Below are 72089 nucleotides of genomic sequence, written 5' to 3'. Positions count from 1 at the left end.
CTATTCCTTTGTTTATACATTCAAGGATTGATTTCACCCTTTTTGCCACAGTATCTCACTGGAGTGAAACTGCTCCGTGCTCTGACGACCCTGATCCTTTTCAGAGCGCTGTTTTCCAGGGTAGCGTTTCTGATTACACATCTCCTAATCTCCTATCTGGTTCCCACACGCATAACTTTGCATCTGGCTGTAGTAAAAGGCTTTTTACATGAATGTATCTGATCTGCTAGGTGATCCAGCCTGCTCCATATAAATGCTTTCCCCTCATCACTGCCATTCCACCAGGCTTCCTAATACCTGCATATTTTATCAGAAGTGAGTTTCTAGTTACTTCTAGAGCAATGATGAAAATGTTGTATAGCACTAAATTTAAAATTCATCCTAATACTCCTTCCGTGGCTTTTGCAAAGCACTGGCAACATGACTTCATTCTGTTTTGCTTTATGTCCAGCAGACAAACTTGTCTGGACTCTTTTTCCTGTGCTTCAGCCATCCTGTGTCACGCATTTCCCTCAGCAAATGGGAGTCACCCAGGTACAAAGGTCCAGCACTGCCCCTGATCTGAATGCTATACACAAAAAAACACTCAGTGAGAAAACAATTCAGAAGATAAAGTCAAGCAGAATTCACATCCCATATGCATATTCACTCCTGTCCAGTGAAGACTCTCTGTTGGTAATCATGTTATCTTTTCACGAAACTGTAGAAGATAGGGTTAGAAAGTACTTTAAGAGCATCGCTAGTCATCTTCCTGCTCAGGGCAGGAATGCTTAAGTTACTCTTTATGGGTTTTTTTCATCAAGATTATTTTGATTCTGGCAAATATGTTCCTGCCTCTTTTTTTTTTTTTTTTTTTTTTTTCCAGATGATTCTCTATCAGTTAATATTCTTTCCCTGAACTGCTGTTAGCCTTGCTGCTGCACATCTATTGGGATTATTGACTTTGCCATTTTTTAATATTGGCATAGGACAGTCCATTAGTATTCTGATATTTCCTCACTATTACAGGATTTATAAAGTATCAATGTCAGCAGGCTAAAGATCAGTTAAATAAGCTCTATTAGTATTCCCATATAAGCTATCCAGACCTGCTGATTTTAAAATATTTACCCCAGTATATACTTTACATTCCTTCTGGTCACTAATGGAGTGGAAAATTTTGCATTGGCCCATGTGATATAAGTGCATCCTCTTTTTTCTTTCCAAATGCAGAACAGAAATATTTATTGAATATTTGTCTTTTCTGAAACATTATCGTTTAGTCATCTGCATCAAGCAGCAGCATGTACTCTTGTTAAGACTTTCATTGTTCTTTATATACTTTTAAGTCATTTTATGGTCTTAAGGCCTGCCAGACAATTATTTCCCTCTGTTGTCAATTTTTTTGTCTATTTTTACATTACACAACTTCTAATTTATATTGATGGCTTTTTTTTAATCCTGTTTTATCCATTTGCTATGTAGGCTTTTTATTTTCTAACTATGCCCTCACTTCATACATTGACCCAGGATGGCATTTTAAACAACATTGTTCTCTATTACGCTTATGAAATTGAGACTTTTTTTCTTTAATCCACTAGCTCTTAAATAGCTTTCCTGTTTTCTAAACGGATTCAGTGGTTTCTGAGAGATTTTTCTTCCTCAACCATATCTTATGCTTTGTTACTGTTTAGTACATTGAGCCACTCTGCACTAAAGCACCTGTGGATCTGAGTTATTAATAATTCCAAAATACTCAGTGGTTGTCCTTAGCAGGGAACATATCTTCCTTACACTGTCTCCTCCTCATATTCCTCTTTTACTCACTCTCTCATTGGAGACAAAATAAAACAAGAGATTTTACTGTAAAAATTATTCCAGCAGGTTTCAGAATGCTAGTTAAATTAATTTTCCTCTTAACAATGAATATTTCTGATTTTGTGCTGCTACCTCCATTCTTAGCAGCTGTACATAAACAGCTGAAGAATCCCTCCTTTCTTTGATCTCTGTGAAATTGGTTCCGTTTGTCCATAAGGCTGAGCTGCATGACAGTTCCACTAGAAATGGTGTACTTTTGCATTGTTCATTTAACATCTTTGCTGATATTTCACCATTAACTTATTTTTGCTATGTGACTTTCAGAATGCATCACATATGAATGTTTCTCCCATTCAAGCAGATAGCCTCAGGCACAGAGAACTTGGTCTGAAGTTCATCATGCAGGGCTGAAGATAAAACCCAGAGGCCTGGACAAGCAACCACCTAACCTCATCTATTTCAGCTGCCACTTATGTGCATATGATGAAAAACGCATCAAAGTGATAAACAAGGAGTTTACTGCACTTTTTTTCAAAAAGTAGCTTTTTTCTTTCCTTCTTTTCCTTGCACAAAAGTGCAATTTGAAGTTAATTTGGCAAATTCTGTCAGGGATAATAAAAAGTCCTTCTTCAAATATGTTAACAACAAAAGGAGGGGCAAGGAAAATCTCCATTCTCTGTTGGACTCTGAGGGGAATATAGTTAACAAAGATGAGGAGAAAGCTGAGGTACTTAATACCTACTTTGCCTCAGTTTTTACCAGTAAGACAGGTGGCCCTCAGGACAACTCATGTCTGGAGGTGGTTGACAGAGATAGGAACCCAAATAGGCCCCTTGTATTCCAGGAGGAAATAGTTGGTGATTTACTGAGCCATCTGGATCCTCACAAGTCAATGGGACCAGATGGGATCCATCCTAGGGTGATGAGGGAGCTAGCAGAAGAACTTGCCAAGCCTCTCTCCATCATCTTCCAACAGTCCTGGCTCACTGGGGAGGTCCCATATGATTGGAAATTGGCCAATGTTACCCCAGTCCACAAAAAGGGCTGCAAAGCTGACCCTGGCAACTACAGGCCTGTCAGCCTGACCTCAGTGCCTGGCAGGGTTATGGAGCAGATCATCCTGAATGGAATCACACAGCACCTTCAGGATGGACAAGGGATCAGACCCAGCCAGCATGGGTTTAGGAGAGGCAGGTCCTGTCTGACCAACCTGATCTCCTTTTATGATCAGATAACTCACCTGGTGGATGAGGGGAAAGCTGTGGATGTGGTCTATCTGGACTTCAGCAAGGCCTTTGACACTGTCTCCCATAATATACTCCTGCAAAAGCTGGTAGCCCATGGCTTGGACAAGTGTACTCTACGCTGGGTTAAGAACTGGCTGGAGGGCTGGGCCCAGAGAGTGCTGGTGAATGGGGCTGCATCTAGCTGGCGGCCAGTCACTAGTGGTGTTCCCCAGGGGTCGGTGTTGGGTCCAGTCCTATTTAACATCTTTATTGACGATTTAGATGAAGGGATTGAGACCATCATCAGCAAATTTGCTGATGACACCAAGTTGGGAGGGAGTGTCGACCTGCTGGAAGGCAGGAGGGCTCTGCAGAGGGATCTGGACAGACTGGAAAAATGGGCTGATTCCAATGGGATGAAGTTCAATAAGGCCAAGTGCCGGGTGCTGCACTTTGGTCACGACAACCCCCTGCAGCGCTACAGGCTGGGCGCAGAGTGGCTGGAGAGCAGTCAGACAGAAAGGGACCTAGGGGTATTAATTGACAGGAAGCTCAACATGAGCCATCAGTGTGCCCAGGTGGCCAAGAAGGCCAATGGTATCCTGTCCTGTATCAAAAATAGCGTGGTCAGCAGGACAAGGGAAGTGATCCTTCCCCTGTACTCTGCATTGGTGAGGCCACACCTGGAGTATTGTGTTCAGTTCTGGGCCCCTCAGTTCAGGAAAGACATTGAAGTGCTGGAGCGAGTCCAGAGAAGAGCAACAAGACTGGTGAAGGGACTTGAGCATAAGACCTATGGGGAGAGGCTGAGGGAGCTGGGGTTGTTTAGTCTAGAGAAGAGGAGGCTTAGAGGTGACCTCATCACTCTCTATAACTACCTGAAGGGAAGTTATAGCCAGGTGGGGATTGGTCTCTTCTCCCAGGCAGTTAGCAATAGGACAAGGGGACATGGGCTTAAACTCTGCCAGGGGAAATTTAGGCTGGATATTAGAAAGAAATTCTTTACAGAGAGAGTGGTCAGGCATTGGAATGGCCTGCCCAGGGAGGTGGTGAACTCGCCGTCCCTGGAGGTTTTTAAACTGAGATTGGACATGGCACTTAGTGCCATGATCTAATAAATGGACTAGAGTTGGACCAAGGGTTGGACTCGATGATCTCTGAGGTCTTTTCCAACCCAGTCGATTCTGTGATTCTGTGATTCTGTGATTGTAGATCTTGATGCTGTCCTGGTTACAGTCCCACAATAAACATTTGATCCCAACAAATGTCAGCAGGTCAGGTGGGGTAGGAGCCAAATGTTCCCAAATCTTTTTGATGACTAAGAAGAGTCACATAAAAAAAATATTGACTGTCTGTACAGATACACTAAATAAATAACTACATCATCAAATATTCATCTGTATCTTATACAGCAAAGATGCCCATCAGTGGGCATCACCCCAGCATAGACTTCACAGGGTTGGCCATGATATTGTCTAAAGATTAGATTTTCATTTTGGAAAGTTATTAAGGAGACTTTTTGTGAAGAATTTCATGGAATTAAGTAAACACATAGCCCTGAAGAAAGTTTACGACATGTCCAAAGGAAATGAGACTTTGTGTCGTGTTGTAGTCTCTATCAGGTATTTTACATTGACTACAAATGCCATCCTAACAGTATCCAGCCCAGTGAACTTTAAAACTGTAATTTATAGGACTTTCTATTCTAGAAGATACCAACAATTATGTTCTGTATACCAAATAATCCCAGTCATCCTGCAAAATTTCCAGTTACAACTAGTATAACTGGTGCTGGTAATGCATTATCAGCCTCAGAAAGATAAGCACAAAAATAGATGAAGTGAGCTGAAACTCAAGCAAAGGTCCTGATGCACCTTTACGCTCCCCAGCAGTGAAAGCCATCTGCACAGTTAGTTGTGACTCTTCATGTATGGACGGATCCAGTTCTTAACAGTGCTGCTAACATGGACGGTTGTCCCAGTTTCTTAGTGTGATACACTTGCATCTACCTCCCAGTAACTTGACTCTGTATTAACTGTTCTCTGCCTACAAGAATATTGTGATCCTTTCTTTTCCATCTGCTGCATTTCCCTGTTTACTCAGTCATGAGAAGTGGCCACTTTTGGATGATGATATGCTTCATCTCAAGAAGATGGAACAAGTGTCCCTGTATCCACTGGTGATAGATGCACCCAGATGAGTAGTTCAGGCCCATTTCTTGTCTTCTGGGTAGCTGAAGTCAAGCAAAATCATCCCAGATTGATGATCAAACTAAGTACTTTTTGTTTCATAACACCCTGACATGAGACAGATCCTAAACTGGTCAAATGAGAGTCAGAAAGAAGCCCAAATTAGGCTCCGATGCATAAGTAAATTTCATTTATTTTATAACTTGACCTCTATCAAACCTATGACATTAAATTATTTCAGAATCTTTTTTCATAGTTGTCTTTGCAAATGGGAACTACATTCCCCCTTTTATATCCTTCCAAAGGAAAAGTACAAGTTAGTAGAAGGAGAATTTGGGAGTAAAAGTGCCAGTACTGAATTTTGCTTCTTCGGAAGAAAAAAAAATCCATAGTTGCTTTTTGATCCAAAGCCATTTTAAATTTTCTTGTAACATTGGGCATGCTATTAGGGAGAAATATTCTATCATGGTTTAACACAGCCAAAGATGATATCAGCTTATAAAATCCTTTTGGAGTCAGCTACATTTTCAGTAGGCTTTTTTCTTAAGTGATGTCTATGCTAATACAAGCAATTTAGTGTTCTTTATTACAGTCTCAGAGGTACAGACTTAACCATCAGTTGATGTTCTTCTCAACCCCTTAATAAGACTAGAGGACAAAGAAATAGCATTTCTTCCTCAAATAAGCTGTTTCTCTAGCATGATCCCAGACATGAACCACCACTACTAACTATATTGCGCTGACTATAAAACATTTATGCACTCATAATTCTGTGAACATAATTCTGTTATTTACCTGCAAACATCACTGTAGCATAAATAAAACTTGGATAAACTAGGAATTCACAAACCCTGCTTCCATCGTCAAACTATGTTGTCCCTCACTTCTCCCTTACACTGCAACAGGTCCATTACCTTTTTCTCTCTCCCAGTTTTTATGCTCCCTATACTCTTAGTGCCCTTCCCCCATGATCAGGTTAAGGAAAAATGGTGGAAGTTCGTTGCGAGGTCAGCAGCTCAGCAGCCAAGTTAACACTTTCTGGCAGAGCAACTTCACTAGACTTGTGCTAATAATCTTTTTTAGGTCATTTTTGGCATAGCGGAACAACATCGTCTGGATGTCCTGAGGCAACTTTAGAAATGTCTAAAACTAATGGGAAAATATGCAGGTAGGTGACTTGATGTCCATGCTGCCCTCACCTGCTGACCACAGTCTCATAACCCCACCACGTGATTCCTAGGTGCAGACATTGCTGGGCAGTTCTTGTGTCCCTTTGTTGAGATCTATCAATATTGACACTGTGACACCCAACTCCTTTCTTTCCAAGAGAGTAACAAATGGTGCTGTCATGTTCCCTGAGGCTGGTGGATAGTTATATGAAAATTAGGGCAACTGGATATGCCCTGAAGAGCCGTGCACAAGGAAATCAGGCTCCCTGGGGAACAATCCACCCAGTAGCCCTCTGTTTCACTGTTTGTGTTGATCTTCTCCCACCTGCTGGATAACAGAGGGAGAGAAAATAATCTGCAGAAGTTCTTCTCACAGTGTCAGAACAGCTCCTCCACGACGCTATCTGGTGTCCAAAGTTAATAACGTGAAAAAAGTACATCTTACCAGGCTGAGTTACAAATACAAACTCTGTCACTGACAGGAGCTAATACAGTTTTCCCTGTGACACTGAACAATTTCCAACAATTTTGTCTGGAAGGCACCTCCAGCAGGTAGCCCTTATTCAGACCCCAGAGCTGGCTAAGCACAGTCTTTTAGCTCTGCCTTCTGAGGCAAAACGTGATAACTCCACAGAGCTGCCTGTCATCCACGCAGAGCAGGAGGTCAAGGGGTGCACTGATAGATGCTTCATACCTGCACCCTGCATGCCATTGAGTTTGAAAGACCAAAACATGCTGGAATTATTTCAACAAATTTTAGCCCCTGCCTCCAGGGCTTTGTGGGCACTGGGATCTGAAAAATGAAGCTTTGCTGGATATTACATTTCAGGACCAAGACCCATCCAGTTTACAGTAGCTCCAATATCCACTTGAGATTGCCACCTTCGGTTTATCTCAGCAAAGCTTTTTGAGCAAAGTTGTTTTTTTTGTTTGTTGTTTGGTTGGTTTTTTTCAGGTTGCTTTATACTTACCTACAGTGGTTGGAATGTGTCTTATGACAGAGGAGTTTTTCTTTTAAAAATAGGCACCAAACCCATTTCAAGAAGGGGTTCTTTTGTTCACCTTAGAAGATATAAAGGCTGCTTTTAAATAATGTGAATATGTTGGTTTCACAATTTCATGATGTACAGAAAATGGTGAAATTCGATATAACCACAAAATATTAGAACTCAAAGTAAACAGACCTATTTTGAGTCATCATACAATCTTCATCATTATGAATATGATGTCTACAGGAGGACATTTGTGGAATTGAAATGAGGTCAAAGTTTCAGGAGTAGTAAGTGAAATAGATTGTAAAATGTTTTCTTGAAAGGCTGAAAAGAAAAACAGCTTGGCCTTGTCGCTCTGTGCATCTTCAGATGGCCTGAGATTTCCCTGTAAGGTGAAGAAAATATTTGTAGTAGTATAGAAAAAGGACCAAATGCAAAACCATACGTGTGAATGATGATCATTAGCCATTGTCATTCATGGTGGGCAGATCTGCATGTGTCATCTTGTTTATTTTTCATTTTGATATTTTCTGCAAGTGATTCTCCAGGCCTGCATTAAAAAAAAAAAAAAAAGAAAAAGCCAACCTTATATGTTCAAATGGTCACACTGTTATGGCAATGTTTTTAAGGTTTCAGTATAAGGTCTTATTACTTCCTCTTCAGTGTTTGTGTGTCTGTCCTCTGTGTTCATGAATGGTTCCTAACAATGGATGAAATAAGCAGTCCTATAACTGGTGGTGGAAGTTTTCTCATCAGAAAATACGCTCATGTTGCAGTGAAACATTAAACTGCATCTGTTTAAGATACAGGTTCATGTATGACAAGACCTTCTTTTTGAAGATTAATGTAGTCTTGAACAGAGCTACTTTTGATACTAAAAGTGTTGGAAGGTGTTGGAAGCATTGGTGCAAATGCAGAAGATGGCTTATTTGGATATGTGAGAGTTGTTCTGTTCCATACATGCTCACTGCCTCACCATTGAATAAATGATACACATTTTTCTCTCCAGCTGAGTGTCAAATTGAATTAATTATACCAGCTGACCACTTATACACAAGTTTTTGTCTAGCGTACACCATTTATGTTGGATTTATGACACTGCTGAATTTTCCAGAACTTCCCACAGAAGTTTTGTGTGCTTACACTGAGCTATGTTTGGTTAATAGGCTTTAATTTCTTGAGTGTGACTTTTACTCATACAGAGTGGCTCAAGTTTAACATACAGGACTACTTTACACATTAAAAAAAAAAAACCACATTTCACAGAAAGAGTCTTGCATTGCATGGGGCTTGGTATGAAATGTTCCCCTCCTCTGTAGCCCCAGAATAGAAGGAGCTTGGCATTCTGAGGCATTCTGAGAGTGGTACAAAGTGGTATTGTTAAACAGAAGCTAATTAGGATGGGATTTCCTGTTGCTAAGAGCTAAGTCTTTGGTATGCAACAGAGCCAAACAGCAAGGGCAAAGTGTAACTATTTAAGGCTGAAGTTTGCTATTTAAAGAAAAATGTTCACCCTGGCTCAAACATTAGCTGCAGTCAGGAAAGTGTTTCTGTACCAATGACAAGATGACGGGCTGTAATGATTCCACCCAGTTGGTCCAGATCAAATGTGCTCAGGGTATAAGCCAAGAGATTATTTTTTTTCCAACCCACCAGCATCAAAAGCACCATCTGTGATCGATTTTGTGATAGTGGAGTAAACAGCTACTGGAAATTCAGGACAGTTCCCAGAGACTTTGGTCTCTTGGAGGAATAAATATGAGCCCGCAGGAGCTCATAGCTTATAGGGCAGCTGCTGCTGTCCAAAACCTTCTGTCTCTTCTGCAGGGGCTGCAAGACATGACCCTGTCACAAAGCCATGAGAGTGTAACCCCTTGCAAGAAGGAGGATTTTGCCTTTTCTGTGCAGGAAAATGGGTGGAAGACATCCTGAATCTTCTGTCCCTTTATGCCTGCATGCCTACCCTTCACAGACTATTTTTTATGACAGTAGGCTTACCTTACATATAAATCTAATAAATCTGAGCCCAGATAATAAACTATGGGCACTTATTTCATACAAGACTACAGAAATCCAGAATCAGTATTCTGCATTTCTGTATGGCTGCAGAATGCTGTGCAGAGGGAATGTAAAGCTAGCAGTATAGGCTCAAAAGCTCTCCTAGATTTAAAAGCAAAAGCAACCCTTTCTTGTGGTAGTGGTGGCATTACTTTTGCCCATTAGAAGAATCACATAATTTTGATGAAACAGAATATTTTGTTAAAATTATTGATTTATTAAAGGTTTAATGTTAGGCTTTTGCTTTCTATTCTGTCTTCTGAGAAGCTAAATAATCTTTGGGCAAAAGAAATGGTAATGTCTCTAAAGTTAATTTGTCCTTATGAGGAAAAATCAAGGCTTAGAGAAGACAAGTATCTTGTACAGAAACAACAGGCTTGAATTTTGACCCATTATAAGGCCAGGAGCGGGTCCAGCTTTAACAAAAATCAGGAAAAAGCCTTAAGATGCTGAATGGATTTGCACCAAAGAGAAAACTGGTTCTTTGGACTGGTGCCTTAACTGAACACAGCTAATGTATGCAACTGTTGCCCTAAGAACACCGTTTCCTACTCCCCTGCACAGTCCCATATGTTTGTCTGGTAAAACTATCCAATGTTTGTTTCCTTTATAGGAGCACTTGCCTGTCAGGATGATATGCAAGCATGTACATGTCCCGTGCCGCAGAGACATGGTCTGGGGCTGAGTCTCAGCACCCCTTCAACAGAGCTCCCGTAACAAATCTATGGCCATTTATAGTCCCTTTCCCCCTGGACTCCTCAGAGCTGCTGCCACCATGACGCTCCCTAGGAAGAGAAGGGGTGTCGCTCACATTTTTCTGATCCAAGGTTTCAATTTATTTCAGCTGAAGAAAAATCTCTATTAGCTGTAATTAGCAGACGGCCTAAACCCTGCAGATGTACAATTGTGTCTGTCAGAGGGCAATGACTGACTTTCCCACCGAGATATTTGTTTCTCTGGGAAGGCAGAACTTGCTAAACTGTAAAGGGGCAAATCATAGAGTCATAGAATCATTTTGGTTGAAAAAGACCCTTAAGATCATTGAGTCCAATTGTTCAATTGAGAGTAATCGAGTGTTTGCGCCAGTGGCTGAACGCAATGCCAAGGACACCCGAGGGCTCACCTAGCATGTCCTTGCCTTTGTAAGCCAGCTCAGGCGTTGTGGCTTATGCGGACACTTGGTTGGATACAATTCAGTGCTGTGTGGTGGAACATTTCTGTTCAAAATGGGTCTCCACAAAGCACCATGCTGTGAAATCTTTCTGAAAATATTACCAGATAAATCTGTCATGGCTACAGAAATTTAAAAAGCAGTTTCAAAGCCTGTGAGTTGGTGATGTGATGTTTTAGAAGAATGACAGAGGGCTGTACTGCACACGGCTGAGCCTGGGAACCACCCCGGCAGATGATGTGTCCCACTGACTCTGAACCCCTTTATCCCTATATACAGCCCAATACACACAGAAATGTTAAACCAGACAGAGGCATCTCCCTTTCCCAGGACACCCGGTTTTGGTGGGTTTCATCGGTGCATCAAAGCCCCGAATCAAAGCACCCTGAGGAGAAACCCACCTGCCGCGCCGTCTCCAGCCACCAGGTGGCGTTAGAGCACAGCGCTGGGGGGCGCGGGGCGCCGCGCGAGGGGCCACCGGCCGTTACCAACGGCCGTTAGCAACCGCCGGGGCAGCTGCTCCGCCTCGGCCCGCCTGGTCATGAAGAATTTAAGAATGGATTTGTGCATTTTTTCATAGTATTGTGCTTTTATATAATGCATCTATTATTATAACATATCAGACATTATGCAGTTATACAGATCCTATGTATATGTATGTATGGGTAGGTACCTTATTACATATATATGCATACATAAATATATAATACTATCAGTATATTTTACAGTAATTGCAAATATAAAGACACTTCTGACCAAAAGAAAACCCCAAGGGCAAAGGTTGGGTTGAGCCCCCCAGTGTAAATATGTGGAGAAGTCCCTCGCTGGTGGGACAGCATTGCCCTGACTGTCCAGGGGGCACGACTTCACAGCCGGGGACGTGTGCCGAACCCTCGCCAGCACAGAGGGGCCCGGGGCACCGCTCACCCCCTCAGTGCCTCCCCGGCTGAGCTCCCCATACTTCTTGTCCTCCTCCTCCATCTGCTCCAGAAAAAAGTCCCTGGTGTTTCATTCACCTTCTGTCACCACCATCATAATGCCAAGTGCAAATCCCCTCCTCCTGCATGTCAACCAGGGTTTCCAGAACAGCCAGAGAATTCACGCTTTCCAGCTGACTGAGCATTTGTAGGCTGAGTTCTGACCTCCTACTGTGTGCAATTAACACTAATTAAACAAATAATTAAAAATTACCCCATGACATGCTTTGCGGAAGGTCCTAACTCAGTTTTGTGTTGGAGCTGCTCTATAGCCATTTTAATTAACTGTCCGTCTAGTGCTGTTCTGCGTCCTGGCTGGGGTTTCTGAGAGTGCAAGGAGACATAGTACCTTCTCTGCAACAGGACTGGGGTTACAGGGCTGCCCTACAGCAAGGGAGGCAATTGCTGATGGAGGGAAAGGCCAGGCAGCAACCTCAACTCCAGAAGCTCCTTTGCAGGCTCATTTCCCCAACACTGAACACTTTTAAGATTCAGCTGGACAGGGTGCTGGGCCACCTTGTCTAGATTGTCCTTTTGCTGAGAAAGGTTGGACCGGATCATCCGTGTGGTCCCTTCCAACTTGGTATTCTATGAATCTATGAATCCATTATTCTATGGCTCTGGGCAGTGGAGAACTCTGTACGGAAATGGGTGGGGGTCTCTCCTATGGCAGCAGTCAGTGTGATGAAATCCAAGCACCATTGAAATCTACAGCCAATGTAACAGATTTCTTTTACAAGAATTTAAGCCTCAGGCAGTGGCTAGAGTAAAAGACAAGTTCTAGACCAGTCCCTGAGGATCCCAGGGAGTGCTCATTGACAAGAAATTACAAAAAAAAAAAAAAAAAAAAAAGATGACATTTTCAAAATTGGCACCTTCTCTGGTCACTCTGTTGCAGGCACCCTGAAACTGGTTTTCAGAGATACCCAACCCTTGAATTTCCTGGCACCTTTGAAACTGAGCTAAAAACATTTAGCCCAGAGGTGGAGGCACACAAAATTAGGTTTCCTTTTTAAGATGCTTGTTGGCTGTGTTTGAAAGCCATCTTATCCTATATCAATTTTACCCCTCCCCTCCTCCAGAATTTTCTGGAAATCTTAAACTGCATCACCAAAATTATGCATATCGGAAAAACCACCCCTCCACCCATTCCTTCCATGTCCTTTCATCCTGGCGGTTGTGCTGTTTGGCAGTTGTTGCTGTGTGCAAGGGAGTAGGTGGGTACCAGGCAGGCACCTTCAATACACATGGGGAAGAGTGTGCTGAGTAACACTTGACACTTTTGTAATGGAGAGGAGGGCAGGGTAAGACCTTCAAGGCGGTGGACAAAGTCTTGGTGAAATGATATTGTGATGGAAAGACTGTGAATGGATAGTTTCCCTCTATGAACAAAACAAAAGGTTTGAGATTTTGTCCATATGCTTTCAGGTGTGACAGAAGAGGGCAGCGTGCATGTTTCCTGTGCATGTCATATTCCTATGTGTGCTCGCATGCAGGGCCACGTGGTGGCACACGCTGGGCTTCACATCAGCACCTTCTACTAACCCCATCCAGTCAAAGTACTATGAAACACTGCTTGCTTAGGCTGTCGGCTAAAATAATTTGCCAGTGCTGTCCATTAAAACCAACTTGCAATATCATTTGAACCTTCCTATTGCAGCCTGTAGCACCAAGAAGCAGGAGTTACTGCTTTGAGCTGCTACTAGCCTTTTGGGAACAGTACAGCAATGCTTTCCTTGCCAACTTGGGGGGGCGGGCAAGCCCCAGGACCGACCTTGGAACTCAGTTAACAGTATAAAAGTGGGGTTGTCCCCCCTTCCCCAGCCACAGGTACCATCACATCCTATTATTTGTTTTCCAAAAGAGATCTGTGCTTTTCTGCTGGTTTTGTGGATCACCATGGAAACCAGCAGGAACAGAGCCATGCCAGGGAGGCTCAGCAACTGCTGCTCTGAGAGTACTCTGGGGAGCCCTCTCCAAGTCTGCTCACCTGCAGGTGACCCCTACTGGGAGAAGCAGGCAGAGGGATCTCCGTGGGGGCTCTCAACATTTCCACCCCTCATGTGGGAAGGAAATAATTCCTCCCTTTACGCAATGCCTTGACAAGTCTGAAAGATCCCAGAGCAGACATCACAAACATCTGGGAGCTGTGTGCCTGGCTCCGGTGTGAGACCTGGAAAGGAGCCAAAAACCTCCCCAGCTAATGTAGCCTCCCTCCTGCACCCCCATAGAGGACAGCCTGCCTGCTGGTTCCAGCAATGTAGGCTCTGCAAGGAGTCCTGTGGCAGGGAACCATGTTCTTCTCCACACCCCATCCTGACATCTGGCAGCTGTAGATCTGACTTCAGTGCAAGACTGGGAAGGCAGCCAAAACCCTTCCCACTGATGAGCCCCATCTCTTACTACTGTCTTCTCTTCCCCACTCCCAGCCAGTACAGGCCACCATACTGGTTGTGGAGAGGCAGAGATCCTCCATCAGAGCATGGTGTTTTGTGCTGTCTCTCCTGGTCTGACCACAGAGCCGTCCATGCTGAAGTTCTCAGATCAGCATCCAAACAGAGAGCAAGCTGGAGTCTACTTTATTGAAAGTATTGATTTAACAAATCTGGAAAAGAAATTTCTTCCAGCTCTGTCATAGGAGTACAGCAGGGGCAAGGACAACCCTTTCTCCTGGTCTACCCAAACCTCTTCCATCTAACAACTCTTTTGACAGCTCTAGTGGGGATCGGACCTGAGTTCACTTGACATGATTCCTTGTGGTCTGAGTTTTTTTGCTGATAAACTGTTCAGAGTGATGGGTGAATACAGAACTCTAATCAGGTATGGCAGTAATAGAGCTCTATGCTATACTGTGGAGTTCCTCCAGTGACCTGCAGCACACATTATTGCCTCCTCAGTGCTCATTCCTACTTAACATGTCCCTCAGCTGATGTCTAAGAACTGGGCTGAGATGACCAGTTTGTCCAGATAGCTGTGACTGCTGCTGCTTGTCAGAGGATTGCAGGTTTTTATTTCTATTACTTGGCCTGAACTCAAACCAGTAATCTATAATCTGTTTCCTGCTCTCCAAATGGTTTGAGTCTCTTTCCCTGGTGCAGCTTTTTGCACAATACTTCCAGAACCACATATGTGAATAGGTATTTGCTTGGCATTTCACAGGAAACCTGGGGAAGCAAAAAGACTGTAAGGAATGAGTACATGAGTTAAAAGGATAAACTCCTAGGAAAATGGCTGCTCCAGTTTCCAGAAAGTGTAGGAGAGGTTCATATCCTCTTGAAGGAACCTCTAATTCATACCCATGGAATGTGCATAATACAAATCTGCCAGATATGCTGCTGCTGTTTGAGGAGGGGTTGAGGGACATGGACTCTCTCTTGCAGCAGCAGAGCTGTGGCCGCTCCTCACATGAATGGGGCTGCCAGAGGCAGCAGCTCCAGCTCTCCAGGGCTCTCCCCGATTCCCTTCAGCACCTTGTCCCAGCTCCACCACCCTTCTTTCTGCGTCTCCTTTTCCTTGGCAGAGCAGCCAGGCCTCTCATCCTTAGGGCAGCAACATGCAGTTTTGCAAATGCTGTTGAGGGATCCCTGCACAGCTGCAGCATCTGGGCTTGATATAGGTTTCTTGTGAGATATATCATGTATAGCATCACTTGCACAGCAGTTACCACTGTAGCCTGTGGACTCGGAAGAAGATTCAAAGTGTGCTGTGGTGTGTGGAAAACTTACAGGCTGTGTATCAGCCAATGTCAGACACAGAAAGACCACACAAAACAAATACACTTGCAAGGACTGTTTTTCTCCTCCACAGCCTAAAGACTCCCACATGCTGTCCTTCTTTCTTCTCCCCTCTGGAACAGGAGTTTAACAGGCATACACAAGCATGCTGATAACAACCTCAAATGTACTTTCAAAGCTCTAGCTGTCTTATCGATGATCTAGATAAATCTATGAGAATACAAACACTAGAAATCATTAATTATAGTGAGAGATGCTAAATCTGTGGATTTTATGGAACAGAAAGTTAAGGTTTTTGTCACAGACTACTTTATTGATAGTTGATGTCTTCTTAATCTAGCAGAAGTAAGATTTAACACAATCTGGTATTTGGAGGCTGGAGTTACCTCTGGGATGACTCCATAAGTGAAATGGGAATTCTCCTTTGTTTTGCTCTGTGCCAGTTACGACTGTATATACAAAACATATGCTCTCGCTCAAATTCTGGCTAGAATAGTACATATAAGTGTCTATGTCCTGTATGTGAAGTGTGATGAGATGACCATAACACAATCAAAAACAGCTGACAAAGTACTGAGGGCAATGGTTTCCTGGCCCTCCCACTGGGTCCTCCCATGAGCAACTGGTTTATTCAGTGAGTTGATCCACAGCTGCCAGTCTCTTATTTTCTGCTGCATTAACATGTCTTTGCTGACTGGAAGAGAAGCAAGGCAGGGGGTTGCAGGTCTGTGTTGTGTCTGTCAGCACACTGCAAGCCCAGGAGAAACAGAGTAAGGGAACTAGGCACAAAGGCCATTTGCAATGTCTTTAAGCCTCTGCCATAAGTGGAATTTATAGTAGAGAACTACAATATGAAGCCTAAGTTCTCTGTCAAGAGAGACAAGTACCTGAAACAGTGTGTTTCAAGGCAATGTTTTGTTTTTGTGCAAGCTTTTTCCCACATAGGATTGAGCCATCAGTGGGCTCTGACACATGGATTTGGTCTTGCTGGTGTCCTTGCCCCTTTGGTAACTTTTCAGCAGCGCTGTGTCTGGAACGTAATGCTCTCTCTCACCTGCAGAACTATGACAGCTTTGCTTACTAGAGAAAGAGTTGCTTCTGCTCTTATCTTCCGACACCTTGTTCTCATTTATCTTTTTGTCCTTCTATTTAGGTATCTTGGATATGGTGCTCTTACAAAGCAGCCTGTGCTTGTGTTGCGATAACAATAGTCTAACAGTGCCAAGCTAGTTCTCTTGGATCTGCCAGAGAGTTTGTTTTGTCAATAAGATATTTGCTGTTTATAGTAATTTTTTTTCTGAATGATTTGTCTGCAAATTGCAAAGACCTGACATAGAGTGCTTGAGCAGACATCAGAGATAACTGCTAAGGGAAATCACTGGGGAACGGTGAGATACTACTGGCTGTTCTTACAACCTTCTCCCTCTGAAGTCAAAACTATTTTTCTATTTGCATTATTTAACAGAAGCCACATTTTAAATATTTTTTTAGATAATGATTTTGTTAAATAATATAACAGAAGCAACAGAAGGCATAAGGAGGCACAGCTTTGTAGAATTATTGCATTAAAGAAATGGCCACACATAGTTGTGTGAGTGCTGATGTGGTTCTGGCCCTCCAGGGGTTAATGCAAGGTGTGTGCAGGCAATTCTTGGGGAGGTACTTTGTATAAAGTTCAGTGGCTGAGGAATGTCCTGGCAGTCAGGCTTCATTGCCTGGGAAAAACACAAGGCCAGATTGACATTTCACTTAGTGACACAATCCTTTTGGCTTTGCTGATGCAAATTAGAGAACTTTACTGGTGCCTTTAAAGGAAGAATAAAAGTACCTCATAAAATTCAGATTAAGAAATATTTTAGTTGCGTGCTGTGGCTGAAAGGAGTCAGGAATAGAATGGGGACCATGAAGGGAATAGCTCCTCTTCCCATTTTGTCTCTGGCCAGGCTCCTTCCAGGAGGGGACTCTGTAAAGCATTAAGCTACCTTTCGCCCTCTGAAATACCTATATGGAGCCACAAATTGTGTTGGTTCTGGTTATTTATTACGATTTCATTATCACTGGGAGTAACGATTAATAGAGGCTCACACACAACATACAGATTGTAGGCAACTGGAGTCCCACTGGGAATTACTGGAGAAATCTCTTTGGGTGACACTGTCCTAACAGGCAGCTCCATCTCTGCCTGTATTCTTGCCTGTCCCTGCTCAATGGGATGAATGGGAGAACTCTTCACCAGATGCCTGTTTCTTTTCAGTTCTCCGCCTGCCTCCACTTGGCTCTCTGGCCATCTCTGTGTAGCACTATCCTGTTCTCTGCCTGAACCAGCTCTGTAGTGCATGCTTTGTCTTTGAGCTAGAAAGGAACAAGCAGCTTCATTCAGCCATATTCCCATGAAACTGGAAATGGATGAGAAATCTAAAGTGAAACAATCTCCAGGGAACTGCGAGGTCTACAGAGTCTTTGGAAATCTGACTACTTATTTGGATAATGAGGTATAGATTTCAGAGTCTGCCTTTAGCCACTCCAGTGTTCAAATCCTGACCTTATGTTTTTAGTTGTATGTCTATATTTTAACCATTTAATCACATCTGTCCTTTTATTTGTGTGTAGTAAGTGATTTACTACCCATTGTCTGCCGAGACACCAGTGAAAGCACACTATTAATGCATGAAAGGAGTTTACAACAGGAGTTTAATAAACAGCAGATCTCAGACCAGGCAATATCAGTGAGCCAGACAACCACACTTAAGTTCTTGTTTGATCACGCCTGGTGATTAGTGTTGCTTACGCTACTAGGAGATAATTTTGTTTAGTTCTCTTGCCTGCTTCCTCCATAGATTGTTGCAAGCCTGTTTATTGCGGACTGCCTTGTTTTGTGTGGGTAGTCTCAACAAGAGCAAAAACACCGTTTCAGAGCATTCATAGACCTCTCATAATCACTCAATACATCATCTTTTTGGTGTAGCCCAACCCCCAATATGACAAACTCACTGTCTTGAGGAGGTGAGACTAAGCAGACAATGTGAAAGGCCAGAGACACACAAATCAGCATGACTGTTGTTATCCCCACTTTGATGAGTGTCATAAACACATTTTTAAAGTATTTTTGATGGAAGTAATGTGCCTGATGATGGAGTAAGCAACAAGTAGTTGCTAAGCCTCAACTGGAATGAAAGACTTCGCTTTGAAACACTCTGGTCTGAGGCCCAAAGGCCTGGGGTGTTTGGTCTTGCAGACCCCTCTGTTACCAGTTTCACTTCCATGTGCCCACCCCAGTCTGCTGAATATTAAGAGATGGAGCATGGTCTCAGCCAGCCCAGGGGTGGCAGTGCCAGGCTTGTGGCAGAGGGTGGCAGACGGTGGTACAAGGCTGTGTGTGCACACTCGCTGCCAGCAGCCAGCCTTCCTCGGCAGCGAGACTGCTGGCTCTGTGTGAGTAATGCAGATACTATATATTCATATAAGGGATTGCTGCGTGTAAAGTAGCTCAGTAAGTGGTGGCCCTATCCCTGAACAAAATATTTTGTATGCTGGCAGCTATCATTATAAATGCTTGAAGCCTCAGACCTGTCTGAGCCATTTTGTGTGGGAGATAGCACAAGTATGTGGGGCAGGACGGTATCCTCTACTCAGGAGAGCCATCATTACACTGATTTGGTTTTCAACTCTTCCCTGGCACCAACCCCATACCCTGGGGTTGCCTACAACCAGTGAAGGGAGCACCAGATGCAGCCTGGGATGCTCCACCAGCTCCTCAGGGCTGCTGTGGGAGGTGAGGGCAGTATGGTACTGTGGCTGCCAGCTCCCTGCCTGGATGCTCCCACCATGCCTCAGGGCTGGGGACGGTTTGGGAACATCGGCTCTGAAGGCTGGGAGGTGACTGCCGTTTGGCAGGCCCGCCGAAGAAGCCTGCAGCTGCCGGGAGCTCTGCTCTGTCGAGCCTCCAGTGCTGTTCGCCTTTTGCCCAAAGGCGCTTGGCGGAATACGATGAATGCCCGGCGCAGGGGGACAGGGAGCGCTCCCCGCTTGAGGGTGCAGCGGGCAGGTGCTCCAGACGACCTCGGGAAGCCCGGCCCGGGATGTTCCGTCAGCACCGGCCCGTTCCCCGTACCCGCGGGCCTTAGTGGAAGTCCCCGAGAGCGCAGGGTGCGCGGCGAGGGAGATGTCTCCGCCAGGGGCAGAGCGCGGCCATAGCTCCTCTGCTCCCGGGCTGCCCCAGCACCGGGCAGGGCGCTGCTCGCCCCACCTGCCTCGCCACCGAGCCCGAGAAAGGGTTAAAAGCCCGAGGCGGGTGATGTCAGTTCCTGCGCTCCTCGGGAGGGCCGGCTCTGATATTTGAGCCGGGCTCTCCCGCTCGAAGGAAAACGGAGCGAGAATGGAAAAGCGCTGAATGGGACACAAGCCGCGCCGGGCACCTGCCTGCCACCCGGCTGCCACCCCGCTCTGCGCGGTCGCCCGCCGCACGGGCCGGCCCCGCCGCGCTCCCCGCGGGCTCAGGAGTCTTCGTACACAGCCGGCTGCACCTGTCACTGGCCCGGTCACTACCCCGCTCCGCTGGGGCCAGACCCCCGCGCTGGCCAAGGTGAGCGCGGGCGGGGAGGCCCTCCGACGGCCCCGGCCCCCTGCTCGCTGCTGGGAGGGGTGTCTGCCGGCCGGGAGCCCTCGCGTGGGGAGAGAGCTGTCGGCGCTATGAAGGGCTGGTCTGTGCGGGGGTGGCTATCGTAGCCTTTCTCCCCCTTTCTTTTCTTTCTTCAAGGTGACAGCAAGGGGACTGATGGGAGTGTTCTGGGGGTGATGTTGTGTCATGTCTGTTAATTGAGGTTTGCTGCTTAAAATATATAGGTCTGCTTTCGGGTTTGGGACTTTGGTCCTTGAAACTCTGTCGAGGAGGTGGGGGAAGGAACGGCCACACGAGGGGGAAAGGCAGCCCAGGAGTAAATACATGTAAGTCCTGTGGTCTGTGCTTTCTTCTTGGGAAGCCAAGGTGTGCGGCGCAAGACCTCTGGAGTCAGGACAGCAAAACCGGAGCCATCTTCCTGCTGTCTGGCACTTTTCCTTGTCAAGCCACCTGCACTGATGTAGAGGGAATTTTTCCGCCGCCTCCCTGGCCCTCGCCAAGCCTTGCCCTTCCTGCAGCTTGTCACGTTATTTTTTCCCCCATACTTTGCACAACCCAGGCCACACTCGTGAATAAGAAACAACCACGGTGTGGCTGGGCAATTCCAGTGGCTTCAGGGTTAAAAAGCCGAGGGGTGAAACTGGTTGTGAAGTGGAAAATGAGGAAACTGGGAGCAGGGAGTTGATTAATAGTATGGGGTTTCCACACTGACTTTTGACCATCATCCATACTGCTGGACCTCTTGGTGTTGATGCAGTGACATGAGAGGAAATGTCTCTCCCTTCATGTGTTACATTTATCACATTTCTACTGATTCCTTTTGTAGTAAGATGGTAGATGAAAGGCCAGTACTTAGCTCCAGTGTTCCAACAGGGTCTGGTGTGTTTTACTGGCAGGTGCTAAGAACTGCGCTCCTGTGCTGACTGAATCCCCTATGGCAGCCTAGGTAAATGGATTCCTGAGCTGAGGACACACTCGCATTTGAAATATGGAAATAGTGTTTCACTTGTCTGTATTGTTTGCACTGAATAAACAAGGCTGCAAATACTTTACATGCACTTATATCTGCACCTGAAAGTCTTAGTGTTGATTAATTGCTTTTTATTCTCAGAAGGCTTTTCAGGTAGCAATACGCAAAGTCTCTGAAGTGTTTTTAATTCTAGTCTGCATCCACTGACATCTGGGACATCAGCTAATCCTGGTCTAAAACCAAAAAAAACCCGTGACGTTCTGGCATAAATTTTAGCTGCATCAGAATTACAACTGGACATGGGGACTACAAGTAAATATATTCACATTTATTTCGGATATAGCATTTAGTGTCAGAACTGTCTCTAATAAAAACTTACAGATATAGTCAAAGCTAGGAATCTCATGTCTGCATTTAGCAATTGGTTCGTTGTTTCCCCCCCACTAAGTTCTAAGGACTTTTTAGCTCCCATTATCTTCAGTGTTAAGTATCAAACAATTTCCAGTGAAAATCAAGCTGCTCTTTAAGAAGCATTTGTATGCACATGTGAGTTAAGTTTTAAAAGTCTCAGCTTGTTTGAACGAAGTGGCTGCCTCCTACTTTCCAAGTTCCTAAAGTAAGAATACCATACTTGAAAGTATCCGATTTCTAACTTCTTCATATGCCAAAGGGAAAAAACCACACAAGTTTCATATAACCATAACCACATAAACATGGTCTATATAACCATATAAATTCTTTATCTGATATGAAAAGTACTAATATCGGGGAAAGGGCAGAGTCAAAGAATGTAGTGGATTAAGATTGTTAAGAATACAAAAAAAAAAAAAAAAGTCATGAAATGGCAGGTTCAGTAGCAAGGATTTAAAGCCAGTCTGTCAAAATAAAGTTGATTTTGTAATTTGTAAAGTACTGATGAACTGCTTATGTTTAGGAGAATGGGGTAGAGGGAATGATGCATTTAAGACTAAATGATAATTCAGAACAAATTTGAAGTTGTAAATAAAATTGTAATTTAGGGGTAGATGTGAAACATTGTGATATAATATCTTTCTCTGAAAATGGGTAAGGTTTTTGCTAGAGAGAGAAAAACCCACATTTCTAATCTCTGGCCTTCAGAAATTATTTGTTATGATGACACATGGAGAATTTATTAAGTGGAGGAGATGGTGATCAATAGAAGAATGATATGACAGACAAAGAAATTACAAACGAGAACATCACAGCACTGTGCTGAAGCAGGGCTGTTGGAAGGAAGCTAGGTATTTTACTAGAAGAGTTGACAAAGCAGGGGGTTAGTAAGGGTGGGATAAAACCCTAATGACTCAAAGTAAAATCGCACATTAGAAGTAGTAATAAAGTGAGCACAAAACCTGGGAGAGCACTATTTAGAAACAACAGAGGAGGAACATATTTGGATATACTAATCAATCATAGCATAACTATGGGCCTGTTAAATTTTGCAATGGACTGTAGCACAGAGTTTTTTTGATATTGTGGAGATCTGGCACAGACTTGTGGTTTATCAGTCTGTTCCTGTACCATTGTAATGGGCTCCCTGCACTCCTGTGTCTGGCATTTGCAAAGGCAAAGCCAGCCGAGATTCCTGTTCCAGTTGTCTTGGATTGTCTGTGAATGTTGACCACCAGTGTAATGTGGTTGTAAAAAAGGCAAATGCAATCAGGTGAGGTGCTCCCTAGGAATGTGTGAAGTGCTAAACACCTTTACACTAGGCTGCTCATTGCCTTTCAGATACAGTTGTGGTCACGCATGTCTGTGAAGGGGAGTGAGAAAGATAAAACTCAACTCTTTTATAAGATGTGCACTGAAGTTGGAACAGGTGCAGAGAGAAAGTGGTGAGCTTTTTTGTATGAGACTAAAAGAGCCCCTTATCTCTAGCCTTGCAAAATGAGGTCTTTAAGGAAAAGCTTTTGATATCTATAAATATACCAAGAGGTAAATAAGAAGGAGGGGTGAAAAAAAAAAAAAAAACAAGCTAGCTAAGCTGAAGGGCAATGTTCTACAAGAATGAACAGATACAAGCTGGTTATGATTATATTTATGCTGGTAATTAGAAGGTGGATCATTAGAGGGGTGAGGTTCTAGAACAACAGGAATAGTGGGAGTGAAACTGCCTGCATGGTTCTAGGGAAGGGCTGTGTTCATTTATGAAAGGTATTATATTATGCCATTGTTTACAGTGAGATGGAACACTTAATGATTCAGGACATCTATCCCACTCTTAGATTTCCTATTCAGAATGGGGTATTTTAGTTCAACCAACAATTATAGACTATCTGAGGAAATTACTTTTGCTCTGGCATAAGCTGTATGGTAAATCAGATTCCTTTTACTTTGTGCCGTTAAAGTTTATCCCATTCATTCATATGTCCTCTTTGGACTTAAACTCTACAAATAAAGACTAAAATCTCTTTATACCTGTATTAAAGAGAATAGCATTTCCTTTGAGGGCTGAATTATCATGTCCAGAACAGAGTTAACTGTTAACAAACTTATGGCATTGTAGAATCTTTCCATGACTTTGTGCACTCTTTTGGCTTGAGAAGCACTGATAGTGATAAGTTAGAGGGAAACGCTACAATGTTGTAAAGTGAGCCAAAGGTAACCTGGGTGAATGGCTGGCAGGGAGCTAGGGCTAGAGATGAAATTGGTGTGCTGGACTGGGCTGTGGAAAGGGATGGGCTTTTTATTTCTGTAAAGCTGTATATTTGTTGCTTGTATAATAGAATAGGTCTTCCTTCCTATGGCAGAGCATTTTCAGTGAGGCAGTATGGAACGTGAGTGTGCCTCTTCCTTGTTTTATTTAAACCTACCTTCTGACCTGGAATGGGATTTCCCAAATTGGAAAGGCAGGCAACTTGCTGCCTGGAAAACTCTCCATTACTCAACAAAGCAACCTGTATGTAAAATAATTAACAGGTAATGTTTGTAGCTAAAGGGTATAAAATGTGTCTTCCTTAACTCAGAACAGCAGGCAAATAACTGGATAGAGTGGCTTGCTATGTTATGTGTACTTACACTATTATGTATACTTAGGGCAACTGGAGTCTCGGGTCTCCTACATGCAAAACATGAGCCAGGTGTCCTGGCAAGTGGGTACAACTAGAGGGACATCTTAAGCTTTCCCACCCTGCAAAAGCAGATATGAAGGCAGTGAGGCCAAGTGATTTCACTGCTCTCTCCCAAGTCTTGGCCTGTTACTTTGGTCCCAGTTCAGGAAAGCACCAAGTTTGCAGGTGAGAAGTTCCTTTAATAAGCATGGGTTTCAGTGTTTTGATGGAGCTGATGAACTAATAACTGTTCTGGCTTTGTAAACATTTGTTATTGTAGGGTTATACAGCTGGATCCTAGACTGCACACATTGAGTTGGTATTATAAACCTTGTTGTGAGTGCAAACACCCGAATTTGTTTAAGGATACTTTTTACGTACTTTTTGTTTTCATTTTAAAAGATCTGCAAAAATATCTGATATGTCTGAACAGTTCCTGAGTAACAAAAGAAAACAACTTCAAAAACCACAGCTTTTTCCACTTTGTTGAGTTGTGTATATCACTTGATAACTACAAGGACTTGAGCAGACCTGCATGTTTTGTCTTCAGCCTTAGCTTATTCCTGTCTGGGATCTCTTTATGCTTTAACAGAGCAATTGTTTGGATACTGTGGTATAGCTACTCTTGCAGTCTCCTTGTGGACTGACTGTATCAAATAGTTAGGGATTGGGAACACTGTTGCTTCATACATCACATTTGTATAAAACACTGGTGCCCCAAGTGAATAATGGGTCTCTGACCTGAGTTATATTTAAGAGGTTTTAGTGACTTGAGGGTTTATAGCCATACAGATACAAAGGAGGCAGGAGTAAAAATACTCCTAGTCTGTATGTAGATACTGAGCAAGGATGTAAGGGTGGCAGTAAGGATGTTTGAGGAATATACAGCATGATGCATTAGTGAAGGTAAAAGTTTATTTGAATATTTATCTGTTATCTATTTAAAAAGTGACCTGTGGCAGTCCTGTAAGATGGACCAAGGAAGACTAAGCACAAGGGGTGAAAAGTTTGCCACTCTAAAATACGTTCTTTTTTTTTCACTTTCTTTTCTGTAGGATTTTTAGAGCACCTCAGACGACATCTCAAATGGATGATTAACTTCACAATGGCAGAACTCACAGTGGAGAATGGCAGCTGTATGGACTGGCAAAAGCGATGCCTTGCCTTGGAGTCCCAGCTCTTCAAATTCCGCTTGCAGGCAAGCAAGATCCGAGAGCTGTTAGCCGAGAAGGTGAGGCAGTGGTGGCTTCTACTGTGTGCTGAGTTATGGCATGAAAGCAAAAAATCCCTAAAAGCTGAGCTATTCAATAAAACTGTTACTTGCAGTGGGGATCTCTTCCTTGATTACAGTATGGCATTACACTCCGCTTATCTCTTGAGATACAGAGATGTGCCTTGTCAGAGTGGTGTAAAGTGACATTAATGAAAATAAGAATTTGACCTTGTTTACTGGAAAATCACCAGGTATTTGGACTCTACTGGAAGATGCTGTATGAACAATATTCTGCACATGTAAAGTGACTGGGGCAGCTGCAGAGCAAAGATGGATATTTGGCATAAGAACAGCAGGATTGGGACTTGGCTGGCAATAGAAAAGCTTACAGAAGCGCAGATTACACTGGAATGTTAAAATACTGGACAGGGGTACATGTACTGCCATAGTGTTAGAATAACATTGCATACCAATCAAAACATTCTAGGGATACTGAAGAGCAAGACTGAGTGCTTTGAGATCTGGATGTTAGAAACTTGTATAACATTGATGTTTTTAGAGGCATCTCCTACTAATTTCTTTCAAGTGCACTAAGTGAATTCATTTGCAGCCCTATTGGAGAGGACTGGCAAAGATTTGAGGGTCTTGCTGGGGTGTTGTGGGGTTTTTTTTGCTTGTGTTTTTTTTGTGTTGTTTGTTTGGTTGTTGTTTTTTTTTGTTTCCATCATTATGTGGATTTTTGGTGTTTTTTCTTTACATTAAATTGAGTTATGTGAATTAAAGCTTTTTCACTACTTCTAATTTGCATACAATCTAAGTTTGTAGGTTGCTGTGGGGTTCCTTCTTTATTTCAAAATGTGGCTTACACTATCACAGTCCAGTCCAAGATCACTCAGATATTCAATTGCTATTGGAAAGTGAGAACAGTTTCAGTCACAGTGTGCCAATGAAGTTGAAGTCTTCACAACTGACTGCAGTTTACTCCAAGTGCTTTTCAGCTGTACCTGATGACAGATATGTTCTAAACTCACTTTTGCTCTATGTTGTATTACGTAACTTTTATGTGTATATTCTTGTTTGTTGGTTTTGCATGTTTTTACATCCAAATGACATCTACTTCAGAGTGGAGCAATTTTCATCCTTGCTTTAACTGCAATTACCTTTCCACTAGTGCCTTATACTGCATGAAGCATTGATTCCACCCTTCATATTTTAAGAAATTATGCAATTATAAGCACTCTCTTCATCTTTTCAAGGTAGCTTCTGAGAGGGACCTTATTGATTACTTAACTTGGAAAACACTGAAAGGGGCTGTAAAGTCTATTTAGATAAAGGTGTAAAAAAAAAATAATTAAAAATCATGTATAAATGTGATCCAGGTCTGGTAAAGACAGCCAGTACTCTATGTGCAATACTTTACATTTTGTGCATTATGGAACCTGTGGCCTCATGCTTTATTAACTTCTGCGCTGAGAGACTGTCTGACCAGCCCCATGCAAAACAAAGAAACCCACCTATCAAACTTTCTTTTTGGAGAATAGACTTGCCAGAAATCTTTTGACTGTCTCTGTAGGGAGGTTTGTGGGCTGTGGCAGAGAATGAAATTTTCATCTGCTTCAGGGGGCTCCTCAAGGAAGGGGCCTGACTGTCATTAATCCAGCCATTCAGTCAGACCGATGTTCCCTTTGTTAAGATTAAGGAGCAGCTTGGTTCAGTGATCAGGTTACTCTGTAACTACTTGCACAGCGCAGTTGTAGGCCTACTTGCAGGGTCAAAGAGCTCTCAGGTTTACAGTTCCCCACTCCGAATGTCATGTGGGAAGGGGAGAGCCTCAGGGACCGTGGGGCAGCTCCAGCGGGTTTATCTGACACAGGTGGACTTCAGGCACCAGAGCACGTGCTCACCTTGCAATGCTGATGCTGACCGTCGCTGTTGGGAAGCGTCCTGTGCCTTGGGTTCCCAACCACTGCAACAGTTTGCTCAGAGACCCTCCATCCGTCTTCCTCCGTTGCCACAGGGCTCCCCAGTAGTCACAGCAACCTGGGCTCCTGTCCACGCTGCATCCCCTCAGATGGGCAGTGATGCAGAACCAGAGAAGGTGCATGCTTTATTCGTAGTGATGCCAGCTCCACAGATTTTTATTGTAGATTTTATAGTAACTGTGATTTTTTTCTTCTTCTTTTTTCTTCTTCTCCTTGCTGCTCTCTCTGTGAGAGAAAAGAGATTCAGACATATTTGAAAGAGTACCACATTTTCAAATAGTTGGGGTTTTTGGGTGTGGGGGAGAAGATATTGAAAAAATGTGAAGTGGGCACAGTTTGAAGCTGCATTGCCCAACCTGTGGTGAGCATTGCCCTGACATCCTCTGATACGGTTTGCAGCAGCAGGGAAAAAAAAAAAAAAAAAAAGTGGCTTTGCCAGTGAAACTGAAGAATGATGTTAAAAGCAGTGTGATACTTGCTCACCAGCTAGGTTGTTTTAAATCAGTCTTTATAACTAATTTTATTGTTTTAAGGCAGATTTTACTATTTTAACTCGCAAAAAAACCCCAGCGGCTCATTCATGCCTGACATTGGTAGCACAATGTGCGCTAACAGTTTAAATACCTCCGATTATTAAAATCCGCTTAGATTGAATAATCTAAATCACTGTTCAGAACATGAGGAATTTAAAACCCATGAGTTTAACTGCCAGTGCCCTAGTTCACATGGTGTGAACTTGAAGGTTGGTAGCCTGGTCTTGGCTATTGAGCAGTGTCAGCCAACTGCATAGATCCTGGCTGTGGGCTGGGACAGCAGAGGGACCCCAGCTCCTGGTCTCAGAGACAGAGCTCTGCCATCCTGCTGGAGCCTCACAGGGCACAAGACCCCTGGGTCCTGCCTTTTTGTGGATGTCAGCAGAGGTTGTGATCTCTTTGGAAACAGGCAGTTGTTTCCACTCTGACGTTCTTGTACACATACAAAGAAAGGGATACTCCTCTCTCTGTTGGGGAGAAACATAGCAGACTGTTGCCTTGGCAGCAAGACCTGGTTAGGAGTGAGCTCGGAAAGAGAACAACAGGACAAAAATGAGGCTGACATATGCAGGAACTTTTTTCACTCAGTTTTACTTAGTGTGTTCTGAGCCATCAGGAGAAGGAAAGCCTATGTGAATGGTTGATAGAAGGATCTTCTGCAGCTTTTACAAGGGTCATCTGGGTAGCTTTTAACCTGCTTCTGTCTTACTGCAATAAACAGCACTTGGAAAAATCCTCTTTTGTCTCCTGCAAGCATGGCTAGACAACTGGGCCTGTTTTTCTCCATACAAGCTGCCTGGGTTAATGTCTGAGAGAAAAGTTACTTGAATTTGGCTTGGTCACTAAGTTTTTTATGTGACCTGGGTCAAGTTGCTTAGTAGCATTTGTCAAATTATAAAGCATTTTGAATGAAAGGACCCATGTAAATACCAAGCATTATTATTAATTCATTGAGGGATTTGAAAGAGCCTTACAAGCATGGATGTATTAAATCTGAATGCACTCCAGTGAGACAGATGACACCAGAGATGGGTGAAGTAATCATTTTGTGCACATGAGAAACACAGCAGTTATTTAACAGTTCATAGTAGGACAACCCAACAATGTAGTCAAGGAAGTTAAAAAAAGTAGAAGTTCATTTGAGGTTACAGAGGGAATTAAGATGACAAAAGTAATTTATTTGACTGGATCTTAGCCAGGTCACCCTCCTTGCACAAGAAGTTTCATAACTCCAGTGATCAGGAATGGTCTCCACTTACATTTTCTGTCCTGATCAGGAACCAGAACTGCTAGTAATGCAATGCAATGCAAACTATCACGAGGCTGAGACAATTTTTAATCTATGAGGATAGCCTTTGGGAAAACATCCAGAGATTCATCTAAAGTCTCTGCTGTGAATGTAGAGCCTGACAATTTGTCAGAAAGTTACTCTGAAGCTACTGTCTTTGTTTCACAAGCTGTATTATATATCCAGTTAGCATCTGTCTTTCACCAATGTGTTTTGCTGCTACCTGTCTGTGGTGATGACTATCCAGAGACTAACAGATAAATACATGGGTAGATCACTGTTCCTAATGGACACAAATGCATGTCGTAACCCAGACTGCTGCTATCTGCGTTAGATTGCCTTAAACTCAGTCTCTACCAAGACTCTCAGAGGCTGGGTTTTCAGTCAGAGGGCCTTCAGCTGTCTGTGCAATATTCTGTGGCATCTCTCTGTTCCTCCACCAAAGAAATGTCTGTGATTTGGTTATTAAGCTCCATAAACCATGATGTCATCAATTGCTCCACCAAGAAAAACCTGAGAGGTATCATGCTAAATGTGGCATTTTCTGATCTTCATGATTTGAATTTGTTGCGGCATGGCTTTTTTAGTTATATGACCACTGAGGTGTCTACATATATGTATCTTTCTGATACATTTGTCAATAGATGTCAGTCTGTTCTTATGATCAGTGTGTATGTTTGAAAAATTGTCCTGTTGGCATTCGATGGAAGGGAAATGGAAACATGAGAATGATCATGTCTCCAGTCTCGGCGGTCAGCTCAAGGGGAATAAGTCCCACTTTCAGAAGTATTGTTTTGGTACTCATACTGACCAGCCTCAATACTTGGCTCCAGTGCTTTATCAAGGATCATAAAATGCATTGGAGAGAAAAGGAGTTCAGTTCCTCTTATAGTTTGTTTTCTGCTTGAAGCATGATTCTTTTAAGCTTCTGAAGCTGCTTCTATGTCATTCCTTTATTTGTAAAACACAAATAAATGGTGGATACTCTGTGAAGAATTTCTCAAATTTTGCAAGTTAGCGGATGAAACTCAATGTCACTGATTTTATATTATTTGGCTTAAACAAGCTGGGCTTTAGTGGTAAGTTGTTAGAGGAATCCCAGGTATATCTGCATTTCACTGAGAATGAAGTGATTCATACACATTTAGAATAAAATCCTATTCAGTGTCCTTTGACATCAATAGCAGCAATGCTCAGATAAAGAATCACAGAATTGTCAGTTAGCAAAGCTCTTTAAAATTAAGAGAAACATAGGAAAATTAAGATCATTGTTAATCTTGTCAGTTATGATCTTGTGATGCATTAGAAGCCAAAGCAAAGTACTCATTGGTTATAATGTGGCATTGTGGATGACCTGCTGTGAGCTTTCCAAGATGTATTCATTTTTATTTACTTTCTTGAATGAATCCTAGCTGAAATAAAACCAGGAAAGAATGGCATGCTGTAGACAGGCTTCTTGCAAGGAGAGCCCATGGTGTGTAAATTTTAGGGACGGGGTCAAGACTTTGGGACTATTCCCTTGACCCATGTAATGAATGATGAAGCTCACTAATGAGAAAACAGTTCCGGTAAATTCAAAGTAGGGCAGTAGACTGAAAAAGGTCAAAGGCGCTATTTTTTTTTTCTCATCAAAGCAGTCCAGTTAACCCCAAAAATGCCAAAGATCTGTACACCTGCACAAGAAATGGAAGATTCCTGGGTAAAACGTGAATTTCCAGGAGATGTTAATTTCTTTTCTTTCTTTCCCCATCTCCCCTTCTTCTCTTTTGGCTCTGAAGATGCAGGAGTTGGAACAGAGAGTGGTAGAAGCAGAACAAAGAGCTGAGGATGCAGAGAAACAGGTAAGAGATTATCTTCTGTTTGCTCTGGTACAAGCCAAGCAGAAACTTACTGTAAATTCCCCGCAGTCTAGCATACAGACAGCACGCTGCAGTGCTGTGCTTTGCTCTGATAGGGAAACATTGATTTTCGGTGGTGAATGGATTTTCTGGTCTCCTTCCCAGTCTTTCAGCCTGAGCTATGGATAGGCACCTAAATAGGTTCAATCTGAAGTGAAAAACAGCACCTTATATCTGTGTCTCAGCTTCACAGCCTTTACTTCTCTTCCATGATAGGCATTTTTGATTACAGAAAAGGATGCTATACCTCAGGATTAAAGTGCAGAGACAGAACTGCCTGGCAGCGGGTCCTCAGAAAACAAATACTTAAGAGTACTGGTAAGGACTTGTCTACAAGTAGAAGAGGTTCTGCAAAAGAAGTAAGGGTGTGCCTGCAAAACCCATCAGTAGTTTTGGTCTTTCTTTTCAGTAATTACTGCTCTGGCTTGGGAGAAAAGCAGTAAGAGCTGGATTCATTTCATATTACTGTAATCATCTAAAAATTAGGCATATTTTCTAAGCTAGTCCTTCTATGCTTCTTGAATAATGGAGAAGGGGAGAGAGAGAGATATTTCAGCTTGTGAGCCAGGCTGCAAGGAATAATGGACCTTTGGGAAGCAGATTGTTGTACAGTCTGTGTTGTAAGGAGTATTATAAAAACAAAAGAGCCAAGAAGGGCCAGATGGTCTGAGCTCCTGCATCACTGCAGACCACTGCTGAAGGGAAGGTTTGGAGTGAACCAGCTCGCTCAAGCTGGTCAAGAGCTCCAGGACTGAGCATTGAGTCAGAGATTAAAGCACAGAACTAAGAGCTACGCAAAATGGCCAAGAATGGCTGTTGAAGAGGACTTCAGTAGTGAAGGACTGAATAGGCAGTGTTATAAGCACTGGGAAAAAATATTGCCCAGGAATCAGGAACTTGAAGCACCTGGTAAAGTATTCTGTCTGCAAAACGTACTATTCTGTACCAGTTTGATATTGATGTCAAGATTTTTTTCTGAACAGCTTAAATATAGGAAAGATGTCATGTCTCATCAGCATGTCGTTGGCCTCTATGCTAGACCAATAATTGCCAACCAAGAACCAGAGTTGTTCTTGATAGTGGTGTCAGTAAGTGCATGCCCAGCCAAGACAGACAAAGGTAACATTGTCACTGTGACAGCACCAGCAGGAAATATAGTTATTGTGACAGGCCAATGAAGGAAGTTTCATACTAGCAGACACCTCAATGACAGGAGTAGAGTGTCCATGATATGGTACGGTGCAGTGGCAGCAAGGGAGCAGATGGAGGGCAAGTCAAAGCCAGGTCAGAGAATGGGCAAGAAAGGGAGAACTTGGCTGGGGAGGTGTAGGAGAAATGAGGGTTGCCTTCATTCACCTGCCATCAGCAGTTCTGCAACCATGTGTTGGCAGATCCTAAAGACTAGCAACCCTCAAAGTTGTAGGAATCGCCTTTGCTGTGGCCTTATCCACATCCAGAGATAAGTGTTCCTAGAGAAATACTTCATTGCTGCCTGACAGCCTGAAGAAGTGACAACATAAGGAGTACGGCCATTTCGTTCCACTAACAAGTATGTTCACCATGAATGAGAAGCAGCTGACAAATGAGAGGGCTCCACATCAAGTATAAAATCCCTTGTTATCTTTCTCTCCAGGAGTCTGGGGGGCTGGATTTGTTAATTCAATGGGCTCCCTGTAGCTGACAACTTCAATTAAGGAAATCACATGTTTGCAGTCCCCTCTCTGAGCCTCTAGTACAGAGTCAGCATTTAGGCATCAGACAGAAAGGAGGGGCTGTTTCTTTTTACTATAATCACTCTAAACTCTAATGAAAACACATCCGACTCAGCAGGCTTAGTTTTCTGGCTCACATGTTGGGCGCCTACCTTTCTGATTCAGTGTGAGGAAGAGGCAGTTTGCTTCTCTGCCTAATGCAGGCAGACAGGAGGACAAAACGCAGCTTCTGCAAGTATGAAGTGTAGGCTGCTCAACGGAGCATGAGTAACTCTCTTCACAGATTCTGTGAAGTGCTCACATCATTGCCTGCATTCTGTCTTCCTGGTTCCAAAGTCATGCAAAATTAGTGGTATCTGAAGTTGGTTTCTTTGCAGATTGGGTCACTCTGGGATGTGTTGGAACCAGATATGCTGCAGTTAGCATGTTTAAGTTGGTGGAATTCCATTCACCTTTAGAAATGAAGTCTTATAATCCATTGCAATAATACGAGGTAATAATAAAACAGACTGATATATTGAGAGACAAAGGTTTTGAAGAAAGCAAAGAGGTTTTAAAATTTGCTAAAAAACCTGAAAGGCTTCAGCAACAGCCTGATTTTAGTGCTTTGAAATGTTTTCTGTGGTGAAGGAGCATTACTTTGGTGCTTCTGCTGAGGTGAACTAGTGTTGACACTGTAAGGAGCTCAAAGATAGACAAAGCTTCTGAAATATCTAACATGGTAAGTCCATAGCAGGTCTGGAGAAAAGACTTGTCAGAAGGCCAGAAGTTGCCAAAACATTGTCTAAGCTGGTGATAGGAGGAGGAGGAAGGAACTCTGTAGTACATTTTCCTGTAAAAATATTGATCTGAATCAAATGGCCAGGTGTATATCTTGTTAGTAAAAAGCCTACCATGGTATTGTGAAGTAGGAAAATGTGGTGTAGCTTGCCCATATATCTATGTAGACTATAGTGCCTGTGTGGACTCTTTGACCAATAGTCTGCAAATATTTCATAATCCACAAAGTGTTTATCTGTTCATGGTTCAGTTTGCATCTGTTGCTGCTTCAGCATTACAAATAAATGGACAATGTTCTTTTGACACATGTGGCTATAAGCTAAGTGTGACTTGAAGGTGTGGGTTGGGTTGGTTTTTTTTTCTTCCTTTCCCGACTTCAAAATTTTGAATCCCATCAATACTCTGTTAGGGTCTTACTTGCCACTAAACAAGCAGCCCCTTCATTTGCATTGTTTTGTTTTTTGTCTCCCTCTAATTGTCATTACAGGTAAGACTTATGGAAGAGAAGATAAAACTAGCCGATGTGAAGACCAGTGAATCAGACAGCATTCTGCACAGGAAGTACCAAGAGCTGATGGGCACAGTGCAAGGAAAGGAAGATCTGATCAACAGATTGGAGATACAGCTAGCAAAACAGGTAAAGATATTTTCTACAACGAGACCTGTACCTTTCATGAGTTGGAGGGACTCTAATGTATGTTTCAAAAGTATGGATTATGTCTCCATTACATATTAGCCTCTCAGTTGCCTTCAGATCAGCTGCAAAGTGATGCCCTGCTCAGTGCAAGATCCTTTCTTTCCTTTATCTTTTCTAAACTAAAGTTTTTGTCTGAATCACTTCAGCTTTAGTAGCCCTTGTCTCTTCATTATAGGATGTTGGTCAATGTCCTTAAAGGACTTCCTTATGTTAGTGTTGAGACAGAATTGAGACCATAAATTGTAATGCTAGAGTCTGGTCACAGTGTTTGTCTGGCTTCCTAGCATATTGATTGCTCTGCAAAGTTGTTCTGTAGCCCATCTCTGACTCAGCATATGATGCTTCTTAGGAAGGAACTTTTCCCAGTCCTTAGCAATCCTTTAGCCTAGTTCATATCTTGTCCAGTGTCCCCATTATAAAAGAGCAGCTGTTTCCCAACATGATAGTTCTTCGTTTTTTCCATTCTTAGTTGGTGGTAGGAAGGAGCTACATCTGTAGCAAGGCTTGTATTTTGGCTCTAGTAAACGTCTTGCCCTGTGGTCTTTATAATGTGAGGAATGAGGTATTATATGTTGTTAAGTATACTACTTTTAAATGGAAATATCTCACTAGAATTTTACACAAAAAAAATACTTTTACCATTTGAGTTACATTTTACATTTAACTAATTGTCACCTGTTTCAAGGGCAAAATAAATAGGCAAGATGTCTGAACCTACTCAGACCAAATGTAGTGTGGAGGTCAGGCATCAGGTCTCTGTAATATTCTGGGTTTCAGGTCACTTCCCCAGGCCACCTTGCTCAGGTAGGATGTAGATGAAGTTTGTGCATTTTGGAGGGGAAAAGAGTGTTTGAAAGGAGCTATACAATAGTGACCAAGGTCTAGAAGCAGCTCTTGCAATCAAAAATGGAAGAAATTCTGATTTACCCCAAAAATTTGAGCTGTGATTCGATTAAAATCAACAAACACAAGTAGAAAAATCTTCTGGTAGTAGAATTTTTTAAATTCTAGCAAAAAGAGATAAAATGAGATTCTACAAGGGAAAGTTGAAGTTTGAAAATTTCAGACAAGAAATACTTTCTATTAAGATCGACAGTTTAGTTTCAGAATGGGATGGGATGGTGCAGTCTACTCTAGGTGTACCTGCTTTAGCAGGTGGGCTGGACTAGGTGATCTCCAGAGGTCCCTTCCAACCCTAATCCTTCTGTGACTCTGTGGTAGTGCTGGATGGTCACTAAGGGTCCCTGTAAGGCATCCTTTTTGTTTTCACTGGGATGGGGAGAGTTGTGGAGTTCAGAGTGTTAACAAGAGAACACTGAGGTCATGTCTGGAACACACAATAGCATGGGACACAAAGAATCTCTAACTGCTTCTGGATCTTGAAGTGGAATAACTGCATCTATGGGTGCTGTGCCTGAGTGGCTTGGTTCTGTTTAGAGACAGGGCTTACTAAGCTCTGTGACAATGCTGTTGTCACGTCACTATTCTACTTTAAGACCCTAAATAAAATCTTGGTGTTGCACTTCACCATGTAGCATAGCAATATTCTGAATCTTTTACCTCTTGGTCCCTGATCTGAAACAAGTTCAGGCCATTAGGGATTCAAAGGCATTTCTCATGGGATGGATATTCAGACGACTATGGTAGACCCACTACATGTGCCGTATCGTTTCAGACTAGTAGGCCCATTTAATATTTTTACTCCAGCAAAGACTGTTTCCCAGTAACGGGGAACACACAGAGCCATATTCAAGGAGAAAAATTAAATAAATCCTCCTCTTGAAGCATTAGATTTGAATGCTTTTATTTCATTATGCTCAACTACAAATGTTACTGCTACCCATAATGCTGCCAAGGTCTATTTTAAAGTCAGCAAAGATATTTGAATAAGAGCTTTTAAATGTGCATTTGTGGTGGTGAATAGCATGTGGTAATTAAAACTGTGAAGATGTGGGGATTTCCTGCAGTCTACTGAGTATTTATGTGGTATTCATTAAGTCACCTTACACCCTTCAGTGTGAAAAATTGTAAAAGGGAGGGGGTGAAGCACTGACTTTTTTATTATCATGATGATAATTTGTTCACATAGAGGAGTGGGTAAAAATCTAGTGAGAAAAGCACCAACTTCTGCCAGAAAGTGTTACCTTTGTCCATTTAATTAGAGAAACCAGTGCTGAATGTGCCATGCAGAGTATGTTCCCCTCCTCCCTCCCTTGCTCCTGAACAGATTTCTCCTTGTAGTTGTTTAAAGCATTATGTAGATAGGAGACCTTTTAGTGACATTGCTTTTGATGAAGCCACACAGGAGATGAACAGAAGGCTTCAGGTGATTGTGGTATCAATCTTCCAAAGGAAATTCCCAGAAAAAGGAAAAAAACATAGCTGAGAAAACACAGCTGCAAAAATTATATTGTAGCAATATTGCCCAAGCAGATACTTAAGCGCAATTGTTCATTGTGCAAATCAACAGTATTCCCATAACACCTTTGTGTGGACTAGAACCTGTTTTAGTGGATATGTAAACATACAACCACTTACGCTATCTCAAAACCTCCTAGCAGGTCTTAGTGTTTCAAGGTCAAGTTTTGGAGCTTTTTTTATCCTGAGTCTGCTATCTTTCTTTCTCAAAGAGAATATTTTGTGTGTTAAATACATTGTTGGTATTAGTTTCCATCTCACGCACCTTTAAAAGGCTATACATCTGTGCCTGCAGCAATTGAATCTCTTTTCCTTGGAACAATTACACTGGTTTATACAATGCTTATAGCCACTGCTTAATTCTTATTAACCAGCCAACAATATGTGTGTGTGGAGGCTGGGGGAACACTACAGATGTTCAATAGCAAAGAGCAACATTGCAAAACATTGCAAAAACATCTACAATGGGAAAAGTTGCAGACTCTACTCAAAAGAAACTGCGATAGGTGGGCAATCATTACCTGAACTGGATTTTGCTATTCTACAACAAAGTCTTGAAACAACCCTCTGGATTTTACTCCAGTGATCATGTAAGACAACTTAGAGCTTAATTTTTTTTAGATGTCAGCTAAATAATAACATCCAAATAGAAGTCTTGAATCTTACCTCTGGAATGGGAGCTTCAATGTTTAAGTCACTCCTGATGCAGTGACTTAGTGAGAACAGTTAGTTATACTCTCCTAATGCATCTAATCTCTTTTTTGGCACAGAAACAGCTGAGGACTGAGGAAGCTAAAATTGTTCAAGAGAAAGCTGCCAAGATCAAGGAGTGGGTAACATTTAAGCTGAGAGAGGTGAGTCTTTAGCTTGCTACCAGGTTTCAAGACCTATGACTGGGTTCAGCAGCCGCCTTGCCAGTGGACTCCTATGTAGTGCGATAGTCTGAGGACAGTCAGTCAGCCACAGAGGCTTTTTGCTTGTTTGACCCTACACACGCTTCGTTGCAGAGCTGGGGTCGTCCCTCTCACTGAGGGCTATTTACTGCTTTGGGCAAACTATAAGTGACTGTGAAGTCACTAATGCCCAAAAGCAGTCTCTGAAGAAGACTTACTACTCACAAGCAGCTTCCACCTAGCTTTCCTCTGCCTCTCCCTTTTTTCTCTGGGTGCAGTTTCTGTCTCTTTTTCTGACAAGGCAGCTGTGACACAAACATATATCCTTTGCTCTTCCTTAATTTGCCATGTCTGACTAATGCCGTTTTCCTACTGCCCAGCATTTTCTCATGTCTAACTTCTCCCTGCTACCCATTCTGTGGACTTACGTCTCTATCTGGGCCTAATTCAATACCCCCTAGAAAACCTGAAAGATAGCAGTGGGTCAGCACACAGTTTTAAAGATGCAGTAACAGTTTACAACAAGGAATGGGTCTATCTGGTCTTTCCCTTTTATTTCAAGTTAAAGCCATATATTTCCAGGTTTATGCCAGAAAGGGAATTTTTTTTGAGCTGAAAGAACCAGTCTTTGTGGACACTAATTGTGTTACGATGTGACTTTGTAATCTCATTAGATTGCCTAGACAATTTACTGAGCTGCCGTGCTGCTTTTCTTTCATTTTCCTATATGAGATAACTTAAGGTGCATCTACGTTCCTGGCTGGTGCAGCACAAAGGAGGAAGCACAGGGGTTGACTTGGTGTGACCTGTGGTGAATCCAGGACCATACAATGACATTGCGGCTTTAGTGGCAAGGAGGTTTGTGCCAGATGCTGATTCTAGGTGCATACCATGGGCAAGTGGATCACTGCTAGCTGAAGGACTTTGCATCTGTGTTGCAAATGTGTCGCTCTGGACAGCATCATGGGTGCAATTTCAACTTTGATTCCATCAAGAGGGAAGCCTTTTTGAGTGCACCACTGCTGTGTTTAAGAATGTGTCCTGAGTCACTTCAAGCAAAGACATGAGGCACATTTGCAAAGAATCACTTGTGCACTAATTGCAAATGTAAATGCACTCTTAATGGTTGGGGTTGATTTGTTTGTTTGTTTCTTCCTTTGGTCTCTGGATCCAGGGGATCTCCTTATAACCACATATGGGGTGAGAGGAGGAAAACATGCTCCTCCTGGGTAATAGTTTTTTTTATTATCTCTTTCATGACAGTTATTTCTGGAGCAAGAGTAAATTAGAAACAATAGCAAGGAAGGAAGATGTATTTGAGAAGTGCAAATAGTATATACAAAGGCTATTTGAGAAAGTACAGCAAAGTGTTTAAGTGGGTTATCCAGTGGAGCTGCTGAGGAGGAGGATTTCAGGGTGACTGGTAGGGTCACCCATCCTCTTTTTCTGTTCAGACACTTCAATGTAATAAAGATTAAGACATGTTCTGTATAGTGGAACACACGTGCACACAGTTTTGCATTATTTTTCAGTTTTTATTATTGTTGTTTCATAGCTTGAGCTAGAAAATTACCACCTGAAAAACTGTAATCAGAGACTGACGGAACAAATTGAAGCCCTTCAGGATACATTGCAAGGTAAATGTGTTCACCTGGCATTGTAGCCTAGTAACCACTTCAAGACTGGAAGTCAGCATTCCTGGGTTGTATTTTTAACTTTGTTAGAAATTAGTGCTTGTGACAATGAGCAAGCAGTAGAATTGCTCTGTTCCTCAGTGGGTCCATTTTTAAGATGGGAATAGCATTACTTATCTGCCTTCAACCTTTAATTGGTTTCCTACCAGGGATTGAACACAGACCCGTTTTTTCCCAGAGTCTGCTTTTGTCATTAAAATAAGCCACTGAGCTCCTGAATTAAAAGCAGTCATTGAAATACATAGCAAACCTCTCCATTCACCTCAGTGGTGCAGGAGTCTCTGAGGTATTTCACTTTACCTTCACACACAAATTATTCTTATCCCCACAGAACCTCTGCTGACACGTGAGCTGAGTAACTGGGGGCTGTATGGGCCAAGGAACAGCTGCCTGGTCTGCCTTTAGAGACTGGGTTCCTCTGTGCCATCAGGTTGGGTTGCAGAAAGCTGCTTATGGTGCTTGTGCTTTTTGCAGTTCTTGTTTCGTGGATAGGTAGAGAACTTCAGTCTCCAGGGCTTAAAATCAGCACCTTTCATTGCAATATATTTTGAAGAGGAAATTCTCTCTTAACCATTTTCTTCCTGTTCTTTTAATGAGCGTGGTTTGGTCACAATAAGCTGAGCCCGTTTCCAGAACTTCACTGGGCATGACGGCAGGAGGCATTTCTTTCCTGCAGAAGTCTTTCTGGCATTCCTATCACTCCACAGCAAGGGAATAGGGCAAAATTCCTTCTAAATCCCACCATGTTTCTAGATAAATGCTTTATGACTGGGTTTTTCTCATCCCCTCTGGCTCTGGCTGTTTGCAAAAAGAGAATGGCTGGTAAGCTGCGTTAATAATCTGGTATTAAGTGTTCCCTGGATCCTGACTCTCTGGGCAGTAAACAGCTCTGCCCTCTCCTCATGTCCCCCACTAGTCTCGCTGTGCCAGGCTGAATTCAGGGGCCTCTGCAGAAAGACAAATCTCTTCTTTCTTGCCATGCTAATAGTAACAGCTTCCTCTGCTTCACCTCCCATCACATGCAGGAAGCTGCAAAAAAACCCAATAATATTTAAAATGAATGGCATCTTTTTGGTCTATACTAATGATTTACCCCTGAGGCAGGGGAAAATGTGTGCCAGCATTACGTGTTAGGAATAGCTTTGTTAGCATTCAGTTCCTTGTGACTCAAGTGCCAAGGTCAAGCTCTCATGGTTGTCTTTTTCTCAGCTATGTTTCCAAAAGCAGGTTTCCACCTCTCCACAATCAACAGTGATTTATTCTGCTGTTTGCCCTTCCCTCTGTACTTTGTGTCTTCAGTTTGTTTCTCCTTCCTCGCAAATGCCATTAGTGGTTAAGCAATGCCTGTCCAGTTTAGTGTTCAGGCAGCATTTTCAGTGATAACTATGCAGAGTCACACTCACCCATATTTATGCAATTTCCAAAGCATCTTATGACTTGATTCTTTTTAGTCAGCCAATATAAATGCCGAGGTCAGTCAAAATCATAAAGTGAAGTAACATCCTCTGCCATTTTAAGTTTTATCCGTACTTTCTTATACCCTAAAGCTGCTATTCAGCAGAACCTGTAGAAGCGAGATAGTCTTTAAATCTAGTAAGTATGGAAAGGAAGAAAGAAGAATCATAAAGCATAGGTACTAAATAGACAAAGAACAATGGAGGCAATCTAGGATCTATCTTTGTGTCATCTTCTAATATAGCAACTGAAGGGGCAGAGAAAAAATAAACAAAGAAAAGGAAGTTTTTACACCAAAAGCATGTAAGTAACTGTTAGAAAACTTGTTGACAAAAAGCACTGCTGGTTAATATAGCACAAAAGGATAGCAAAAAGCTTTAGGTAAATTCTTAAAAAGAGGATAACCTCACTGATTGGTGTGATAGTGAAGAAGGTTTCCATATATATGCTGGAAGCCTCATCTAGGAATGGGAAGAACCATACCAGTCTATTTGTCTTAAATCGCTGTAGGTCCATTGAAGTCAAAAGCCACACTAAGCAATTTTCTGAACACTTAGATGGTTTTTGGCAAAGCCTGGTGTGGATAGGTGTACTTCCTTCTCATGGCTGTTGTAAGAGAAGAGACATAATTGTGGATAGGTAAGAGCAAAAACTGCTATATTGAGGTAGACTGAAAGCTTGCCTAGGTCTCCAGTATCCTGTCTCCTGGTTGGCTGTGGATGTTTCAGGAAAGAGTGTAGAAAATATTGCAAGTAGAGATGTCCTTCTCTCCATGTACTCTTCCTGCTTCTGCTGTCAGTTGTAGGAAGTTCCTAAGATAGAACTTCTGTGTAAACTGTTATTTTTACCACTGATAAATTACTTTTTCTGTCCTATCTGTTAGACACCACAGCATCCTATTTCCTTTTTTGTTTGAACCCCACCCCTCTTCCTTCTGTGGGTTTCAAACATGCTGCCTGATAATTTCGTTAGGCAGCCCTTAATTCCACTTTTGTAAGAAACAGCAATTAATAATTTCCTATTAACATTTTCTGTACTATTCCCAATTATAAATATAGAGCACTTCTGTTATACCTGTGCCCAACCGTCTCCTTTCCATTCTGTATAGTCCTAACCAGGCCAGGGTGCTATTGAAATACAACTGACATGTGCAACTTACACTAGCAAGTAACATTTTAGACAGTAAAGTATTTGAATGCCCTAACCATGTGTTCTCTTCTGTCGTAGATATGACCAGCATTCCTCCTTTTGAATCTCTTTGGAGCTGTAATTTTCTGAAGTCCAGAGTATCACAGGCCTCTTTTGCTGAGAATATAGACCAGAAATCTGTGCTCTTTGCACCTGGTTTCAGACAGGTGTGTCAGACAGGATCTACTAAACGTGTCCTCTCTACAGCAAACATAGTCCTTGCCAATGACACCTTTACTGAGGATGAAGAGGATAAATCTCTGCTTTCCCAGAGCACGCTGAAGCTCATGTCTGACCCATCGAGATGGAGTCTCTCCACAGAGAAAGATATATTCCCACATGTAAGTTCTGAACACAGGTTAGGGTGCTCTGATCCCACACCACTGGACCCTCCAGCTGAGGCCACAAGAATCCTTGAGGCTTTGACTTTCCAGTCACCTTTGGAAGGAAAACATAGCACTGTGAGCACCTTGCAACACGTGGCTTTGGATGGCACCCGCTTCTCTGATGATCTGTGTGCCAGGTTCCGCTCCCACCAGCTGGACTCCTCTTCTTCTGGAGAAATAATCAGCATGCTTGAGAGTCGTCTCCAAACTGCTGAACCACCCTTGGTTGTGTCAACATCAGCTGTTACAACCCATTCCTTCTGTCCAGGGAGGGAATGCAGCCTTGGCAGTAGTATGACCTTTCCAAAAATACGAACTCCTAATACACCAAGAGACAGTATTCAGCTAGCCAAGAGACATTACAGCCAACCACAGCCAGGGGCTGATTCTTTCCACCATGTAATGAGCTTAGAAGCTAGCACCTTCCAGCCTGTAACAAACTCTCCAGTCTGCCATGGGCAAGTGAAGGAGACAGACATTGATGATGATGGAGTACTGGAGAAGATGGAGACAGAACATGGTCTGGTGGAGGAAGAAGCTGGAGTGTGTGAGGAAATCAACCACTTATCTGCAGGGCAAAGAGAAGCTGTGAGTTTGGAGGCTGGTGTTCTTGACACAGGAGGTAAACCACCCACACCACCACTGCACAGATTCCCATCATGGGTAAGAAATGCAAAGACAACCGCCTGAGAGATCGTGTTTATCTTTGAGTAGCACCCAGTAGTTAGGTTACAACAGTTCTTGGTCTCAGGCAGTTGTTTCCTGTGAACATCAGTCACATTTCTGAACCACCTAGTCTGACAGTTCCAGATCATGGGATGTGCTCATTCCAATGACAATTTTTTTTTTCTTCTTTTCTCTTTTGAAGGAAAAAAATCTGTGAAAGAAAATATTAGTCAAGAAACATAGGAATAAAAAGAAAGTCAAGAGGTGCTGCATTGTATTTTATGCTTATGAGTCATCAAAAGTTAATCCTTTGTTCAGTTGTCATGTGTTTAAGGTCAAAAAGTGAGTTATAAATGCAAGTTAATGGACCAGACCAAATAGTTTCAAGGTCAGAAAAAGCTGTGAATGCAGAAATAGATACATGGATTAGAACTCAGCATTCCTGTCTCATGGTATACTTCTGCCATCAGGAAAATTTTGTGAAAACTATTGGTAAAGTGAATATACACGTCCTATTGCTTACTTTACATGACAGAGAAGTCTGTTATTATCACTTTCAGTTACTTCTTGATGGAAATCAACGTAGTGTTGAAAGGGATAATTCCATTATTTTCTTTTGCTTTTTTAAAGGCATAGGCAAATAAGTGGTTTATTGAAGGGGCAAAGTCAAGCACTTATTGTTAATCCTTATGTTTTATAATTTTGTTCTATGAAAACTTGACATTATTTGTGATCTTTGGCTGTGTCCTTTATGATACCAATTTAAACCCCAGTATAATCACAGCCATTTTTCAAAAATAATCTCTTTGCATTCAGTCCATAATATGGAACTGTGCTCGATGTGAAGCTGGATAGTGTAGTAAAAGAAACTGCAGTTTTCAAGATGTCTGTTTTATTTGCTACAGAAGTCAGAATGGTGTCATGAACAGTGTACTCACTTGAAACAAGGGAAATAGCTTAGAATAATCGGCTATTATTCCTTTCTCTGATCTAGAGTTCCCATGTAAGGTTCTTCTAGGCACTTAAGCTAAATTTTTTGCAGGTGATTGTCAGCTCCACATACACCTTCTGAATACCTAACTTGAGTTTGACAAGTAAATTTGATTAGAGAAGCACTGAGCGCTTCTTTACTGCAACTGTATTCAGTTGTTGTAGTTACAAACAATGTTATATAATGCTAAATTCTCAAAGTCAGGTCTTCTGACCTGTTGAAATGGGCACTCCAAAGTTATTAGGTACTTCAAAGAACATATGTTTGCATTCCTCTTCTGGAAAATAGCAAAAGCACCCATTAATGTCCCTCCCAGGGTTTTAGTAAAGTTTTTTATAATGTTTATGAAGCATTGCAGTATTATAGTCAGGAACACCACAGGAAAAAATCCATTATTTTTTCTTCAGACCAGAGTCAAGTAAGTGTATCTGAGTAAGGCAAATTTAAGTATGAATAGAATGAATTAAAGCATGAATAGAATATTAAATAGCAGCTTAATCAGTAAGATATGTCCATTATCTGCCCTGAATAGGAGGTGTCTGGGGAAAAAAGGCACATAACATTTCATTAGAGACTAAATCACAATGCATATACATACAGAAATATGAATTCTGTTGTTTCTGGTTTTGGTGTACTTGACTCTGCAGTCTTAGGTACTCTCACGTATATGTAGTATGTGTGTTATCTGATAGTGATTGGTTGTATGCTTCAAGGAGCAGCAAGAGGATTCCTAGCTTTGATTTGTATCCATTTTAGACTGGTTGATGTCTTAGTCATAACATTGCATTTAGTTTCAGATTTGAGTTCTCCCCTTGGAATTTTTATCAATTTGTGAAGCGCTTGGAAATCCTTTGAACTGGAGGCTCCATATGTTGTTGTAACTGAGACACCAGCTTATCGGGATCATTCCAGGCATTTCTTTCATTCCCTTATCAGAGAATGGGAATCCTTTGCAGTTGGTGACTGAATAAGTTGTCCTGTTTTAGGGCTGTTCTTGATTCTTTTTAATACATTGCTGATGAAATGGAAAAAACCCAGCTTTTTCCAAGCTGTGATATAGTGGTTTATTGATAATTGCATGTAGGGGTTCCAGTCTGTGGATGTAATCTCAGTAACATTTATAAGTCATGCCTGTTGTGATTCAGGGAATTGCACACAGATGCACATTTCCACTAATGGTCATTGATCCAACATCTGGCATAACAGAGCAGTCTTTCTTAGGAAGCACTTTCTTCCTGCCCAAAGCTGTGATTGTGATGTGATTCTGTGACACAAGCATTTGTTTTTGCAGGAATCATGTTTTTGTCTGACTATTGTTGTTCATGGTATTATTGTTTCAGGAGAGTCGAATCTATGCTGTGGCCAAGTCTGGCATGAGGTTGTCTGAGGTGGGCGCAGTGAATGATACTTCCAGCTGCTGTAAGTTCTAGACAAGATCCAACCTTCGAGGGAGTTTACAGTGACAGTATGGGACCTGAGCTTCTGGCTATTCATATTTCTTCATTTTTTTTCCTGTTTTCACAGTAGATTTGATTTTGCAGATAGCCATGATAAATAAAGGAGGGAAGGAGGATACATCTGATCTCAGGGATGTTTGGTGCTGGGCTGTTTGAGCCCCCATATTCAGTGACATCTTCAGGGACTCCATTATCTCCTTCCTCACTTCCACTGACGCTGTTCTGCCTCTGCATGTCTGTACCCTGCTTTTAGTCTGTGATTCACCATCACCTTCCCCTGTTACGGCTTCTACCTGTTTGGACATGGTGCACTGGATTGTCATTGTACCGTGGGGAGCATAGGGTGGACAAGATGTCACAGGCTAAATGCAGGGAGTGTTGCAGCTGTCTCTTGGAGTTGTATGTAGCTAATAATACATCCCCTGGCCTTTCTGAAGCCAAACTGTCTGGGGTGGCAGTCCTCCATTATTTGATGTTCCAAGAGACTACATAAGTTCTTACATGCATACAGGTACCTCTCTGTTAAAACCTCCTCATGTTCACCAGTTTGCATTATTTGAACTCTTCCTGTCTCTTTGAATTTTTCCAGTTTCCAGTTTCTCGTGTTCAACTTCTGGGCCATTTACCTGTCTCATCTACAGAAATGTCACAGTGCCAGTCTACACTACGCTGAAGGGGGTAAGGAGATACCTCACTTTTCTTCTTATGAAAAGCGTGGTCTAGGGCTGCCAGTAATTTGAGAGACAATGGGATGAAGCTGTGCAGTGAGGCAAAGAACATTAGAGAATGCCGGGAAGTACTAGACACCAGAAGAATGCAGAAGGAGTAGCAGATGATAAATGTATCTAGGAATACAGAACATTGCAGAAGTTGCAAGGAGGAAGTGAGGAAGCTGCAGTGTGCACTATGAGACTGTAGAAATCTAGGGGTAATAGTGGCTATAGCCGAGAGAATGAAATGAAAGAAGGCTCTTGAGAGCTTATGAGGAAGCACGGGGCTTGTGAAACAGTAGGAGGGTGTAACCAGAGGAGACCCAAACAGATCAGACTAGATAGTCCAGTTTGGAAGTTCTCAGACCAGAAAGGGAGGAAATGAGGAGCCCTGGGGACCGCAGTGGGCAAGGCAGTGAGAGAGTGAAGGGTCTGTGTCAATTGCTCTGTTTCCTTATTGAGCAGGGATTGTCCTGGGGAAACTCCTCCCTTACATGCTGACCATCCAAGTCTGTTTTCCAGAAAGCCACACAGATCAGCAATGTGCCTTTCTTAGATGAGTCTTCAGGCTCTGATGATGACTGCAGCTCCCATGCCAGCTTCAGGACTTCTACTGCTGGATCTGAGAACAGGAAAGCCAGCATGCCAGGCAGTCCTCGTGCAGTGAAGAGAGGTAAAGTGGGAGTGTTGCTACTGAGCAGCATGAACTCTGTCCTCAGGAGTCAGGCAAGATGTCCTGAACAGCATCATCAGTGACAGGTGAACGCTCAGCCTCGGTGATGCTAATAAGGAGTTCTCCCAGAATGTGTGCAGACATAACAGATACTCGACAGAAACCTGTCCGCTTAGGTGGGATTTTACTGCTAATAGATTTCCATCCAGGCAATTGCTAAGCTAAGACTGTGGGAAGGATTAATGTCCCAAATTCGTCATATACCCGGTGAACCCGTCCATACCTTTTCTATGATTTCTCCTTGTAAGTAAGCTAGTACTGACATGCTGAAAATGGTTTGTACCTTTGATAATTTCTTGACCAGTAAGCAAATCCTTCATATTTCCGAGAGGCATTGGGTAATTTGGGTCCTGGCTAGGACAATCTTTCTTGACTGCTGGGAAGGTTAAACTGGATCCTTGAGTGGAAATTTCATTACAAATGGTAGTCAATAAAATAGAATCCCATTTCATGTAGTCTTCACTTCTGTTATGATGTGTCTGTGCATTGCCATGGACCAGTGGTGGAAGATTCACAGAAAGCAAAGCCCCATTGCTGGTGAGGACGCCTTTTCTTTAGTTTGAATGAGAGGGGCTCGAGGCTTTATGATTTATTGTTTCCAAGCTGAAAACAGTTTGTCTGTGATTTAGTTAACAAGTCTGTTTTATTTATTTATTTAAAGGGTTTTAATCTCTTTTTATTCCATAACAAATTTATTTCACTGTCAGTATTAGTCTCACTACTTGTCTTCCTAGGAGAAAAAAAAAAAAAAAAAAAGTCATGGAAGTTTGGTTAGTGGGCTTTGAGTTCCCGATATCTGATCTGTTCTTGAACAAAAGCCTTAATGGTGAACTCAAAAACTTTTTCAGAGTGTGCAGTATTCAGTGCATGCTTCTGTCTAGCCATGATTCTCATTCTTCCCTTTATTTTGAGCAGGGGTATCTATGTCTTCACTGAGTTCTGAGAGTGACTATGCCATCCCTCCTGATGCCTACTCCTTGGATGGTGACTATTCAGAGCCAGAACATAAGCTACAACGAACATCTTCCTATTCCACTGATGGTGGAATCTGCACTGTAAGTCTTGCTGCCTCACAGTTGTGAAGGGACACAGAGCCTCAGCCTTGAAAAAGCATGACTGTGATATATTAAGTTTATCCCCTGCAAACTGATGCTCTAATAGACTGGGCTGTTGGCCCAGCTGGTTTGTATGCAAAGGCACTATCTGATGCTTCAGAAGAAGGTGCAATTTCTGTTATGTGGTTAGATAAAAGTATAAGCATCGAGGGCTTATATAAGTATAAGCATCAAGCATCTTTCCTGATGACCTGTACTAGTTTCTTATAGTTGTATTCTACTTTAATGATGGCCTTATACTTTTGTGACAAAACAAGTTTGGAAATTCAGAGGAAGGAAGGAGAAAGGGTAGAATATTTTGGCCTAGAAAAAAACCTCAAACGTGAGGAGCACTAAGTTCAGTACTCTTGAACGTAAGAGATCAAGGAGACAAGAAACTGAAGTCAAATCAGGGCTAAGAGCCAGCCTTCACTTTTATTCAGAAAATCACTGCTGTGGTAGGAAGACAAATAAGTTTTCAGTGCATCAAACAATTAGTGAAATGATCTTCAGATGCCTTCTTTAATAAAATAACATAATGTGGTATTTGCAGCTACACAGACAGTCCAGGACTCTCTCCAAGTTGACCAGAGAGCGCTGACCTTGGATGCCTGCTACTCCCATCAGGCAGAGTAAAGCAGAAAATGAAGGAGATGCAGTGAATGTCTGAGCTTGATTTCAGTACTCTTTCATTTGTATTTTGAGAGGTACAATAAAATCTCCTCTCACCTTTTCTTTTTGCCCTCCAGGAACCCATGGAGAAATCAGGTTACTTGCTGAAAATGGGCAGCCAGGTGAAGATGTGGAAGAGACGATGGTTTGTTCTAAGAAACAGACAAATCATGTACTACAAGTCTCCGGTGAGTCACTGGGGTGGATTTACTCCTGTGTGGAGGCACAGGGGAAGGCTGCAGAACTGATATCAGGCTGATACCACTGGCAGAGTCGGCAGCCATGGAGAAGCTTCCCTAAAAATGTCCTGCCAAAGAGCTTTATGTCTGACTCAGATGTTCAACCACGGGTCTCTTCTTAGGCAGGAAAGCTCCTTATGGTGGCACTTTCCAGGTGATCAAAGTTTGTTCATGACAGAAGCTTGACACCTACTGGTTAATTTCGTACAGATGATGAAAAGCAGAAGGCATACTATGGCCCAGCTTTGGTCATGTTTAAGTTGGAAATAAAGGAAAAATAGATTACAATACCAGGAGGGCACAGATACATGCTCCTCAGTCAGTATATGGGGCTCTGAGGAAAACTACAACTTTCAGGGGAACAAAAGCTGGATTCTTTCATTTTTCATCCTCCTACATGGACATGAAATATTAGAAAACTAAGGTAAAATTGAAAATAAGCTTTCGTGCAAAATGCTGTCTTGCAATGCTCAATGAAACAATATTGAGAGAGCATGTTTGTGTATTAAAAACCTTTCCAAATATTTTTTATAATTTGCAGCTGTTTCAAAGTTATTTCCAAAATTCTAGCAGTGTGCATCTGAAATTTGTATACACAATAAAATACATGTATTGTTGGCCTTCATTATTCTGCTGTACTTAGCTGCATTACAGAGAATTATATTATATTTAGAGATATTAACCTTCCATACATTTTTCTTCTGGACACAGCAATTTCCTCCATACCTGCATAATTACACAGTATTTCTGTGTATATACACATCTTTGCTTACAAGTCAGGAATATTGAGAAGACTTATTTTCCATTTTTTTATTTTTTTGCAGTTGTCATATTCTGACATGAAAAAAAATACACCTTTAGGGCACAATGCATCTTTATTTCTGGTAAGAAATGAGAATTCACAAGCACATTATACATATGTATTATATATAAAAAATAATTTCATAAATATGCAGAATTTAGACTGTTGGTTAGAAGGGACTTCTGGAAGACCCTGGTCCAACTGACACATTGAAGAGCGACTGTCACCAGCTGTAGATCAAACTGCTCATGGCTTTAGCTGAATCTTGAAAACTTCCAAAGGTGGAAATTCAGCCACTATCTGGGTACCTATCTGGTGTTGTATTGCCTTCCCAGTGAGAATGGGTTTGTTTTGTTTGTCCTAATGTCCAATCTGAACTTCAGAAGACAGTATTCGTCGCCATTACCCCTATTATATTGTCTGCCACTATTGAGGAGAGTTTTGCTTCATCATTTCAATGGGATCGCACTCTCATATTCAACCCTGCAACCTTCATCTCTCCTTCCTAGCTCATGGATTCAGACTCCAACCTGCACATGCATATTATGCTGTATTTAAGTACTCTAAGACTTATCTGAATTTTTTTTCATACTGAAAAAGCTGTTTGCTTTTCATGCCTCAGAGTGACGTTATCCACAAGCCACAAGGGCAGATGGAGCTGAATTCTTCATGCCAAATTGTCAGAGGTGAAGGGTCTCAAACATTCCAGGTGAGCGTTGCTTTTTCATCCTGCAGATAATCACGCACTTATTTCAGGCTGAATGATACTGTATGTCTCAACTGAATGAGCTAGCTGTCTGGCCCCTGTCTTTCCTGGCACAAGTGAAGCAGTTAGTTTAATAAATAGTGGGGAAACAGCTAAAATGCAATGCAAATACAGCTTTTTGAAACTGAAAAAACTTCTCATTTATTTTCACACAGAATAACAGAATGTTAGGGATTGGAAGGAACCTCAAAAGATCATCTAGTCCAATGCCCCTGCCGGAGCAGGAACACTTAGATGAGGTTACACAGGAAGGTGTCCAGGCGAGTTTTGAATATCTCCAGAGTAGGAGACTCCACAACCCCCCGGGCAGCCTGTTCCAGTGTTCTGATACCCTTACTGAGAAGAAGTTTCTTCTCAAATTGAAGTGGAACCTCTTGTGTTCCAGTTTGACCCCCTTACCCCTTGTCCATCCATTGGCTGTCACCAAGAAGAGCCTGGCTCCATCCTCGTGACACTCTTTATATACTTGTAAACATTAATAAGGTCACCCCTCAGTCTCCTCCAAGCTAAAGAGCCCCAGCTCCCTCAGTCTTTCCTCATAAGGATGATGCTCCACTCCCTTAATCATCTCTGTTGCCCTGCGCTGGCCTCTCTCCAGCAGTTCCCTGTCTTTCTAGAACTGAGGGGCCCAGAACTGGACACAATATTCCAGGTGTGGTCTCACCAGGTATTTTGTCTTGTTTTACAGCATAGCACTTCCCTTTGTTTTGCAGTTAGGACTGAGAGCTTGAAATCTGCAGGAAAAATGATTTTTATAACAATTAAAACCAGATAGTACCTAGGATCTCCTCTGTCTGAAGGATTCAGAAGATCTCTAGCCTGACTTTCCATGTCTGGAGGATCTGAAGTGTTGGATTTCTATTATAATTTTACTTCCAAAGTATTAGAAGTTAACCCATCACTCAGTTCTGTTTGAAGTCATTACTGTTAGAAGACTTCATTATAAAGGCAGCATGAAAGTTTCTCTCATACCCTGACTGAAAGGCACATGGCCTGACCTGTGAGCTACTTTCTTTCCAACAGAAACAGCAAGAGAGCTCCTGAGAGTTTGATTCATTTGAGTTTCAGTTCTTTCACTTTGGCTTTGAGGGTTAGAACCTTTTTTCTTACCTCAAAAAAATCCCGTCTGAACCACCAAAAGAAAAAAAATCTGTACGGGATCATGAAACTGCAAGCAGCTGCAAGAAAGATTTGTAGGTTTGCAGACTTGTACTTCCTCACTCCTTTTCATTACAGCTCATGACAGACAAGAGAACTTACTTCCTGACAGCAGACTCTCCCAACATCCTGGAGGAATGGATTCATGTCCTACAGAGTATCCTGAGAGTGCAGGTGACCAGTCCTATTGGTGTTCCTCACAGTGATGCCAAACCTACTGTGAAAGGTTGGCTCACCAAGGTAAAATACGATTTCTTTCTTTATTCAGTTTGGTTCAGTATTGACAATGTACCATCTTCTTGGTTTGTTCAGTACACGTCAACAAGAAATTAGTGTATTAATACTCCCTAGAAGAGTAGGGAAAGAAAGAAAAGTGGCAGTAGATCTCTGTATTTTAGAGAGAGGAACATTTGTATAAATTATAAGGAATGGGACAAACAAGGCTACTGAGAGATACTGACTTGTTAAATAGTAAGTTATAACAAATACCCAGCTTATCTATGCTTTTCTTCAACAGAATTCACAGCATGTCATGGTAAAAAACAAATCAAAAAACAGGAAATGCTGTTAAATGTCACATTTAGTTGATCTTAACTTGATGATACAGAAGAGTTTCAAAGAAATTACTTGTATGGATCTAGGTTGGCATTTATTTCCATCATAACAGACTGCATACGCATTAGTACAGAGTACAATGGCTGAAAATTCTAGTGTTATGCCATTTCCATAGATTAGTTTTGCACAGTATGTTACTATGAATTTTTTAATATAATTCTGGTCAGCACCTAAAGATGGCTAAACACAGCCTGCATCTGAAGCTTGTTTGTCTGCAATAGGAAACAACTACTTAGGCTATGCTTTGACTGGTCTTTTCCAGCTGAGATGAAACTATTTGTTTTTATAATCTTAAAAACATTATTCTTAATATTGTATTTCAGGATATGAAATTATGAGTTGTTATGAATGAGTAAAATACTTCACCAAATCATAGACCCATTTCCATAAGTACCTATGTCTCATCTACTTAGGTGGAATATAATTATCTGCTTTTGGAAATGGTGCCCTGTATGTCTGGAGAGGAGCTCATATTAGCACAGAACAAATAACATATGCAAGGTTTTAAGGGAGAGTTGAATTGAAAGATGAAATCCTTGAAAACTGTTCCAGCAACACTGCTTATTTTAAAACGTGTATTTCTTTGTCCTCCTTACAGGTCAAGCACGGTCACTCTAAGCTGGTCTGGTGTGCACTGATTGGAAAAACTTTCTACTACTATCGAAATCATGAAGATAAGGTAATTCCTTTTCACCTTTGGTTCCTGAACCCTCCTTTCCCATTTCTCATGAAGCTTCCTTGCTGCTTACTGCTTCTGTGTCTCACGCTTCAAGATCTTCCTTGGTTGTACTTCTCCTCTTCTAATAGTGTCTGTGCCACAAAGAGAAAAAAAAAATTATAATTAAGAAAATATATATATTTAAAGCTAAAATGACAAAAGACTTAAAAGACAAGTGACTGCTCTTTCTCAGATCACTGTATATCTTGTCTCTCTCACTTTCTCCATTTGGTTTTGTGAAGCCTTTAGAACAGACTTTTATACATCAGCTGATATATTCTGCATACTATCATGAAAATAAGTAGCAACAACAATATAGTCAGTGTAATGTGCTTCCGTTTCTGGAATTTTGGCTCAACGGTCCATTCCTTTGTCTTGGTGATGTCAAAACTCAAGTTTTAGAATATTAAGGAATACTGTGACTCATGCTTGGGATCGACTTCCAGAGTTAGTACAGCAGTTTGTCTGAATCTACCTATTTATGTAATGTAGAAAGCAGAAAGTTTGAGCAGGATTGGAAAACAGTGGCTCAAGATATTGAGCAACTGACCATCAGAAAACACATCCTGCCTTGCAGAACCAATGATGTAAACACAACTGACAAGTGTCATGGGATGAAAACAGTACCTTATGGGAAAAAACATCTTTTTAGTTGCATATTCTCATTCTGACCTGTAGATTCACTCCCAGGAAAAATAAAAGTAGTAACACAGTTTTATGAGTACTTTAGTTGATAGAAGAGATTCTATACAAATGCAAGATTATATTATTATATCAGTTAAACACTGAATCATAGTTTATTCCTTACATTTTACAGAATTGCTAACATTTTGACCTTGGTTTTCTTTCCCAGTGTTCCATGTCCATAGGGGGAGATTAGCTACACTTGTCTAACTTGCTTCCACTCTTACAGTGTCCTCTAGGGCATCTGCCTATGCGTGAGTCCAGAGTGGAAGAGGTAGACCGTTCCTGTGACTCTGATGAAGATTATGAAGCTACTGGTGGAGGACTTCTCTCATCCCACTGTACACTGGTGATTCACCCACAGGACCAGAGTCCCACATACTTACTCATTCGTACCAAACAGCAGAAGGTATAAAAGGCAGTCTTTTTGGAGAGCAAGAGTCTTTTTGGTATCAGCAAAACAAATCGGGCATACAGACTGAACCTCTTTGTAGAAAATAAGGTCTGAATTGACCCATACTGTTCTCATCCTTGCTCCTAGAATACCTGGCTGTACCATCTGACCGTAGCGGCTGGTAGCAGTAATGCCACAGTGGGCACAACATATGAACAACTCATTGGAAAGCTATTGGATGCAGAGGGAGACCCTGGTAAGTAGAAACCACAAGCTTTTTTCCGTAGTAGCAAAGCATAAGGAAGGGTAATTTCAATTCCTAGTCTTAATCCAGCCAAAGGTGAGGAAAGTGGATTTTTAGTAGAATAGCATGTGATATAATGTCCTTCTCCCTTAGTTGCACAGGAACATCTCCAGAGAGGATACAGGCATTATAGTGTAACTAGACAAGTCCATCATATTGTCACATCATTTATCAAAGCATCTGAAGCATCCATAACATTAATTCAAATTAAAATAAAGAACTGTGAGCTTTAATTTTTCCTGTTATTGTTGGTCTTGATTTTCCTTTCCTGGGAATCTTGACCATACAAACACATGCTCTTTCCTTTAAACACACTCACACACACCCCTACATTCTCATCTCATCCTTTGGCAGCACATATAAACCCTCACACATATACCCATGCTCATCTGTTCCTCGTCACCTTTGATACTTGTTCATTCATGTATGTTTATGCACCATGTTCTCAAACATGTAATAACACATCCATTCATACTTAGCACTCTTATCCTGTACACTCACCTATTCCTAGACATATACGTGAACCTTGCTTACTGTTGAATTGTGACTTTCACTAACAAAGACCCCCATTGCAGGCAGCTGCCCTGGCAGAGTTTGTGTCTCTGGTTTGAACGCAGAGCTGAGCAGTTTCTCAGCTGAGTCCAGCTGATGAGAAGCTCTAACACGGCAGGATTGAGAATGGCAATGCTTGTTTCTGCTGATGACTAGTGCTGCTGGTGACAGTTTGGTCATAGCAGGCTTTGCTGAAATCAGTGAAGTGGCACCAGAGATAAACATGACCTAGTGCAGTGCTGCTTCCTCGGGTGCTTCGCCATGTCAGCAAGGCTCCTTTTCAGTGTGGACACTGTTATCTTTCTTCTGTTTCTGACACTGCATGTTTCTGCCTGTCTGCTGCCTCAGATTCTCCTCTGTGGAAACATCCTATGTTGTGCTACAGTAAAGATGGGTTGCACACATCCCTCACCACTCTGCCATCAGAGGCTCTACAGACTGAAGCTCTGAAACTTTTTAAGGTATTTAAAGGGACATTGTGTGGTTTTCAGTTATTTTCCTCAACATTGCAGTTAATTTGCAACAACACTGTTTGTCATGACATTTACTGTTGCCATTGGTTGGTTTACACAGGCCTGCTGGATTATTTAATTACAGGTGTCATTAATTAGGTGTCATTAATTCTCTAGAAGTTTACATTTTCCTTTTAAGCAATCTGGGTTTAGGAGCAATGTCCCCAACAAGCTCTATACTTCAGAGTTAGTCTTACCTTCCTCTTTCCTCTCCAATAGCTGGATTGAAGGAAGCAGAAACAGTTTACTGGCAAACTTAGTTGTGTCAGTAAGGCCAATGGTGAAGCCATTGGAGATTTGATTCTCACACTCTGCAAGTGTAAGATCAGCAGTAAGACTGGAGAGTCTTAGCAAGGTAAAGCACAGGCATGGAAGGCAGGAAGCACATTTTCCCCTTGATTCTTTTGCTGCCTTGTGAGTTCCTCAGCTGTGGGAGGCTGAGTGAATTTCCTAGTTGCAACAACTAAAGAGGGAGGGTTAGGAATTAAATATTTATTCTCCTCCCTCCTCTCAAGGTTATATAGAAGAATTCATTAATTGTCTGTAACACATCTGGGGACCCTGGCCTGCAAAGTATCAGAGAAGAGTCGCTGTATTCATGGCATTGGCTAACTTCCACCCTTTTACAGTCCTGTCAGCTGTTCATCAATGTCCCTGTGGAGGCACCTTCTATTGATTACCATGTGTCACTTGCCCAGACAGCACTGCAGGTCTGCTTGACACATACTGAGCTGCAGAATGAAATCTACTGTCAGCTGGTTAAACAGACCAGCTGCCGACAACCCCAGAACCACTCATTCATTCAGGTGAGTTCCTCTTTTGTCACTTCCACTCTGCAAGTACTTTCTATTTAATTCCATGTTTTTAATAATTAACAATGGGACTGGTTCTCATAAAGCTGTGCAAATGCTACAGGTGTGCTGGAGGAAAGAGAATCTCAGCACTGATGTGCAAAGAAAAACATTGAGAATGTAATGACTTGCAAAAGAGATTTTAGTTTGAATTTAACCATTTGCCAGTTGCTAATGGTCTATTCAGACTGTATTCAGAAACCAAATTAATAGCTCCTGTTGCCTAGCTTCTAATTGTCACATAGTATTAATTTGGTTTTCTATTTTAGTTAATCGAAAGCATGCAAATCATGAATATTGCTATTAAGCATGAAATCTGATAATTATTGGGTGAATCAAATTAATGAGTTACAGCATGAATGTACATACTTGATCATAATATTCTCAACTCACATGAGAAAATAAAATCTGGTTGAAGAATAATGGGTCTAATTTGAAATAAAATTTCCCAGTGTATTCTTTGTTATGATTTACAGTTACAAACAGGAAAAAAGTATTAATTAAAGTCTCAATTGTTCACTCAGCTCTGGCTACACTAGCCAAAATTTTCAAAAGTGGCCAATCATTTACAACACCTCTTCTTAGAGTCTAGGCTGAGATACTGAAGAACAGGCTGTCCTCTGACCACCACTTCCCTTTAAAACATCTTGAACTACATGTCTAAAAACTGAGCAGTCCCAAAAGCACTAGTCATCATCCAACGTTTTGGTTGCAGTATTCTATGAAAGACAACAAGCAAGAAGTACAGAACAAGAATGATGTCCAGTTTTATGTTCACAGTGCTGGCAACTCCTGGCTTTGTGTGCTCCTATCTTCCTGCCTCAACATCACTTCCTCTGGTACGTCAAACAGCACCTGCAGCGACACGCAGACCCCAGGTAAAGACCACCACACCATTTTCTTCTGCTAAGCTGAATGCCTTTTGCATCCACTACAAATAAAGATGGAAGCAATTTTGTAACTCACATCTGCAAAAATAGTTGAGGAAGGGGACAGAAGGTGGTATCAAGCTGTCCCCTTTCAGTTGTTCACACTAATTTGTCACATATTAAGCCAGTTCACAAAACTGAGCAAAAGAACTTTTTCAGGTATAACTGGAGCTACATAGGGAGTTTTTTGCTGTTGCAGCTATTTTCTTTCATTGATAGATAGTAATTATTTAGAAGGAATTATTAGAATTTTAAGTGATCACATTCTGCTGTCAGGTTAGCAGGCATACTGACAGAACAAAAGTGAGGCAGAGAACATCTCGGGGAACCATAAAAAGTGAAGAAAAACTATCAAACCTGAAATACATGTTAGTACTGTTTTACACCTTTTGCAAAAACGTTAAGGATGTATATTTGGAATAAATTCTGAAATGGAAGGATTTATAACCATGCTATCACTTTGCATGGTAACTCTTTGTTGTGTAACACTTTCCCCTATAAGAAAACATTGGAAGATCTACTGTAACAGCAGTAAGTTGTTCTCCAGGGTACATGCTCTTGGTTTGTTTCCATGGTGATGCTTATCTCACTGTCCTTGAGGTCACAGCTAGAGATGTCTAGTCATCTGCTGCAACTATATAGTGTTGCTAAGACATTGGTAAAAGAGTGGTTTCCTTTTAAACAAATATTCGTATTTAAATACTCAGCGTAAGTCTGCCTCAGAACTCAAGCTGATAGTCTACTGGTATTGCAAAGGATATCTGTGTATTCCTATCAAGTTGTTGTTTGTTTGGTTGGTGTTTTGTGTTGTTTGTTTGTTTGTTTTGTGGGGGGTGTGTGTGTTTTGTTTGTTTGGGTCTTTTTATGCTGCCTAATATTTGTTAGTTCTTCTCAGTAGCAGAAGTACAAATATCAGGCACTCCTCAATATTCAGGCTCTCCCTGCACTGGCTAAGGCAACACATTAGGGATCTTCTGGCTGGTAACTAGAAACCACCTCTTCAAACTTGTGTATTACCAGCTCCCAAACTGGCCCATTTGACTTAGTAGTGGAGCTGCTCTGCTGTTAGGGACTATTGAATTTCATAAGGATGTGCTGGGCTCTATTAAACTGATTTAATGCATCAATTTCAAGCATTACTGTGCTGATGGTCTGCCAGGTTCTTGGCCCAAAAGTACCTTTATCCACAAACAAACTTTAAGCAGAAGCAAAGAGGAATTATACCACCCAGCTATGAAATAATCATTAGGGTTAGAAAAAAACATACAGAAATTACTGAAAACTGTGCTTATCTTCATCTGTAGTTTATTAGATTTAGAGCAGTTGCTAAATGGGACTTAGCTTAGCTCCTTCCACCAAGCTTTAGGAACACTTCTGTCTCTTCAGATGGAGCAGGTACAGCTGTCTCTTGACCAGTTAAATAGATATGCTTTCCCTGATTCATACAGCAAACAAGACATGAGAATATTTACACAGGCCTATGGTCTAGATTTACACTAGATCTTCATTCTAGGTATTTTTTTTCCAAGAAAGGTGACTTAAAGTATATATCCAACCTGTAAGAGAGGAAGAAAAGTCAGCCACAGCTCTAGGTTGGAGGACACTGGGCTCAGGAGCATTTGAAGCCAGACACAACAGCTTCTCGTTGAAGCAAGATTCTCCATTTGAAAACTGTTCAAACACATTACTGGGGAGGTGAACAATATATTGCTACAGTGAAAAGCCAGAGCTCCTAACTTCCATGTTGCTTGCATGGATTTAACTGGAGATTTAATCACGTACTGACCTCCCAAAGGCATCTTGAATGGAATTAGTTTCCCCTGCAAAGTGATAGCATGGTTATAAATCCTTCCATTTCAGAATTTATTCCAAATATACGCTCTTAACATTTTTGCAAAAGGTGTGATTGACTGCTTGTGCCTGGCTTTAGAGACACTTATATCCTTTTGGTATTGTTCAATGAAGCACTCTCTTCACTAGACAGTAAACCAAACATATTAGTGACAATCCCTATCCTGTATTGAACTACTAACAAATGTGAGCCTGCTTTGAAACTCTGTCGAGTTTTTTGATTGGCAGATAGGGTTACTACATGGAAACTTATAATTTGTATAACCATGTAAATTAATAAACACAACTTACATAGTCCTGTGAAACTAATACATTACAAATTGTTATTAATACTTACGAGGACTTAGCAGGATAGTAACTAAATTTGGCTGGCATGACAGGAAGTTTGAGGGTGAACTGCTCTTAGTTTAATGGGAACGATGATGGCAACAGGGTACAGAAGAGGATATTCCTGTACTATGTCCACTCCACCTTAGGAGCAGAGAATGCTCTTGCACTTCCAAGAGAGTCTATTATCTACCTTAATTTTACAGATCCTTGGAGCTCAGGTTTGTGTTGTAGCCTTTCAGTTGAGCTGTTACTCAACTGAACTAGGATATCTGCACATAGAGGTATCTTTGCTTGAGCAAAAGCCTGAGGGAGGAATGCTTTGTCATGGCATGAGAAATAGAAGAGGACATGGCATTAAAGCATGTTTGTGGTTTATCTCCACCTCTTTGCCTAGGAGTGAAATAGGCAAGTATGCCATCTACTGCCAGAGATCAGTAGACCGCACAGTGCAGACTGGCGAGCGGGAAGCCAAGCCCTCCCGGATGGAGATCGTGTCCATCCTGCTGAGAAATCCTTACCACCACTCACTCCCCTTCAGCATCCCAGTGCACTTCATGAACGGAACCTACCAGGTGAGCCACCACAGCTGCCTCTCTTCTGGGCACTAGAGGACTGCACTATAACCTGTCTCCTTTGTGTGGGTGGCACCATGGTGTTTGTAAGTATCAGATATTGGAAGATAGATGCTGTTTCTCCTCCTTGCCATTTTAGCCATTTCTCCTGAGAAAATGAAAGGAATCCAGCCTTGGCTCTACAGGTTTTAGGAAGAAAAGGTAGCTGGGGAAAAAGGAAAGATGTCAAGTCTCAGTACAAGTATGAATGCTGTGTGAAGGAAGACAATATCCAAATGTTGTCACTGGAGCTGGCAGTCAATCATAAGACACCAATCTGTAGGGAACCAGGCTTCATTAGTTGTAATACCCATTAATGTCATGTTTCTTGAAAGTTATCCTTAAGCAACTCCTCTTTCATTGCAGGTTGTAGGTTTTGATGGCTCCTCAACAGTTGATGAATTAATCCAGCAACTGAACCAGGAGACAGGAATGAAGAAGCCATCCCACATGGGATTTGCTCTGTTCACAGATGATCCTTCTGGCAGGAATTTGGAACACTGCCTGCAGGGCAATATGAAGGTATTTTTTTTTTTTTCCCCCCTGCTACACTCAGCATACATCCTTGAAGAGCTGCTAAAGGGCTAATATATAAACTTCGCTATTGTCTATCTGCATCAGTATTCAGAGATGAGATGTTAATTCCTGCCCTTGGGTCACAACAACCCCAGGCAATGCTACAGGCTTGGGGAAGAGTGACTGGAAAGCTGCCTGGGAAAAAGGACCTGGGGGTGTTGATCGTTACCTGGCTGAACATGAGCCAGCAGTGTGCCCAGGTGGCCAAAAAGGTCAACAGCATCCTGGCTTGTATCAGGAACAGTGTGGCCAGCAGGACTAGGGAAGGGATTATTCCCCTGTACTCGGCACAGGTGAGGCAGCATCTTGAATCCTGTGGTCAGTTTTGGGCCCCTCACTACCAGAAAGACACTGAGGTGCTGGAGAGAGTGCAGAGAAGAGCAATGAAGCTGGTGAGGGGCCTGGAGCACAAGTCTAATGAGGAGCAGCTGAGGGAACTGGGACTGTTTAGCCTGGAGAAAAGGAGGCTGAGGGGAGACCTTATCACTGTCTACAACTACCTGAAAGGAGGATGTAGCATGGAGGGGGTTGGTCTCTGCTCCCAAGTAGCAAGTGATAGGCCAAGAGTAGCAAGTGATGGCTTCAAGTTATGCCAGGAGAGGTTCAAATTGGATATTGGGAAGAATTTCTTCATGGAAAGGGTTGTCAGGCATTGGAACAGGCTGCCCAGGGAAGTGGTGAAGTCACCATTCCTGGAGGAGTTTGTAAGATGTGTAGATATAGTGCTTAGGGACATGGTTTAGTGGTGAATGTGGCAGTGTTAGGTTTATGGATGGACTTGATGATCTTAAAGGTCTTTTCCATACTAAATGATTCTGTGACTCTATAATTAGCTCAGTCTAGTCCGAAATACTAGTTAAGGCAAAGCGTGTTCTGTTTTAGCAGGTGATAAATTGGTCAATTTTTAAAAAGTACTTACCTTGGATTTTAGCACATTTTAAAGTTTAATTTGTCTTGACTACAAAATTAAAACATGACTGAGCTAGCTGGCGTGACCAGATATCACAACTAACATCAAGTGTGCCACTCCTAATTGAGACAAATTTTCGTTAGGCTGGGAGTCTTTTGGCATGTCTATATAAATCCCATCTATTGGACTATCTCCTTGATCTATCCAGATAACTCAAGCTTTCATTGTTGATGAGCGTACTTAGGGGCGAAAGCTCTAATGAGTACACCTTCACTTTAAAAAAGGGAGGAGTGCCTCAGATCAAGGGAAAGGCAAAGCAGACTAAGTATTAACATCTGTGTCTTTCCTGTGGACATTTTTACTCCTGCTGCAGCTGGATGACCGCCATAAGTTAGCAGGCTCATGGCCATGAATGAGACATATCAGATTTTGGTACAAATATGAGAGAATAATTTGTTGTACAGCATTGATGGAGGAATAGAGGTAGTGGCAGCTTTTAAGAGAACCTGATACCTGTAAAGAACATGAACATTCAGTTTTACAGTGTGTATGATTTCACATTGGGCAACAGAAGGAGAAGATACCAATAACTTTAAATTAGATGGTTCAAAGCGGAAACTACCGCAGACAGTGCCAAATTGTATACTTTGCTTTCACGGCCTGATATGGATCAGATAATCTGGAGCTTTGCTGGTAACTGAACCACCATTTGGAGAGATGAGATATTAGAATAAATGAAGGAGCTCGATACAATCAAAGGCATAACTTTAACTGGTTATTACCTGGTTATTATTTACTTGCCAAGGCAAACTCAATAGCTTCTTAAGAGAGGATTAGGATATCTGATTATGTGTTTCATGTGGCTTCTTATGTTCATATTCCTTTTATTGAGATGCTATCAAAAGATAAGTAGGGGCCTTTTTTAGACTGCTTGTGGAAGGACTGGAATAACCAAGAGGAGCTGAATGGAACCAGAGAAATTAACCATGCTATTACTAAAAATATGTTTGAATTACAAAGTTGGAATCTAGGATGCGATGTTCTCAAAGTTTGGACATTGACAGCCAAGGGTTTGGTTTAGCCATGCATGTAGACAGCTGCTATGCAGCGGGTATGTTAGTGCTTTAGTTTGACTTAGGAGGGCACTTTTGAAGTAAACCTACCAATTGTTCCTGTTAACCATGTTTTGATTCACATTAAGAAGCAACCTCAGAGAGCATGAAATGGATTCTTTCTACATGAAATATGAACTAGAAGATGTGATCCAACATAGTAGTGGGCTTTCAAGCCATTTGATCAGACTGATGGTAGTCCAAAGGAAAACCCCTCGAAACTCACATACTGTGGGCACAGAGTCTCGGAACAGGTGCTTCACTGTGCAGATCTGCTAATACTGGGCTTTGATCCCTCCTAATATAGACGTAGCCACAGAGTTGCTCCCAGGTCAGAATTCACTTACGTGTGTCCCCCTGCAGATGAGAGATGGAGTTTTCAGTGGGAAAGCTTTATTTTATACATACTGTGTAATAGAAAAAGGAATTGTCACTTTTGGCTGTGTTTATGCTGATCTGGTCTGTTTCTTTAACTTCTGTGTTCCACAATATTTTTTTCACTTACTTTTCCCTCAAACCTTGACTCTACATTTCACCTCAGTTTGTCTCTCTTCTCTCCATGATATTTTATAAAGATCTGTGATGTCATTTCTAAATGGGAACAAGCCTTAAAAGAATTGCATCCTGGGAAATATGAAGGTGGCACAAGAATTGTGAAGTTGACCTATAAGAACAGGTACTGTGCTCCCTCAGTTGGCCTCACTGCTGCTGTTAATTAAACATTTCTAGATGGCATGTATCTCTGTAGATGTCCAGTAATTCATAGTAGTGCTAGTCCCAAAAGTATTTTAGCTAAGATGCATTCAAATCCTACATGAGATGTGATGACTTTTGTATGTGGTACATGTATAAAAGGGGATATATGGCCTAGAGGTAAAACCCAAAACACTTTGCAATAGCAGAATAGAGTTAAAATTAGTTAAGAACAAGCTGTAGCACAATAAGCAATACTTGGCACAATTTCCTTTGCCTAGATCCTAAAACATAATTAAATAATGTGTGTTAGGTGAGAGGAAGAGAAACCAGAGGGAAAAATCACCAGTGAAAATAAGTATGTTGTAACTTGCAATTAAGTGAAGAATCACAAAGATGATCTGTAAAGATCTTTTTAGATACAAGAACAATGTTCTAAATTGCATAAGCTGTAGAAGAGACATGTAGTAGCAGCGCCCAGACTTTATAAAGAGAGAAATGTTAAAAGTTAGATGATGAAAGATAGTTGAGATGGGAAGTACAAGACAAAGATCTAAACCAAAAACTGGAAAAAGTTCATCATTTATAATACAGGCAGGAATTCTGAATTACAGTGAACAGAGAGCTGTGTATGAGAACAAGGAACAGTTTTCTGCATGTGACTTCTCTTTGCAAGAGAAACAAAGGCCACCCTCAAAATGAAAGGAGACTAAGTTCTGTATTGAATATATGAAGATTTTGTTGACTGTAATAGTGGAAACAAATTTCTGTAAACTTTGTTAGCTGGTGTAACAGAGGTGGAAGCAGAAGTTGTTGCTTTTGACCCAGAAGGCAGCATTTGTTTCATGAGTGAAACTTTGCAGTATTTTGTTGGATTGGAATGTGTCTAGCCTGGACAGCAAGGATGTTTGGATAAGGTCTTTCCAAGGTTGGGCTTTTCTGACACCAAGGACTCTGATAAGATGTGCAAGGTCAATATGGTCGTAATGGTATTGTTAAAGTGACATAAAAAATAAACAAACTGATCCACTGGAATGAATATCTTGTGTAGTATTGTGGAATATACAGTCATAGATGCATCTTTAATTTCATATTTGAATTAGATTATGTGGACTGTAAATAGCATGCATGAAGAACGGTTCTGGGAGGCACTCCCCAGGCTGCTGTCCTCAACCCCCATTTGTCATCTTGCTATACCAGGTCAAAGAAATTGCAAGGTTGAAGGGAATAAAAAAAAAGTAGGAAACTTTGATTTACAATAATTCTTTACTTTTTGAAATAAAGTCTGCTAATTTGGTCTCGTATTTCTTGCTGAAGCAAACCAATGACTATTTTTAATAACTATATCAGTGTAAGTGGTCAAAACAAAGCTGGCAAAATTAACAAGCCTAAAAGGCTGCTATGTAGAAGCTCATACAGGTAGAGCAGAGGTAGTTCCGTATTCTGTGATAATTAGAGAAGGCCATATCTTAAATATTGACTGACTATACTTAATGGGGATGGACGAACACTGATTTATCTGTGTTTAATAAGGCTTTGCTGTCTTGATGTATTTGTCTTACAGAATTCAAATGGCTTCCAAAGCTAGAAGCATGTTTTGAGCCTCCTTGCCTAAATCTTGTTAATACGGGAGGCACCTCAGCTTCCAAATCTCTGTCCAGTGCCCCCGCAATACACAAAGTTCACTTCAGAGAAGGAGGAGAAACAAAACAAAGCAACTGCTTTTATTTTTACTCACCTTGATTAAGGTTCTCACCTCTACTTTCAGTTCACAATATCTTTTTACCTTCACAACCCTCTCTACTTTTAGGTTATATTTTCAGAACCAGGCCAAAGGTGAGACAGACCGGGAGCGGTTGCTCCTGGCCTTCCAAGTCAGCAATGAAATCGCCAATGGAAGGTTTCCTGTTAATAAGGAATTAGCTCTGGAAATGGTGGCTCTGATGGCTCAGGTGAGTATAGCTATAGGCAGAAATCCTCCCTTCTGTCCTCCAGGGACTTCAGCTATACACTGAATATCTTTGACTAAGCACCTATCTTTTACATCAAAAGTGTGTTTTCTTATCAAACATACAGTTCGAGATGTACCATGCCAAACAGCCAAACACATTGTACCAGCATACATACGTTGTTGGAATGATCCCCAGAACTGCTCCAGTTAGTGCCTTAGCAGAGATACGGAAATAGTAGCACTACTAGAATAACATTAATAGTAAAATCTTTCCCTGTTACACTGCCAATAGCCTCTTACTCAGGATCCCCCAGACTTGCATTTAACATTTTACCACATAAAACACACAGTGTGGGGTGTGGGCATGATAAGCAGGATAATAGTTTCTTACTGAGCTGAAACAGATTGTTGCATTTGTTAAAAGAATGTAAACTGAGGTGAAGAAGCTGGGAATATTACCCAAACTATTTACAAATATGCTGTTGTTTTAATTGAAAATAAACCCCAAAAGTCTGGCAGTTATGCAGAAGTTTCTCCCTATACAAGATCTTGTTTGATCAGTAAAGAATTGGGCAGTCATGTCCTCAGTAGTTGCTCTGCTGTAGACATTTACTATGGTAAATGCTGTAGACAAAATTCCCCGGCCTAATGGTGTCTTTTTGCATGACTAATAAACACAGTAGTTATCGGTATTGAGAATTCATGGAATGTTCTACTGTACTAAAAAAACCCATAGTTCTGTTGCACCATAAACTATGATGTTGTCTTAGGTGGAATATGGGGATCTGGATCGACCAGGATCTTCGAGTCCTGGGGGACTATCACAATCAAAAATGCAGCATCTTCTCTACCAGGTCTTAGATAAATTCTACCCCAAACGCTACAAGCAAAACATTACTCCTGAACAGCTCAGGTAAATTGTTGGTTCTTCTATACTTTGTGCTGAAAACAAATTTTGCTTGCAAAATACTGGTTTTATATTTAAGAATTTCAAGGAGCCCTGTCATGATTATTCGATGTAGAAACTTAAACAAAACACAAGTGTCAGGAAAAGATTCCTTTAAAAGAAAATAGCAGTTAACTAATATAAAAAGAGCCAAATCACCAACTAATTTTCCCCTAGGCAAGAAGCTTAAGCCTTTCACTTCCAAATTAGGCATCTCTGTTCCAACAAACTCTAACCTAGGCCTAAGATTAATTCTGTGTCTGAATTTTTATTTTACCCTTCCCCCAAATGTCAATTGAATCCAGATGCCTAACATTTGCAATGAGCCATAAAGCTAACACATATGAACTGCTTCAGGCCATGCAGTAATTCTGCTAGCACATATTTTGGCAGAGATTTTTGATGTTTTGACTTGGAAATTCTCACACATAATGCAGAGATCTCAAGTACAGAATTCAGATGCTGCCATCGGTCCCAGCTCTAACTGTTTTAAAGAGGGAAAATGGTCATCTTCCAGATCCAAAGCTACTTAGGGATGCAATGGTGGAACTAACACAACTGCCTCCTTTTGGAAGCAAATTCCATCTGCATGCAGCAAGACAGCTGCCAAACCATCCCTAGCGAGCCAAATCAAGAGTTAGCAGATATTGCCATTCCACATAGAGCATACTGCAGACAGGTTAAGATGGAGGTGAAAGTATAATTGAATGTGAAGACCAGCTAGGCAGGATTTTACTGTAACAGCTGCCTGAGTGTTTGTAGATACAGTTGTTTAATATATACACCAGTGAGCAATCCGTATGTGACTGGGATTCCTGTGCATTACAGTATAAGTAGTAGTAAAATATTAATAATTGCGGAAGTAGAGAAAATGCTCAAATAAACTCAGGTTGTACAGCTCTCATAACTGTCACTGCTGACAGCCCTGTCCATAGTGCTGTGTAGAACAGCCTTTTTTAGAATAAGAGGAACATTTATTAACTGTTATAATTCTACTCACCTTTCCTTAGAAGACATTAGTAAATAATGCTGTCTTGTGTCTTGGATTTGTAAAGACAACTGGCTGACAGGCTGGCGACAAAGTGGATGGTCCTACAGGGATGCTCTCCACCAGAATGCGTTCGAATTTATTTGACAGTGGCCCGTAAATGGCCTCTCTTTGGAGCCAAACTATTTGCTGCTAAGGTAACTGAAGCACACTTTCTTTCTGTTCTGAAAGTGAACTGAGTAGACATGTATCTATGATCTCTGGTAACAAAGGTTGAAAATGCTTCTACTTCAGGAAGAGAAAAAATAGAAGGAACAGCTCCGTGTGGTACCACATATGTTAAGAAAGAAATTAGAACATATTTCTTTCTTAACATATGTGGTACCACACGCTAGAGGTTGCTAGTGCTCAGTAATTAAAAAGGGAAAGTTCCCTGGATAAATCAGTTGATCATAATACGGGATACCACCTCTCTTTACAAACCTTGCCAATGCTTTCTCAGGCAGGAATTTCCTTGGTCATCAAGGCTGCAATGATAGTTTAAAAATACTATTTACGTATCACTGGAGGGTGGAAGGGAAGAGTCCCCCATAAATCACACGTGGCAGCTGATGCTAGCTAAAGGAGAATGGGTAGTGCAGTCCTGTTCTCTACTTGACACAGAGCAGCTGCTTTCTTGCCACACGAGAGAGGCAAGCGCTGCTCGTGTCCTGTTGCAGAAATGAAAACTACAGCACATGTTGGGTAAGCTGCCAGCCCACAGGCATCAGTGGGACAGCAAAGAACAGCTGGAGGGAGCACTTCTCCCAGGAACTTGTTCCATCCCTCAGACCATCCCAGGCCAGAGCTCTGTACCTGTTACCCTGCCCAAACTAACATCTTAGGGTCTGTCTGACAAATCTTGTTTAGGCATTAACCATCTTCCCCAACCCAGCAGAAACCTCCTCTATTGAAAGCTTGAGATAGGTCCTGTTCAAGGTTACGTCTCTGGCTTTAAAGTCAAAGTTCTATAGTTATGGAATAAAGTTTAAGGATGAAAGGGATCTCTTGTATAAATATACAAAAAGTTTCCAAAACGACAATTATTTCCACTTTCAGGAGTAAAAGCAGAAGAGGTTACCGGTATTTGAGGTCACTGACACTGAAGAATCAGAATATAGAAAATTCCACCCAGAGTTTAAATAATGTTGATATTCCTGATGATTAACATATAACTTCTCAACAGTTAAATAGCAAAGGCTATGACATTAGCCATGTAACAGCAGGTTCCCATGAAAGATTGATGTCATTAGCCATAACAACACAAAACTCGTCTTTAACAGAAAATCGATACACGTTTGTAAAAATCTGTAAGAAAGAAAATTGCATTGGTTGTACTGGGTGCACTCATATTACAGAAACCAACAGGCTTCCCTGCCTGCCTGACTGATGGGAGTGGTGTAAGAACCAGAGCAGAGCAGAACTGGCATTTTGTTGCTCTGTCCTAGCATTTCCTTCAGTTTTAACTACACTGACAGAATTTAGTTAATCTCAAAGCCTTTGTTATCACTGCATCTCTTGTGCCAGTAGTCCCAAAATTCTTTGTAAATCTAAAAATGTTATTCCAGATATTGAGAAAGCCCTCTTAATCAACCCAGGTCAGACCAGTAAGCCTGTAGGATTCTCTCTCATCTTCACTTTGACATAAATCTTGGGTTTTAAGGATAGAAACATCTTTGGATGGTGGTAAAAAAAATATTGAAATTAATAATTTTCTTTTTCTCTAGCCTATTTTGCCTTCCGCATTGGAAGACTGTCCAGTCTGGATAGCTGTGAATGAAGATGGTATCAGCATACTGGATTATAACACTATGGTATGGTGAGGAACACTGTCTAAGAAAAATAACTTCCCTCCCACAGAAAGACATTCCCTTGGGTCCACTTGAAGTCACTAAAAGTTTGTCTTTAACTTCAAATGGATCCAGAAGTTAATTTGTAGAACTCAGGGAAGAGGGAAGTCTGTGCTATGTTTGAATGCTACGTAAACAAAGGAAAATTACAGCTACAGTTTAAGGTAGGGTTTTGTGGAACAGCTGACTGCTTCTTTGGACAGCAAACAGGTTCATACGTCTTGCAAAATCTCAGTGGTGTGTGCTTTACTACCACCACCTGGGATACAGCAAAGTTTGGACTTCTGCTCTGGAGCAGTGAGGCATCAAGCAGGCTAGGAGAAAACTAGAAATGCAATTTTCACTTGAGCTTTCTCTGCCAGCTGTTACCTAGAATGCCCATTACCTATACTGCCTATTACTGCTGGAGATCTGGTGTTCTCGCAGTAAGTGGCAAATACATTAGTGTAAGGTGGCCCTTTTTTCTTTTACAGAAATATGACTCTTTCAAACTCTCTGTCTACAGCACGTGAAGGTCTTTTATTCATACTCCTCTGTGCTGACCTTTGGAGGCTGTCGAGATGACTTCATGATTGTAGTCAGTCAAATGAAAGAGAGGAGCTCTGGGAAAAACAGCACTGAAAAACTCCTTTTCACAATGGCAATTCCAAAGGTAATTACAAAATGAACAGTGAGTTTCTTTTCAGCTGGCATCACCACAGCCGGGCATTTTGTACGTGCCCTGGGGACTGGTACTTATGGCTGCTGCATTGGCTATAGACATTCAATACATCCCTTGTAAGCTGGAACCTTTAATCAAGAGACTTATTATACCAAACTCTTAAAAACAGACCTTCATTTCAAAACAGAACAATTCCATGTGAGAAAGCCATCTGCAAAAGTTATGCAGTCAATAGGTTCTAAAAATCAAACGGTGCTCTTACCTCTAATTGGCTTACAGTTAATGATTTTCTTTTTTTCCCTAGATTGTTGAAGCAACACTTCTTATTGCCAGCTACATTAACTACCGCTCGACACCTTCACTCCTGTCTTCTACGCAGCCCTCCCACAGCAAAACATCTGCAAACAAGCTCTGGGAGACTGAAAGCCGGCGCTTTTTTCCTTCCATGCCCCGAAGCACTAAGGGGCCCACCCTGCTCTAAGGGCTCATTCCAAATGACTTTGAGGGATCTCGTTGATTTGTTTGGGCTTTTTTTTTCTTCCCCCCGCTCTGTACTGATTTGCAGACTGCCATGATTTTGCTGGTTACACACTCTAATGCAGATCATGATTCTTCCATAATAACAGACAAAGCTCCTTAGTTTGGGTAGAGGCAGTGTCCCTTCTCTTAAAAAAAAAAAAAAAAAAAAAAAGAAAAAAGTTGATTTTTGGGAACTGCACAGGAATTTCCTTTCCATGCCACGTTCCATCCAAAATACCATGCCTTAAGTCATTTGCCTGCACACCGCCCCAGTCACATTACATCTGTTCTCTTTCCTTGCACCCCTTCTTCTTCTGTCTCCTGATCTTACTGCTTTGCTTACAAGCATATACATTTTCTTGGATCTCTGCCATTTTCAGCTTTGCACTTGTGTTTAGATCACTGTATATCCTGTGTGTGGAATCTCAGTCCAGCTCCTAAAACTCCCAGTGATCTCTTTTTCTCATTATCGCCCCTTTCAGTTATTATCATTATTTCCAACAATCTTCTGTTTGCATCAATCCCTAACTTGCTCACTTTTAACCTAAATTAGACTGCAGCCTCTGCAAGGCAGATTTGAGTGGTATATAGGCTTGAATCTGACTGCAGGGGGCTGAGCACACAGTCCTATCCAACATAAAAACAGGTGGTAATGGATACTGTGGCATGAACCCCCTACAAGGATGTATCCTGTTGAATACTGCCTGGATCAGGAGCTGCACATCACTGCATCATAAACTAGATATACACTGAAAAGGTTATTACCAGAGTGTAAAATCAACATGACATAGTCTGATCAGGTAGTTTAGATGTAACTTCAGCTCTAGGCTCTGGTTGTGAATAGCCAGCATATTAAAGTTTTTACCAGTGTTTAAATTAAATGTTGCCACTCCCAGAACAACTATAAAGATAGTCTTTTTGCAGAGACTATAATAGTGTTTATGCAACTGCTTAACACAACCAAGAGGACAATTTAATTTCCCCTAGAGCTATGACGACTCCTCCCTGAAACTGATGCTAAAATAGGAAGACAGAAACTTTCCAAGTCCTTGCTCCAGATATGAAACAATGAAAGAAGACACTGTTGAGAAAGAAGAGGAACTAAACTGACAAGAATAATTCCAACGCAAGTCAAGGGTAATTTCAGACCTGAAATAGTGACTTACAGAATAAGAGTTCGGTGGTACTCAAGAATATTTTAAACTTTAACAAAAGGTGGAAACCTGGTGTCTTTGCATGTTGAGGACTCGGAACAGCTGGGACTCAGTGTCAGATGATGCCCTGGCTCCCACAGGACTGATGCATTTCAGGAGTCAATGCTGTTCTGCGCAAGAGCTGAATGTTAGATCTCTGCTGCAGGGCTGAACGTGTCACACACTCCCCCTCAGACAAGCACTTTCAGAGACTCTGTTCATCTCTGTGGTAAATGTTTCAGGATGTGTTTGAAATCTACATAATCTCAGACAAAGGAAGACAAGGCAAGCAAATGTTGTACTTTTTCTGTCTTTCAGCAACAGGAACAGATTTCCCCAAACCAGCTCTGCCATTCTGACTTGACAGAAGCTGCTCATTTCACACTCCTGCTTCCCTCATGCTACCACAGCGAGGAGGAGAGGTAGTCAGCAAATGTGTCCTTAAGAATTGTTCTTCCGACTTTCCAAAAGAATGGGTTTTTTTTTAAATCTATTTCAAAGGGACTTTGTTATGACTGAAGACATTAATGGATTTTAAACAAATAAAAGAAAAATAGCAGCTCTTCTTGAAAAATCTAAATCTACCTGGCTTGAGTTCAGCTATTTTGATAAGCATTCTAGAAAAGCTAAGGAAGAATAACTGCACTTCCAAAGTACCACATGCAACTTCACAATAATTATGCATTCATGGGCAACTTTCCCAAATTAGAACAGTGTGAATTCAACCATTAGAATGAATTCAGCAATAGCAAACCAGTTATCGCAAATGAACAAACCAACCATACCACTGTTTTTACTTCTCTAGTACCTGCCACCAACCTTGAAACACTCAGTTAATGCATACAGTGGAACCAATTCTTCAAGAAATTTCTGTTTCATGCCTACGTTGGGTGCAAAGTCACA

General features: G+C 41.7%; 1 protein-coding gene across 1 annotated transcript; it reads left to right on the top strand.

Annotated features, from left to right (window-relative positions):
* Positions 1–25062: 25062 nt before the first annotated feature.
* On the top strand, positions 25063–71669 carry PLEKHH1 (pleckstrin homology, MyTH4 and FERM domain containing H1; the record flags this gene model as incomplete). The annotated part of the gene is made up of 28 exons (XM_082058716.1): positions 25063–25203; positions 30767–30829; positions 33866–34015; positions 37264–37347; positions 38942–39023; positions 41763–42772; positions 45107–45185; positions 45813–45901; positions 46456–46606; positions 47582–47721; positions 48510–48620; positions 50096–50182; positions 51476–51637; positions 52611–52691; positions 53644–53823; positions 53956–54064; positions 55013–55125; positions 55806–55982; positions 56808–56905; positions 59532–59709; positions 60115–60270; positions 62922–63022; positions 64850–64991; positions 65761–65903; positions 66992–67121; positions 68691–68777; positions 69319–69465; positions 69779–71669. 28 exons carry the CDS (start codon positions 25063–25065, stop codon positions 69953–69955), a joined length of 4368 nt encoding a protein of 1455 aa, XP_081914842.1. The 3' UTR covers positions 69956–71669.
* Between the last annotated feature and the right edge of the window lie 420 nt (positions 71670–72089).

This window comes from Streptopelia decaocto (assembly GCF_964273445.1).
Source record: "Streptopelia decaocto genome assembly, chromosome: 7".
Lineage (NCBI taxonomy): Eukaryota > Metazoa > Chordata > Aves > Columbiformes > Columbidae > Streptopelia > Streptopelia decaocto.
Note: the sequence above shows the minus strand (reverse complement) of the source record. Positions and strands in the feature narration are given on the sequence as shown.